Source organism: Nicotiana tabacum, chromosome 21, assembly GCF_000715075.1.
Source record: "Nicotiana tabacum cultivar K326 chromosome 21, ASM71507v2, whole genome shotgun sequence".
In the NCBI taxonomy this organism is placed as follows: domain Eukaryota; kingdom Viridiplantae; phylum Streptophyta; class Magnoliopsida; order Solanales; family Solanaceae; genus Nicotiana; species Nicotiana tabacum.
The window spans coordinates 46,015,007-46,087,095 of NC_134100.1; the positions used below are offsets into that span (position 1 = coordinate 46,015,007).

General features: G+C 39.1%; 1 protein-coding gene and 1 pseudogene across 2 annotated transcripts; both read right to left on the bottom strand.

Moving 5' to 3' along the window:
• Positions 1-29,179: 29,179 nt before the first annotated feature.
• Positions 29,180-41,001, bottom strand: LOC107759467 (DNA (cytosine-5)-methyltransferase 1B-like). 2 transcript variants are annotated; one of them, XM_075241469.1, is made up of 12 exons: positions 40,603-41,001; positions 35,189-36,689; positions 33,515-35,021; positions 33,171-33,335; positions 32,854-33,052; positions 32,660-32,771; positions 32,430-32,577; positions 32,160-32,357; positions 31,790-32,068; positions 31,496-31,657; positions 31,192-31,410; positions 29,180-29,485 (listed from the first exon to the last, which is right to left on the bottom strand). In XM_075241469.1, the coding sequence occupies exons 1-12, from the start codon at positions 40,646-40,648 to the stop codon at positions 29,345-29,347; spliced, it is 4,677 nt and encodes a 1,558-aa protein (XP_075097570.1). In that variant the 5' UTR covers positions 40,649-41,001; the 3' UTR covers positions 29,180-29,344.
• Positions 37,209-37,301, bottom strand: LOC142175606 (U6atac minor spliceosomal RNA; annotated as a pseudogene).
• Positions 41,002-72,089: the final 31,088 nt, after the last annotated feature.

The following is a 72,089-nucleotide window of genomic DNA, read 5'->3' on the forward strand; positions in this document are numbered from 1 at the left end:
ACTGCATATCGGTCGCATAATTGGTGTCCAAAATGACCAAAAAGCTGCTTGAGTCTGCGGTCACTATGCGGTCCACATAACAGTTATGCAGTCGCATAGTCGACCGCATAATTGCTTCCAACTGACCCATTTAACTGCCTCACTCTGCAGCCATTATGCGGTCCGCAGAGTGATTCTGCGGTCGCATAATGGACCGCAGAAATGCACTTTTTCACCAAATATTATCCTTTACTTTCCCATGCATTGTTCAACCCAAAAGATCTACAATCCTCAAACACGTAATCCTAGTCCGGCACCATGAAACATTATTTTCTTTGCAAATTTTACCGGGCTTTACACTTAAGTTCTTCAAATTTTTTTTCCGGGGTGTTACAGACCTGTTCTGCGGTCATATAATGCACCGCAAAATGGTTCTGCGGTCGCATAGTTCACGCAGAACCTCCCTCCAAAAAATCTCAAAGCGGGATATGCGACAAGAGTGCGGCCCGCAAGAGTGTAAAGCACGAAGGGTGATGCCGTGCATAATTTAATTATATTGTGAGAAAGAGTGTAAAGCACGAAGGGTGGTGCCGTGCATAATTTAATTATATTGTGAGGAAGAGTGTAAAGCATGAAGGGTGATGCCGTGCAGTTTTCCTTGCTGTTTTAGTTGCTCAATTCGTTTTAAGGATTTTCTGTTTAATTCTGTCTTTTCATTATTCTCACTCTTTATGTTGTATTCCCCCATTGTATGTTCCCTTCCCATTATTTATGCGGTATTGCTTTATTTACTATTATTGCCACTAGCATGATTATACTGTTCAGGTTATATGTGGGTGTCTTGTCCTAGCCTCGTCACCACTTCGCCGAGGTTAGGCTCGACACTTACTTGTACATGGGGTCGGTCGTACTGATGTTGCACTTTGTACTTTCTATGCAGATTTTGATACCGGCTCAGGTTGATCGAGATTTGCTACTGGTCCGTTGTTCGGAGACTCAAGGTAGATCTGTCGGTGTTCACAGACCTTGAAGTCCTCGTCTATCTTTTATTTCTTACTCTTTTCTTTCATTCAGATAGTTATATTTCTTTCAGACTATTACTTGTCGTAAATTCTAGAATACTCATGAATGGTGGCTCCAAATCCGGGTGGTAGTAGTTAATACAGTTTTATGATATTTCGCACTTATTATATTTCATCTTAGTTAATTATTTTTAATTACTGAATGGAAATAAGGAATTAGTTAATGATTCTCTAACATTGGCTTGCCTAGCAAGTGAAATGTTAGGTGCCATCACGGTCCCGTCGGTGGAAAATCTCGGGTCGTGACACCAGCCTCCCCAACAATTCGGGTTTATGCAATATGCTCCTCAAAGGAAATATGGTTACGACCGAGATTGGGTGGCATTGGAAGTATGGCCTTAGCTTTCTTGAAGTTGTGACAAGGGCCAAAGCTAATTTCTTGAGGTATGTATACCTCATCTCGGCATCAAGGATAAGATTATTCGCTTTACCAAACATATGCGGATCCAATCACGATCTTATATATAAGAAGAACAAAATATCTTTCTTGATCAATCCCTTTGTCCCTCATTCTTCAAGAATGATATAATAGATTGGAGACTGCATACTTTTGTCTTCCCGAACCAGGACTGCACTTATCGCTACTTCTGAGACGGCGAGGTTGAGTACATTAAAGAATCTGTGGCACCTGTCAGACGATCTCGAGATGAACCAGGATAAGGCGGCGATTAGACCCGTCAGTCGCTGGACTTGTTTTTTGGTAGTGAGTGCTCTAATATCCCATCGATGGCCTTAATTTGATCTGGGTTGACCTTGATCCCATGTTGTGATACTAGGAAGCCTAGAAATTTACCTGAGGTCACGCCAAACGCGTATTTCTCGAGGTTTAATTTAATCCCATACCTCCTCAAGATTTTGAACATTTCCTTTAGGTGGTCGATGTGATCCTCTGCCCTCAAGGATTTGAATAACATGTCATCTATGTATACTTTCATGGTTTTTTCGAGCTGGTTTTTGAACATCTTCATGACTAGCCTTTGATAGGTAGCCCCCGCGTTCTTTAACCCGAATAGCATGACCCTATAGCATTATGTTCCCCTGTGAGTGATGAATGTAGTTTTCTCCTAGTCGTCCTCCTCCATTAGTATCTGGTTGTAGCCTGAGTAAGCGTCCAGGAAGCTCAGCAACTTATGTCTTGTTATGGCATCGATAAGCTGATCGATGTGTGGCAATAGGAACGAATCTTTCAGACAGGCATTGTTCAGATCGGTGAAGTCCACACATATTCTCCACTTCCCGTTCTTCTTTTTGACCATTATAACAATCCACATGGGGTACTTCAACTCCCTAATAGAGCCATTGGCCAACAATTTCTCCACTTCCTCGTGGACGGCGTCGTTGATGGCGGGGTTGAACTTTCGTCGAACCTGCCTTACTGGAGGGTAGTAGGGGTCGACATTTAACTTGTGTGTGGCTATCTCTTTGGGGATGCTTGGCATATCTGCATGGCTTAAAGCGAACAAATCTGCGTTAGCTATTAAGAATTGACTAAACTTACCTAGGTCTTCGAGCTTGCAGTCTATGTAGGCTTTTCTGCTGGGTTGCTTGGATCTAGCTGGATGAGATCGAGGTCTTCTATGGTCGATCCTGCAGCTTCAACCATTTCTTGATCCATAATGGTGTCCTTGGCTTCGACCTGTAGGGACCTCGACCCTGCTGATTGCTATGTTTCCTTATATTTTCTTTTTTTTGTTGAGTAGTCGTACTATCCAAGGTGACCCGATATCATTCCCTGGATGTGCATTGTTCGCCTCGTATGCTGAATATTCCCTAGGGAGTTGGGAACTTGATCGCTTGATACAGGCTAGAAGGGATTGCCCTCATAGGATGTATCCATGGTCGACCTATGATGGCGTTGTACGCCATGTCCTAGTCCATGATTTGGAATGTGGTCTCCAGCGTCACCCCGCCAGCGAGGACGGGAAGTGTGATCTCGCCTGAAATCTGTTCAACTGCATTGTTCAAACCGGTTAGTGTGATGCAACGCGACACTATCTTATCCTCGAGTCGCATCTGTGCGAGGACTCGCGGATGGATAATGCACGCCCCGCTCCCATTGTCAACCATAATCCTCCTAGCATCGGTGTCAAGAATGCATAAAGTAATAACAAGTGTATCATTATGAAGGAAGGTCAAATTGTCGGTAATTGACTCATCGAAGATGATACTTTCTTCGAGGCCGTCATATCGTTCGTGGGTGATCGATCTCTTGAGTTTGTGGGTTGTGGTGAACTTGGCTCCATTTATGGAGGTGTCATCACTCCCTCCGATGATCATGTTGATTGTACGAGCGGGAGACGACGGCTTTGGTGAGCTTGGGTGTTCTCGCCCTTTTTCCAAAGTGTTCTTGCCTTTGTCACTGAGCAACCCCCTGAGATGCCCTTGTTGTAGCAGAATCGCCACCTCTAATCTTAGAGGGTGGGAGTCCTCGATCTTGTGTCCTCAGTCCTGTTGGAATTCACAGAAGGCGTCCGGCTTTCTTGTGTTTGGTCGGACCTCGTCCTTAATGGCCACTTCACCTTTGGTCCGAGCTTCTCGAGTGCGTAGACCACCTCTGTAGGTGACACACAAATATTATGAGTAGATAGTAAGGGGATCATACCTCTATCGTTTCTGTGGATGTATTATCTTGTCCTAGAGGGGTCGTCTTTGGTATGGCATGAGGGCCTGCTTCCTCCCTGTATGGTTCTTCCACAAATCTGTCGGCGTCTTGTTTTGGTAACAATTTGGGGGCACCTGTTATCTTGTCTACCCGTTCTTAATGATCCTTCATTTGCTCTTTGAGTGTCATGTTCTCGTTCTCCATTTCTTCCATTCTCTTCGGCGAGGATGTTATCACCTGCACTATCAGCAATTGTATGGATATTACCTGAAGTAGGAGAGTTTGCTTGGTCGTCCCGCCTATTCTTATGTTGGGCTGCAGGGATCCTTGGGGTTTTCGCGGTCGTACACGGAGCCTGCTTGCTCATCACACTGACCGAAGTGTCAGTTAGCCAAGACTTTTGGAGTTTTTTCGTAGCGAGTGGTGCTCCTTCTTCCGCGGACGTGGAAGCCTCTTTTCCGTTTGGTTTGGTCGTGCTACAGAAGGGTATCGACGACTTCCCTAATCTGGGAGATGTCGTGGGGGTTACTTCTTCATCTTGAGTTTTGTACCCTTCATCGATGACACTCATTAGGTTGAGTAGGGCGTTGTCCGCTGATCTTGCTCCCTTTCCTTGGTCGATCTTTCCCTGGTTACCTGCCATGGAATCCTTGTGTGCAAAGAGAAAAAGGATAGCTTTCGGTAGATTAGGTTAACAAGTTATGACTGTTGTAGATCTGAATGAAAACTGATGGTTCAACTATAAAGTCTTCACATACGGCTCCAAACTGTATGACCCACAAATTAGATCTAGGTTCTTATACAATTAGATTTATAGAACAATAGGATTAATCATAGCCAATATCAATATTCAATAACAGATCTAGCACGTTTAGGACGAATATTTAATGTTTAGTATTAAATAAGATTATCTCAGAACAATGATGGAGCAATAAAAGCTTATAAACGTAAGAGATAACAATAAATGATAATAAATGGCTTTTAAGTAATAAATGAGATAAAGTTGACCAGACAAGGATGAGATCTTCAAGTATGCTTTCTGACAATGATGGATGGTGATAAGCTGTTGAATATTCTGATCCTTCTTGGATCGGGAGAGAAGAGTAAAAGAAAAGAAGAGTAAAGTTAGGCTTTGTTTATATTCAATAAAGTGAGAATCTTGCACAGAGAATATTGATGATATTCTTTATAAAAAGCCTGATCCCCTTTTTTGAACTACATCTCTTCCTGTTTATAAGGGTACATAGGCCACAAAACCCTAGATAGTACAACAAAAAGGAATATCCACTAAAATATTCTCTAAGAAATCTAAATCCTAAAGCTAGTCATCACTTCGTACTGAGGGCGAATGCTTGTCCTCATCCTCGTCTTCTGTTAAACTATCTCGACCTTGACAATAATTTATCTTCCCCACTTGACCTCAACCTTTCGGGGTCAGATTGACACGTCACAGTCTTCTAAGTCTTTATCGCCGTTGACCGGGTCAAACACATGAAATGAACTTTTTTGCCCATACAGAAATAAACCTTCATTTAAGGTTCGTTTATTCTTTCGATTATTCTTCAAAATAATGAATTCTCTTTATCTGCTAAGTTTGTTTTTAATGTTATTGTTTGTAGTTGTTATAATATATTCTATGCTTTAGTTATTGTTGTTTAGTTTATAATCGGATGCCATTTACGTACTCATATCAATATAATAAAATTTAGCATAGTAATTCAAAGCCCTACACTTATGTTGCTTAGTTTACAATCGGATGCCATTTACGCACTCTGAACAATATAATAAAATTTATTACATTGATTAAGAACCATAAATTTCTGGATAGGATGAAAATTTTGAGGGAAAAAAATGATTTTGATACATGCTTTCTTAGTTCTACTGTTTCGTGTGAATCTAGTACATCTTTCTTTTGTTTCAATTTTTGTCTATTTGAGAACCTAATAATAGTTTGTACTGGTGTTGTTGACCAAAGCAAAAAAATGAGAGCTCCTGGTTTTCAAGGTCTTAAGTAAAGGACGTCTATATAATGATTATTTAATTAGTAATTAAGGTACAAATAATTCATGATGTAGAAATTTAAAGGTAACAACTTCGTATAACTGTCGACGTCCGCGTACGCTAGCCTTGAAACAACGGTTTTCAAAAACTAAGAGAAAACATTCTATATAACCTTTGCCAAGGCTGGCTAATTAAGCTGAAATTTCATTCTATGATTGGTGTTACTTTCTATATAACCTTTGCCATGGATTCTTAGACGTTTTGAATAACTATGATTTGGATATGCATCTTTCCTTTATTACAGGTGAATTTTGTGCATACTCACATGTGCATTTAAAAATATTTCACAGTATAATAAGGTAGCATAACAGTCACTAGAGAGAACCTTTCTTTTATTTGCAAAAGGCAAATCCTTAAATTGTTCAGGCAACTTATTTTTAGAAGAAGGTTATGTGGTGTTTGCACATTGTCATCTTTTATATGCATATCCTAGATGGGATATGCATGTCAATCTAATTATATTATAAGAACTATTGAATGAGTTTTCATTCACATTCTCACTTTTTCATTCAATGACTAGTCTTTTATCAAGTATAAACAATACTGGAAACTGAAATAGCTAGAAACTAGATTCACTCCTTTTCTTTTTTCTGAATGATTAGGATGTGAAACCGTGTACTACATGACTTGAACTACGCGTACAATACACATGCCAAGAAACTGGTTTTTAGAAAACGGTTAAAGAATTGTAATCCTACTTTTAAATTTGGGGACCCAGATGAATCAATAATGATCGTGGCTAGCATAGTTAGAACTTTTTCGAAGGCTGCCCTGAGACAGTGGTTTAAAACTAGTCTCCTACAGTCACCACAAAGCATTGTATTGTGATGATTTTCAAGCAAACATCTATTTTCGCATTTACAATTTTAGAAGGAAAACAAAAGGTGAGATGCAGTTTTTTAATTCAGTTCTATATAGAAAAAGAAACACATTAAATTGAATAAAGAAATATACTAATCACATTATATAAGATATTCTTCGTTTAAAAAAAAGATTTCTTCGGATTAAATAAAGATATATTCTAATTACATTAAAATATAATAGGTCAAGCTAGTGCAACTTGTTTCGCTGTTCAAACTCCACCACGTTTACTCAATCTTTTAATTAATTTTAGGGCAAAAAGGCTATGAAGGAGCCGTCACTTAGCTCCACTTTTTTAGCTTATTAAATCTAGCTTACACTTTGTGACGACCGAGAGGTTGCTTTAAGAACTAGCCTTTATTTCCGTATTTCGAGGCCTCTATTAGTTCCATTTGATGTTTCTTGATTTGCATGTGCAGTCCGAGTCTTTTTCCGAAAAGTTTTTACGTTAATATTTGAAGAAAATATGATTTTTGACTTTAAAAAATAACTTGAGTTGACTACGATCAATATTTTGTGTAAACGACCCCGGACCGGTATTTTGACGATCCTACTGGGTCCGTATCATAATTTTGGACTTGGGAGTATGCCCGAAATTGAATTTGGAAGTCCCTAAGTTGATTTGTCTTGTTTTGCCGAAAGCTAGTAATTTGAAGGTTTGAAAATTTTTTAGGTTTGACCGTAGGTTGACTTATTGGTTAACGAGTTCAAATTTTAGTTCTGGAACTTGATATAGGTCCGTTTTGCTATTTAAAACTTGTTTGAAAATTTTGGTGCAAATCGGAGTTGGTTTGAAGGATTCGGACGCTTGGTTCTGATTTTAGAAGTTCTTGAGTTTTTTTTGAAATTTCATGCATTTTGATATCCGATTTGTGGTTTTAGGTGTTATTTTGGTATTTTGATCGTACAAGCGAGTTTGTATGATATTATTATACTTATGTGCATGTTTGATTTGGAGCCCGAGGGGCTCGGGTGAGTTTTGGATAGGCTACGGACCATTTCGGACTTAAGAAGTTGTTGGTTTCGGTTGTTTCTAATGTATGGTGTTTTGTGTTTTGCGATCGCGAAGCAACTCTCGCGATCGCAAAGGGGAAATCGGGGTTGGGCGGATTTGTTCTTCGCGAATGCGGGGACTAGATCGCGAATGCGAAGTAGTGGGGGGCTTACCCTTCGCGAATGTGAAGAGTTCATGGGATCTAGGGAAGGTCGGATTGTTACTCATCGCGAACGCGAAGGTCAGGGGGGTTAAGCCTTCGCAAACGTGGAGAGTTCATCGCGAACGCATAGGCCATTTGGGCCGTTGCTCTTCGCGAATGCGAAGGGCACGTGACGCCCAAATATTAAAACATTTCAAAGACCGGATTTGAACTATTTCTCACCATTTTCAAGTTTGAGCTCGGCCTAGAGGCGATTTTGAAGAGATTTTTCATCCCAACTTCATTGGTTAGTAAATTCTAGCTTGTTTTATTACTTTTCCATAAACACCCATTGATTTTAACCTTTAATCTTGGATTTTTCATCGTAGAAATTAGGGATTTATCTAAAAATTGAGAATTTTGTGAAATTGAGATTTAGACCTCGAATCGAGGTCGGATTTTGAAATAAAACATACAACCGGGATCCGGGGTGAATAGATAATTGAGTTTTGGTCCGAATCTCGGTTTTGACCAAGCGGCCTCGGGGTTGACTTTTGTTGACCTTCTTCCAAAATCATTAACGATTGAATCTTTTCACTCGTGGGTAGTTTCTAAAGCCTATTTTGAATTATTTGAACTATATTTGGCTAAATTTGATTGGTTTGGAGGCTAATTCTAAAGGAAAAGCCGCGGTTGAGCATTGATTTGATTGCGGAGTGAGGTAAGTGTCGTGATTAACCTTGACTTGAGAGATTAGGACTTGTTGGTCTATTTTCTATGTGATTTATGTGTGAGGACGGCGTATATGTGAGGTGACGAGTATATATACGATGTCATTGGTTTAAAGCATGCGGGTGAAAATTATTTCTTTGTTCCAAATGTTTTCATTGACTATGTTTTTCATGCTTAGATTAGATTATTACTTCTTTAATTATCCGCCTCGTATTTATTATTTATTTTAAAGATGTTGGGAATTTTGAAAGTTGAGTTTGTTATCATGGCACTATAATTGAAGTGAAATTGCTTTCGCCTTGCATTGTTAACTCGGATTTGTATTGTTGCGTGAGGAAGAGTGAAAAGCACGAAAGTGAAGTAAATCATGGTGAACCAATCGTGGTAAGACACGTGTCATGAGCATTAAATGCATGTGACGTATGTCGCATCGGTTCTGAAAAAGGCATTATGATACTCGAGAAATGGTGGCAAAGAATTCCTGTCATAAATACTTACCACTTCCCGAATATTCAGTTGAGAATATTCAGAAAGTGGGAGGGACTATCTGTATTGGTGAAAAAAAGGCATGACACGTGGACTATCATCAATATGACAAGGCATGACATGTGGACCATCAACAAGGTGACAGGTGGCATTTCCAATTAGATGAGTTAAAGAATTCAAGAAGGCACGGGAGAAACACCCTCGGGATTTCTCTGGGAAAGGAACTGGCTCTAACAGATGGAAAAGAAGAAATATGAGTGGAATGGATAAAGACCATTAAAGAGGGAAGATGCACGAATCTGTTATAAATAAGGAAGGAAAATCGACATTAATCATGGTTATGGGAAATCTTCAGTCATAAATGCTTTCGTTACAATTATGTATGGTAACGGGTAATCAAGGCAACTAATGCCATTAACAAGCCCGAATTAAGTAAGAAAACCGTTATAATTGTGCACTCCTATATAAGGGCCTAGTCCTCATTTGTAATGGTATCCGATTATTATTGAAATATATGCAATTATTCTTTACTTTATTCATAAGGTTCTAACCGCAATTCTGGGAGTGATTACCAATCTACTTCGATTTTTCTTTCATTGTCAATTATTTCAATTGTTTGTCTTATTCTTTAAATTATTGAGAAAGTGAAGTAAATTTTGGTTATCAGTAACTCGATTTCTTCTTGATATTGACTTTGACCGAGAAAACTATTTTTGGGTTAAACAATTATCGTACCTTATTTGCATATATTACCATTTATTGAGAGGATTATGAGGATTAAAGCATGAAGGGTGATGCGGTGCATTTGATTGCTTATCATCATTTATCATATCATGTGAGTTTGAGAGTAAAAGCATGAAGGATAATGCCGTGCCATTTCATTTATGATATTATATGGTGAGGACGAGAGTAAAAGCACGAAGGGTGATGCCATGCCATTGTTGATTTCATTGCTTTACTTGGTTTCCAGTTGATGATTTAATTGGTTTGATTATTATTATTTATCAGAGGAAGATTATTTGATGGTTTTGTACTTGCTATACGTATTGTACTCCCCATTTTTTACATACCTCCTCCAAATTAATATTTAAATTGTCCTATGAGTTATTCTATTGCATTTCGTATATATATCTGTACAGGATTTGACGTAGGTGTCTTGTCATAGCCTCGTCGCTACCTCGTCGGGGTTAGGCTCGACACTTACAGAGTACATTGGGTCGGTTGTACTCATGCTATACTTTTGCACTTCTTGTGCAGATACTGGTGTTGATCCCCGCAGCGTCTAGAGGTGTTCTGCTCGGCTTCAGCTGTATCGGAGATTTGAGGTATAGATGCACGGTGTCCCTAGCCCTGAAGTCCCCTTCTTTATCTATTATATTGTTTATCTAGTTTCAAATAGTTGTACTTTGCTTCAGACCATATATGTAGTATTCTAGTTGCTCATGTACTTGTGACTCCGAATTTCTGGGAGTAGCTAGCATTGCGTTATTTCCATTAACACTATGTTAAATTTTGAGTTTATTTATCGTCAAAAATTATTACTTTGTGTAAATTGTTAAAAACTGGTTAATTAATTTAATAACGTCGGCTTGCCTAGCAAGTAGATGTTAGGCGCTATCATGGCCCTAAGGCTGGGAATTTCGAGTCGCAACTAGTTGGTATCAGAGCACTAGGTTGCTTAGGTCTCACGGGTCATGAGCAAGCTTAGTAAAGTCTGGAGGGTCAGCACGGAGACGTCTGTACTTATCTTCTAGAGGCTATAAAGCTTTAGAAAAATTTCACTTCTTTCTTTATCTATCGTGCGATTTTATTTTATCACTGAAGTTTGAATCATTCCATTCTTATTCTCTCGCAGATGGTGAGGACACGCATAACATCCACGGCGGGTAAGGAGATAGAGCCACAGGTTGATGCCACTACCAGGGGTAGATGTAGGGGCCGAGGTCGAGCTAGAGGTATAGGAAGAGGCAGAGCTCAACCTAGAGCACGTGTAGCAGCACCTATTCTGAAACCTCATATCGAGCAGGAAGAAGAGGTTCCTGTTCAGGTCGTGCCAGTTGAACTAGCTCAGGTCCCGGAGGGGTTTATTGCTACCCCCATATTTCAGGAGGCTCTAGTCCGCTTGGTGGTCCTTATTACGAGCATGGCCCAGACCGGTGCATTTTCGGTGGCACCAGCCGTCTCTCAGGCTGGGGGAGGAGCACAGACTCCCGCTACACACACAACAGAGCAGATGGCTCATGGATATTAGACTCCGACAGTTCCACAAGTTGGAGTGGCCCAGCATATCGTTGCTACACAGACCGGGGAGAGGCCTGTGACGTCTTCTGAGGGATTGATGAGATTGTACAAGTCCACTAAGTTATTTCCTATTTGCTTTGGTGGCACACCTTCTGAGGACCCACATAATTTCATTGATCGTTTCCACGAGGTGTTGCGCAACATGTGCATTGTAGAGTCCAATGGAGTCAACTTTGTAGTATTTTAGATGACCGGTTCTGCCAAGAGGTAGTGGCATGATTATGTGCAGGGCAAACCAACTGGTTCACCACCATTCAGTTGGGATCAATTTTTGCAGCTATTTTTGGAGAAGTTCACTCCATTTACTTTGAGAGAGGAGTACTGCGTGCAGTTTGAGCGCCTTCAGCAAGGTAGCATGATTGTTACCCAGTATGAGACCAGATTTGTTGATTTAGCTCGCCATGTAGTTATCTTGCTTCCTACTGAGAGGGAGAGAGTGAGGAGATTCATTGATAGACTTACTTTTGGTATCAGACTGCAGATGGCCAAGGAGACTGGGGATGATATTTCTTTCCAGCGGGCCGTAGAGATTGCTAGACGGATCGAGATGATTTGTGGTTAAGGTAGGTAGGCGGTATCTGAGAAGAGGCCTCGTCATTCTGATGGTTTCAATGGTGCCTCGACTGGAGGCACGGGTTCATTTGGTAAGGGCTATCCTCCCAGGATGATTCAGTCAGTGCTTCAGGCATCCCACGGTGCTTCGGGTAGTCGTGGTTCTTATAGGTCTTATCCTGATAGCGAGCCTACAGCGCACCTTCAGCTCCTATTAGTGCACCTCCGATCTAGAGTTATCAGGGTGGTTGTTCAGGTCGACAGGGTCAGTTCCAGGGTCAGCAGTCACAGCAGCCGAGAACTTGTTATACTTGTGGAGATCCGAGGCACGTCACAAAATTTTTGCCCTAGGTCACAGGGCGGCATGCCACAGTAGGGTTCTCGTGCCATGGTTCCGGCACCGGTTGCTCCACCGCCCGCTCCGCCAGCTAGAGGCAGGGTTCAGGTTGCTAGAGGTGGAGGTCAAGCCATTAGAGGTGGAGGTCAGGCCATTAGAGGTGGAGGCCAGCCAGCTAGAGGTCGTCCGAGAGGCGAAGGTCAGAGTGGTGTGGCCCAGCCCCGTTTTTATGCATTTCTAGCTAGACCTAAGGCAGAGTCATATGAAGATGTCATCACAGGTATTGTTTCGATTTGCCATAAAGATGCCTCAGTTTTATTTGATTCGGGCTCTACTTATTCATACGTGTCATCCTATTTTGCTTCATATCTGATTATGCCTCGTGATTCTTTGAGTGATCCTGTCTATGTATTCACACCTATGGGAGATTCTATTGTTGTAGATCATGTTTATCGCTCGTGTGTGGTTTCTATCGGGAGCTTTGGGACTAGGGTAGACCTTCTACTTCTTGATATGGTGGACTTTGATTTTATCTTGGGTATGGATTAGATGTCACCTTATCATGCTATTTTGGACAGTCACACCAAGACGGTGACCTTAGCCATGCCAGGGTTGCCTCGATTAGAGTGGAGAAGGACTCCTGGCCATTCTACTAGCAGGGTTATTTCTTATGTGAAGGCTCGGCATATGGTCGAGAAGGGATGTCTAGCATATTTGGCCTATATCTGTGATCCTAGTGCGGAGGTTCCTTCCATGGGTTCAGTACCAGTTGTGCGCGCGTTTCCAGAGGTGTTTCTTGTAGATTTTTCGGGGATGCCACCCGATAAAGATATCGACTTCTGTATTTACTTGGCTCCGGGCACTCACCCCATTTCTATTGTTACACCCCATATATTCGTACATGGAAGTACGCCATAAGTAAGTTGATATAAGCTCGAAAATGAGATGTTACATCCCGCATTTTTGTATGTTAAAGTTTCGTCGTAAGTTAATCGACGTAAGCTGGGGAATGAGATTGTTTCGAGATTATAAGTATTACGCTATTTCAAACAAGTGATAAATAAATTCATAAAGGTAAGAGGGTGAGAGAATCGAAGGAAATGAATTTCGTCAAAGTTTAACATTTTGGGATAAAATACAGTCCGAGCTAAAATATCCGGTATTTATGGACTAGTGACATACAAGGTACTATATGGCTATGATAGTAAGGTTTATAAAGTATATTAAAAGTGAGTAGTATTTTATGTAATTTGAGATAATTCTTAATTATGTAGGTAATTGATTAATTATTGTACTAGTGGGGGAATTAGTGAATTAATTAAGAAAAAGGGGTGGATAATTGGATAAGTAAGGGGGATTCACGTGACAGCACCCCTTAAATCATATGTATGACTCTTTAAGTCATTACATTAGGTGGCAACCTAACTTATCAATTTCAAGACACCTAAATTCTAGGATCTTAAATAAAAAGCAATATTTTTCATTCTCAAACACACATCAGACGTGAGGTTTGGAGATTAGCAAAGTGACTTTGTTACAAATTGTTACCAATTTCGTGAAAATTCCTACAAAACATTAGCAACGTGATTTTGATTCTTCAACCAATTCCTACACCAAATAATTCCAACGAGAATTATTAGCACATTAGCAACGTGAGATTTTGCGATTCTAAGGGAGTACAGTGCAACCTTTTCCAGGAATATCATACAGATTTTTCCCTACTCCAGGTATGTTAAGTCTATTCCTTCTTTCTTTTGGCATGATCTATACGACACAAACGAAACGAGCAAATGCACAATTTTCATAAATGACTCTATTCATAGAAATACTAGAGATGTCTATATTCTTGATTCCCCATGGGAATTATTATTATATCTTTTGTTCATGGGTCTTAGAAAAATACGTATTTGATAAAATTTATCCGAAAGGCATATTGATTTTTATGGTATTCCGAGAAAATCTTATTAACATATTTCTTATACATTTCATGCATTTATACATGTACGACCCATGACCAGATGGCGTTATATACATATATATATGTATATTATATTAAAATGGGATATGTGAAAAAGGTTCCAGCGTTATATACGCACCACCACCTGATCAGCTTGGTATACGTTGATAATTTTGCCCACAATGGCCGATATAATATGATGGGATGTCCTCAGAGGCCTGATGATGTTATGAAATATGTACCTATGCACGACATGACATTCATACGCATATGCATGACACTATGAGTATTTCATGATTTACAGAGTTATCCAGACTTACAGGTTGAGTCATTTACTCTATATTTCTTCCAGGTCTGTTATGTACTTATTTATGTGCCTTACATACTCGGTACATTATTCGTACTGACGTTCTTTTTGCCTGGGGATGCTACATTTCATGCCCGCAGGTCCCGATAGATAGATCGAGAATCCTCCAAGTAGGCTATCAGCTCAACGGAAGGTGTTGGTGCGCTCTATTTGATCCGGAGTTGCTCATGTAGTCGGTATGATTAGGACATATACTAATTACTATGGCGGGGCCCTGTCCCGACCTTTATAACATTTAGGTACTCTTAAAGGCTTGTAGACATATGTCGTGTACGTGAAAGATTGTACGGCCTTGTCGGCCTATGTTTTGAGTTTATAAATGATCACGTTGCCCCTATTAGACCTGTATGTCACGTGTATATGATGATGTAATAAGAAAGATATGTTACCTTGGTACTCGGTTGAGTAAGGTACCGGGTGTCCGTCGTGGCCCATCGGTTTGGGTCGTGACATCTATTCCACCATACTGTATGGCCCCAGCTAAGTTGAAGGATCTGAAGGAGAAGTTGCAAGATTTGCTTGATAAGGGATTCATTAGACCTAGTGTCTCGCCCTGGGGTGCACCAGTGTTGTTCGTGAAGAAGAAGGATGGTTCGATGAGGATGTGTATAGATTATTGGTAGTTGAACAAGGCCACTATCAAGAACAAGTATCCATTGCCGATGATTGATGACTTATTTGATCAGCTTCGGGGTACCAAAGTGTTTTTGAAGATTGATTTGAGATCTTGCTACCATCAGTTGAAGATTAGGGCATCACATTTCCCTAAGATAGCTTTTCGAACTCGGTATGGTCACTATGAGTTATTAGTGATGTCATTCAGCTTGACAAATGCCCCAGCAGTATTTATGGATTTGATAAACTGGGTATTCAAGCCCTATTTGGATTCTTTTGTGATCGTCTTCCTTGATGATATATTGGTCTACTCCCGCAGTCGAGAGAAGCATGAGCAGCATCTTTAGGTTGTACTTCAGACCTTGAGGACTAGTTAGTTATATGCCAAGTTTTCAAAGTGTGAGTTTTGGTTGGATTCGATTGCCTTTTTTGGGCATGTTGTATCTTCCGAGGGCAATAAAGGGGATCCTAAGAAGATTGAGGTAGTTCAGAATTAGCCTGGACCTACTTCAGCTACAGAGATTCGGAGCTTCTTGAGTTTGGCGGGTTATTATCGTCAATTCGTGGAGGGGTTTTCATCTATCTTAGCCCTATTGACCAAGTTGACCAAGAAGAGTGCTCTTTTTAGATGGTCTGATGAGTGTGAGTTGAGCTTTCAGAAGCTCATGACTGCTTTTACCACAGCTCCAATTCTAGTTTTGCCGTCAGCATCGGGTTCATATGCAGTTTATTATGATGCTTCGTGGATTAGCATCGGATGTGTCTTGATGCAGGAGGGTAGGGTGATTGTTTATGCTTCACGTCAGCTGAATCCCCATAAGAAGAACTACCTTATTCATGACTTAGAGTTGGCAACCAATGTGCACGCATTGAAGATTTGGAGGCATTATCTCTACGACTTGTCGTGTGAGGTATTCACAGATCATCGGAGTCTATAGCACTTGTTTAAGCAAAAGGATCTAAACTTCAGGTAGCGGAGGTGGTTAGAGCTGTTAAAAGACTATGATATCACCATTTTGTACCATCCCGGGAAGGCAAATGTGGTGGCTGATGCCTTGAGCAGAAAGGCTGAGAGTATGGGTAGCCTTGCATATATTCTAGTTGGTGAGAGACCTTTAGCATTGGATGTTCAAGCTTTGGCCAATCAGCTCATGAGGTTAAATGTTTCGGAGCCTAGCCGGGTTCTTGCTTGCATGGTTTCTCGGTCTTCTTTGTATGAGTGCATCAAAGAGACATAGAGCATCAGTATGACGACCCCCATTTGCTTGTCCCTAAGGACACGGTGTAGCGCGGTGATGCCAAGGAGGTTTCTATTGGAGATGATGGGGTGTTGCGGATGCAGGGTCGAATTTGTGTGCCCAATATGGATGGGTTGTGTGGGTTGATTCTTGAGGAGGCCCACAGTTCGCGGTATTCCATTCATCCGGGTGCCGCCAAGATATATCAGGATATGAGGCAACATTATTGGTGGAGAAGAATGAAGAAAGATATAGTAGAGTATGTGGCTCGGTGTTTGAACTGTCAGTAGGTGAAGTACAGGCACCATAGGCCGGTGCGGTTTGCTTCAGAGACTTGAGATTCCCAAGTGGAAGTGGGAGCGTATTACCATGAATTTCGTTGTTGGGCTCCCACGGACTTTGAAGAAATTCGACGTAGTGTGGGTTATTGTTGATAGACTGACTAAGTCTGCACATTTCATGTAGGTTGTGACTACCTATTCTTCAGAGCAGTTGGCTCAGATCTATATTAGGGAGATTGTTCGTCTTCACGGCGTGCCGGTGTCTATTATCTCCGATCAAGGCACACAGTTTACATCGCATTTTTGGAGAGCTGTGCAGCGTGAGTTAGGTACGCGGGTTGAGTTGAGTACAGCATTTCTCCCCCATACTGACGGGCATTCCGAGCGCACCATTCAGATCTTGGAGGACATGCTATGCGCCTGTGTTATAGATTTTGGGGGTTCATGGGATCAGTATTACTGCTTGTGGAGTTTGCCTACAACAACAGCTACCAATCGAGTATTCAAATGACTCCTTATGAGGCCTTATATGGGAGGCGGTGTCGTTCTCCAGTTGGTTGGTTTGAGCCGGGAGAGGCTAGGTTGTCGGGCACTGATTTGGTTCGTGATGCCTTGGAGAAAGTCAAGTTGATTCAGGATAGACTTCGTGAAGCACAGTCTAGACAGAAGAGTTATGCTGATCGGAAGGTTCGTGATGTTGCATATATGGTAGGTGAGAAAGTGTTGCTCAGAACTTCGCCCATGAAGGGTGTGATGAGGTTCGAGAAGAAGGGCAAGTTGAGCCCTCAATACATCGGCCCCTTTGAGGTGCTTGAGAGAGTTGGGGAGGTGGCTTACAGACTTGCATTTCCACCTAGACTATCGAGTGTTCATCCAGTATTTCATGTTTCTATGCTTCGTAATTATTATGGTGATCCATCACTTGTTTTGGACTTTAGCACGGTTCAGCTTGATGAGAATTTAGCTTATGGGGAGGAGTTGGCGGCTATTCTAGCCCGACAGGTTCGAAACTTGATATCTAGGAGTTTTCCTCTGTGAAAGTACAATGGAGAGGTTAGCTGATCGAGGCAGCTACATGGGAGTCCGAGTCCGATATGCGGAGTAGATACCCACACCTTTTCACCAGTCCAGATATTTTTTTATGTCCGTTCGAGGACGAACGTTTCTTTTAAAGGTAGAGAATGTGACGATCTGATAGGTCGTTTTGATAACTAGCCTTTATTTCCATGTTCCGAAACCTCTATTAGCTCCATTTGATATTTCTTGATTTGTGTGCGCGGTCCGAGTTTTTTTCGAAAAGCTTTTACGTAAAAATTTAAAGAAAACATGATTTTTGGCTTTAAAAATAACTTGAGTTGACTACGGTCAACATTTTGTGTAATGACTCCGGATCGGTATTTTGTGTAACAACATCATGATTTTAGACTTGGGCGTATGCCCGGAATTAAATTCGGAAGTCCCTAAGTTGATTTGACTTGTTTTGCCAAAGCTAGTAATTTGAAGGTTTGGAATGTTTTTGGGTTTGACCGTAGGTTGACTTATTGGTTAATGGGTTCAGATTTTGGTTCCAGGAGTTGGTATAGGTCCATTTTTCTATTTGAAACTTATCTGCAAAATTTGGTGCAAATCGGAGTTGGTTTGATAGGATTCGGACGCTTGGTTGTGATTTTAGAAGTTCTTGAGTTTTCTTTGAAATTTCATGCATTTTGACATCCGATTAGTGGTTCTAGGTGTTATTTTGGTATTTTGATCATGCGAGTGAGTTCGTATGATGTTATTACACTTGTATGCATGTTTGGTTTGGAGCTCGAGGGGCTCGGGTGAGTTTTGGATAGGCTACGGACCATTTCGGACTTAAGAAGTTACTGGTTTCAGTTGTTTCCGATGTCTGGTGTTTTGTGCTTCGCGATCGCGAAGGGGAAATTGGGGTTGGGGTGGGTTCTTCGCGAACATGGGGACTGGGTCGCGAACGCGAAGTAGTGGGGGCTTACCCTTCGTGAACGCGGCAGCCCTCTCGCGAACGCGAAGAGTTGTGGAGATTTGGGGAAAGTCGGATTGTTACTCTTCGCGAATGTGAGCCTTGGCTCGTGAACGCAAAGCTTGGGGGGGTTAAGCCTTCGCGAATGCGTCAGGTGCTTCGTGAACGCGAAGAACACCTGACGCTCAGGTATTAAAACATTTCAAAGACGGGATTTGAATCATTTTTCACCATTTTCAAGTTTGAGCTCGGCCTAGAGGCGATTTTGAAGAGATTTTTCATATCAACTCATTGATTAGTAAATTCTAACATGTTTTATTACATTTCCATAAACACCCATTAATTTTAACCTTTAATCTAGGATTTTTCATGGTAGAAATTAGGGATTTAGGTAGAAATTGAGGATTTTGAGAAATTGAGATTAAGACCTCGAATTGAGGTCGGATTTCGAAATAAAATATATAACCGGGCTCGGGGGTGAATGGGCAATTGAATTTTGGTCTGAATCTCGAGTTTAGACCAAGCGGGCCCGGGGTTGACTTTTTTCAAAATCATTAAAGATTGAATCTTTTTCACTTGTGGGTAGTTTGTAAAGACTATTTTGAATTATTTGAACTATATTTGCTTAGATTTGATTGGTTTGGAGGCTAATTCTAAAGGAAAAGCCACGATTGAGCATTGATTTGGTTGCGGAGTGAGGTAAGTATCGTAGTTAACCTTGACTTGTGAGGATTAAGACTTGTTGGTCTATTGTCTATGTGATTTATATGTGAGGACAGTGTATATGTAAGGTGACAAGTATATATACGTTGTCATTGGGTTAAAGCATGCGGGTGAAAATTATTTCTTTGTTCTAAGTTGTTTCATTGAATATGTTTTCCATGTTTAGGTTAGATTATTACTTCTTTAATTATCTGCATCGTATTTATTGTTTATTTTAAAGATGTTGGGAAATTTGAAGGTTGAGTTTGTTATCATGGCACTATAATTGAAGTGAAATTGCTTCCCGACTTGCATTGTTAACTCGGACTTGTATTGTTTCTTGGTGAGGAAGAGTAAAAAGCACGAAGAGTGTTGTCGTGCCTTATTTGCATACATTATTATCTATTGTGAAGATTAAAACACGAAGGGTGATACCGTGCATTTGATTGCTTATCATCATTTATCATCATGTGAGGTTGAGAGTAAAAGCACGAAGGGTGATGCCGTGTCATTTCATTTATGATATTACATGGTGAGGACGAGGGTAAAAGCACGAAGGATGATGTTGTGTCATTGTTGATTTCATTGCTTTACTTGGTTTCCGGTTGATGATTTAATTTGTTTCATTATTATTGTTTATCAAAGGAAGATTATTTGATGGTCTTGTACTTGTCGTACGTATTATACTCCCTTTTTTTACATGCCCCCTCCCAATTAATATTTAAATTGTCCTACGAGTTATTTTACTGCATTCCGAATATATATATATGTACAGAATTTTACATAGGTGTCTTGTCATAGCCTCGTCGGGGTTAGGCTCGAAACTTATGGAGTATATTGGGTCGGTTGTACTCATGCTACACTTCTGCACTTCTTGTGCAGGTACTGGTGTTGATCTCAGATGTATCGGAGACTTGAGGTATAGTTGCACGGCGTCCGCAACCCTGAAGTTCCCTTCTTTATCTATTCTACTGTTTATCTAGTTTCAAACAGTTCTACTTTGATTCAAACCATATATATAGTATTCTAGTTGCTCATGTACTTGGGAATCCGGATATCTGGGAGTAGCTAGCAATGCGTTATTGTCACGCCCCGAGCCTGGGGGCGAGATCGGCACCCGATGCCTCATCTATCCTTGTGTACCAACTTGCGACTTAGGAATTCTGGATATATAATATCATACTTTGGCCAGGGGCCACATTGCAAGACAATTTGCGAAGCAAAATATAAAACTGAATAGAGACTAACGCTGACTAAACGTCTAAAGCTGAGCCGGCAAGGCCGTCATAACTACTATAACTGACAAGCCAACAAAATATACATACAAGGCCTACAAGCCCAACCTACTGCACTAACTGATATGTCTACAAGCCTCTACTGATGGATATACTGTGATCGGAATAAGGCTCCGACCTACTCATAACATATATATATATATATATATATAGATGTACATAAAGCTCTAGACCCGGCAACTCTGAAGGGTATGGAGCTTACCGAACAAGCTGAACTTGGGCAATACCTAATAAGGAGGTCTACCCGTCTGTCTGTCTGAACTTGCACGCATGAAATGCAGTGCCCCCAGAAAAGGGACGTCAGTACAAAATAATGTACCGAGTATGTAAGGTACTATACTGAAAGCTGAAACTGAACTGATAATATAATAACTGAAAACAACTGGAAGTCAATGATAATCTGAAGATATGCTTACCTGCTGATACTGATTCAACTCTCTCAATATAGTAAGTAAAATAAATGTCCGGCCTTATAAGGCTCGATATATATATAATTGTTCTACCGTAGTAGGCTCGCTCATAGGCGCTCGGCCATACTAGACTTTGTATCTCGGCCAACTGGGCTCGCTCATAGGCGCTCGGCCACAGTAGGCTCGGTATATAACTTACCATCTGATCAGAGGTTGCCCAATAGGGGCCTGTCCATCGATTATAGCTCGATGGTAATGAAAATACTGTAATACTGTATATATAGACTCTCTGCTCTCTTGACTGAAAAAAAGAAATGCTCAATTGAATATGAAGTCCCGATAAGGAGAATATTGTAACTTACAAGACTAGGAAAATATACGTAAATTCCGGAATATGAATTTTTCTTTATGCCTCGTTATCAAACTCGTATAATTACGAGATCATGCCAAAATGAAGAAAGGGCTTAGCCTTAACATACCTGAGTCGATTCTCTTAAGAAAGATTACACCGTACTCCCTTAATATTGCAATATCTCACGTTGCTTCGAATTGGTGAATATCTTTCGTTGCTTATGTTGATCAACTTAGATTTGCACTAGTCATCCTTATAATTCATACCCAGGTACGTGACTACTTGAGAATTGAGATATATAAGAGGCCTTTGTAACGTAACAGTAAACATGTAAATTTAGCAAATCATTTCGAGGCTTACTTAAATATTGCTTTTTTTTTTAGATATCAAGATTGTTGAGAATTTCAAATCCCATCCGTTACCTATATCTTCATCCATCTCTTAATGAATTAGAGTCTTATACCTTAGTGGGTGTGGGCTCCACTAAGGTAATGACTAAGCCTTTAAGAATGACACATTATCAAATGATTTGAAGAGTCACTTAGGTTAATTAGGTTGCTGCCACGTTAATTCTTAGTCATTCCCAACGAATTAGCTACCAACATTTTAATTAATTGCTAATCTCCCACTAAAATCAATAATTATCCGATTATCCACATAATTAAGAATTATCTCAAATTACTTAAAATATTGCTCATTTTTAGCATACCTTATACACCTCACTATCATGGCCATGTGGTACCTTGTATGGTACTAGTCCATAAATACCGGGTATTTTAGCTCGAGCCATATTTTATCCCAAAATGTCAAATTTCGATGAAATTTATTTTCTTCGATTTGCTTACCCTCTCACCTTCACCAATTTACTCATCGCTTGTTTGAAATAACATAATACTTATAATCCCAAAATAATCTCATTCTCGAGCTTACGTCGATTAACTTACGACGAAACTTTAACGTATAAAAAAACATGCGAGATGTAACATCTCATTTTCGAGCTTTCATCAATTTATTTATGGCGTACTTCCACATACGAAAATATGGGGTGTAACATCATTCCCCCCTTTGGAACATTCATCCTCGAATGTTGACTGATGCACTTATCATTTTCATGACTTATGCCTTCCGAATACTTTAGTACTCCTCTTGCCATCTAGGCAATTGTTCTGTGAATGAATCCCAAAGGCCAAGGCATTCCCTCCTTTAGGCCTCTTCCTCATGCCACGACTTGTAGTCGTAATCTTTCCAATCTCATAACTGTTGTTACCTTCTATCATGCAGCGTGTATGACTCTAACCTAGTAAGTATGCCTATGCGATCTTCTCTCCTTTTTCCTCCAGCTTTTAGCCAACCTTTAGGCCTCACTTTGTGAACATATACAGAGCTTGATAAGATGTCCCTCTAGGCATCGATAAGTATACTGAAGTTCTTCGCTCGGTACTTTGTCGAACTTACGAATATTGCTTTATCTTATTTCATAAACCCGGTTATCCATTCGTATGACTTTACTGCACCTAGGTAGGTCATACTATTCTATAACTCTTACTTCAATTTATCGTTACTGAGGTCTGCTATCAAACCTCAGGTTACTCTCGTTGCTTATTCTATATGTATAAATCTAAGTCCTTTAATGCTTCCTCATTACTTGTTCATCTTAAGAGTGACGGCCTAATCTCACCTCATACTTTGTGACTTGTGTCCATCCATTGTTGATTCACCTCAATATTGATTTATCATCTGCCATTGCTAACTTGATCTCTTATGTAACACTGCCCCTAGGGCTCACGTCTCATTGGGAACATCTAGAGTAATCAAATTGTTCCACTTAGGGGCGATACTATACTTCCATAACCGTATTTCATAGTATCCCAATGTGATTCACCTTACGTGGGTAATTTAATCTCATACAATTCGTGAAATCCTCTTCAAGTCATTACTCAATCGAAGGCCCAAACGTCATCCTTTATCCATCACAATTACACCCTTATTCTATTACCAGGACAGCATTCCATTTCTTCTAAATTCCATTAGTCTTAGACTCCTTTGAGTTCATTCAGGCTATACTGAGCTTTGTATAACTTAGAGAAACCATCAGTTCTTCTTGTTTTCATGGGCTTAATCCCGAGGACTTATCCATTCTCGTCACCTTCTCACTTGCCTTTTCTTATCCTTACTCCTGTCTTCCTAAAACCTTGTCACTCTACCATACTTTAGCTTGCGACCTATACCTGCTTATACTATTCGCAACCTTCTTTCAACTTGCTTGCACCATAGATTTCCTTATGTTATTATGGAACATCAAGTGAGACATCACACCATCTATAACTCTTCTTCACTCTCTTGGCTAAATCTCTCGGTACTTAGAAACCATAGGCTGGAAGGTACGCCACTGACGCCGCCACTATCATTCCTGGATACTGAATCCCAACACTTCTAACCTTCTATCCGAAGTATAGACTATTCACGATCTTCTACCTTTGAGTATCTCGTACGTTGTTCACATTTACCTTACTTACCTTAAAACTCGCATCGTATCTTCTATCTCTTTCATGACCTCCCTAACACATAGGTATAACTCACGTTCATAACTTGAAGCTATATTATAATACTTGCACCTCTAGTGCTTATACAATCCGGTTGGAGCTTCGTACTGACTTCTTATGAGACTGGTACTTTTCTAACCAGCTTTATCGTAAGACCGTTATAGAATATGGTTGTTGTACTATCTCTCTTGCACCTCTGATATTAAGAGTGATTCTGCAATGTTCTCAATCACGATGTCCATAATTTCCTAGGTCCAATAATCAAACTCCTAATTTACTTGGGTGATGTAATTCTTTAGTTTCCTCTTTAGGCTGATCAACCTTTATGTAGGCTTAAGCTATCTTCCGATCTGCGGCTCATGGTGTTAGTTATTACTTTAGCCCTTCAAGGACGCTATGGAATATCCATGATTCAAGCTTCTAACAATTCGATCCTTTGTCTATGACCTGGGCTCAATTCTTTTATTTAACTTATACCAGAATCTTCTATGGCTATATGATTTTCAACATATATGTTGCATGGATAATACTCCGAACTCTTAAGTGCATTCATAACGTAACCAACTCTGGATCATTAATCGAATAATTCTTTTCGTTCCTTCTCAGCTTTCTTTAAACGTAGGTAATTACTTTTCCTGGTCTTTCTGCCTCCTTGTTGCTCGCATACTTAGCTTATCTTAGTGCCCACGCATATTGGAATTCCATACAACTCATATAATCTTGGTTATCACTTCTGATTTTACTTCCCGTTCATTAGCCACGGTAGGTGCCATTTTCTTATGGAGTGCATACAATGTTGTTGTGAGACTATTGTTATAAGACCATTCCCTCCTTAGGTCACTGAGCTTAGGTTGAAGCCTTCTTCCTTACTTTCTCAGCTAGTCTTTCATTGTAGTATTTAGGGAGGATCCTCTGACTCTTGTAAAGCTGTGAGCTTATTACGGACCTTTTGATGTCCTTCCTTGCCTATAATTATTCGTAGTTACTTATCTCCACGCCCTTGTGCTTGTAGGGTTGCCTCTGAACTAATATTTTGACTGTCTTCCCAGTGGCACTCTCTTTTATTTCCGTAACATTCATACGGTACCGTTAACTACCCTGACTCCTATCTGAATATTTCCCAAGGGTCCTGATGTCATATCTACGAGACTGAATTCTCCATGTTGGGGTTCACTATGTTTATCTTGCATGATTTGCTGATTTGTCTGTAACCTCTTGTCTAGCCATAACTAGGCTCTTCTTGAATCAACTGCTAACTAGTCGTTGGCCCATTCTCATATCAATATTCCGCGTAATCTTTCTTGGGTTATTTCCTTTGTCTTAACTTACCTCTCGCACTGGTTCCTTATTCATCAATAACATCTCGGGCAGGAACCCTCACTTCCTCTCCTTGATGCCGTATTTGCATAATGTTCTGGAATCGTAGCATATCTGTAGGCTTTGAATAAGTGCAATCTCATCCCTTTTTCATTTTATCGCATTCTTCTTTTACCATTCCATAATTACTGTAACCACTTAATTCTGACTTAATGCCACATCACTCCATATTCCCCTCTTTAGAGGAGTACTAATATTTAGCGCTACGACGATCTACTATAGATGTTTTACCTCGTTATCTTTGGAGTCTTCTCACATCATTGATGACCCTTACTCGCTTTGCGGTGATCCTTCTGTACCAAGGATAGCAACTTCCCTTACTCGTGAGGGTGACACTTAGTATAACTGGCACATACAGTCCCTTAAGCTTAACTTTGCTCAAATTGCTTGCTTTAGGAAAACGTCTTCTTGAATGACCTTTCTTTGAATTTCTTATGAATCTTCTTCTGTTATCCATTCTATTATCGCTGGAACGCAATCTAAAATTCTCATGATGCCAATCATTATCAAATTACTCAGTCCCTAATTCATGTTTAGCTTACCTTGTTCACCAGCCCATACTGATTTTTATTACTTTTGGGTCTAACTTTTCCTCCTGACAATCGCGTTGGAGTCACGAACTTATTTTTCGAAATGAGGATACAACCTTATGGCCTATACTCTTTTGTTGTCTCCAGGCCTGGCACCTCTCATCTTTTCCTTCCCTTAATTATAGACTATGTAACACTTAACATTCTCTCTCTACTAGGAACGGGAGCCATACTAAGATAATATTTATCCCTTTCAAGGCTTCCAGTGCCTATCTTTGTAATACTCATATCTAACCGTACTATTTTAGAGTGCACCATCTGGGTGCCTCACAAGGAGATCTATTAGCATATTTGCACTATCCTTCGGAAATGTCAACTAACGCAAATATTCCATCCCCCATTTTGGGTCACTCTAACCCCAGCCAGATCCTGATATCCGCCCTTCTGTTATACTACTTTTGTTAACTTCCATAGGACACAAATGAGATGGGTGTGGTCATTTGTACATACCTCTGCTACCGTTGAAGGTAACTCAAAATGCTTATATCTCCCGTCCTGAATGGTAAATAATGATAGTCTTCATTAACTGGGCGTCTCGTACCCTTCTTCACCTTGCTTCTTTTACTTGTTGAGACTTGTACTATCTTCTGAATCTCTGATTGCCTTTCACCATAGGGGTGGATAGATATCTTTGCCTTAAGACTCCTTATCAAGAGGCTTACACGTCTTAGTACACACATGATCTACTGAAGACCTTACATTTCCTCATCATAAGTATCATGAAAAATCGAGTTCCTCTGACTCAACTCTTCCATATCCGCATTCATTCTCTTACCAACTGGAGGTATCGTCATATTACGGATAAAATAAAAGGTAGGAGTTTGAATTCTTATAAATGAGCTCTACCACACGATCTAGAGTAAGAAGAAAGATTGACAGTCTTAAATGCCCTGCAGCCTCCTACTTATAAGTGCGGTGCACGACACACCCATAAACAAGACTCTACTAGACACGGCTTGTAGACTCCCTATGACAGAACTGCTCTGATACCACTTTTGTCACTCCCCGAGCCTGGGGGCGAGACTGGCACCCGGTGCCTCATCTATCCTTGCGTACCAACTTGCGACTTAGGAATTCTGGATATATAATATCATACTTTGGCCAGGGGCCACATTGCAAGACAATTTGCGAAGCAAAATATAAAACTGAATAGAGACTAACGCTGACTAAATGTCAACATAAAGCTGGGCCGGCAAGGTCGTCATAACTACTATAACTGACAAGCCAACAAAATATACATGCAGGGCCTACAAGCCCAACCTACTGCACTAACTGACAGGATATGTCTACAAGCCTCTACTGATAGATATACTGTGATCGAAACAAGGCTCCGACCTACTCATAACATATATATATATATATATATATATATATATATATATATATATATATATATATATATATATATATAAAGATGTACATAAAGCTCTAGACCCGGCAACTCTGAAGGGTATGGAGCTTACCGAACAAGCTGAACTTGGGCAATACCTAATAAGGAGGTCTACCCGTCTGTCTGTCTGAACTTGCACGCATGAAATGCAGTGCCCCCAGAAAAGGGACGTCAGTACAAAATAATGTACCGAGTATGTAAGGTACTATACTGAAAGCTGAAACTGAACTGATAATATAATAACTGAAAACAACTGGAAGTCAATGATAATCTGAAGATATGCTTACCTGCTGATACTGATTCAACTCTCTCAATATAGTAAGTAAAATAAATGTCCGGCCTTATAAGGCTCGATATATATATAATTGTTCTACCGTAGTAGGCTCGCTCATAGGCGCTCGGCCATACTAGACTTTGTATCTCGGCCAACTGGGCTCGCTCATAGGCGCTCGGCCACAGTAGGCTCGGTATATAACTTACCATCTGATCAGAGGTTGCCCAATAGGGGCCTGTCCATCGATTATAGCTCGATGGTAATGAAAATACTGTAATACTGTATATATAGACTCTCTGCTCTCTTGACTGAAAAAAAGAAATGCTCAATTGAATATGAAGTCCCGATAAGGAGAATATTATAACTTACAAGACTAGGAAAATATACGTAAATTTTCGGAATATGAATTTTTCTTTATGCCTCGTTATCAAACTCGTGTAATTACGAGATCATGCCAAAATGAAGGAAGGGCTTAGCCTTAACATACCTGAGTCGATTCTCTTGAGAAAGATTACACTGTACTCCCTTAATATTGCAAAATCTCACGTTGTTTCGAATTGATGAAGATCTTTCGTTGCTTATGTTGATCAACTTAGATTTGCACTTGTCGTCCTTATAATTCATACCCAGGTACGTGACTACTTGAGAATTGAGATATATAAGAGGCCTTTGTAACGTAACAGTAAACATGTAAATCTAGCAAATCACTTCAAGGCTTACTTAAATAGTGCTTTTTTTTTTTTTAGATATCAAGATTGTTGAGAATTCCAAATCCCATCCGTTACCTATATCTTTATCCATCTCTTAATGAATTGGAGTCTTATACCTTAGTGGGTGCGGGCCCACTAAGGTAATGACTAAGCCTTTAAGAATGACACATTATCAAATGATTTGAAAAGCCACTTAGGTTAATTAGGTTGCTGCCACGTTAATTCTTAGCCATTCCCAACCAATTAGTTACCAACATTTTATCAATTTATTTATGGCGTACTTTCACATACGAAAATATGGGGTGCAACAGTTATTTCCATTAACACTGTGTTAAATTCTGAGTTTAATTATCGTTAAATATCATTACTTTCTGTTAATTATTAAAAATGGTTAATTAATTTAATAAAGTCGGATTGCTTAGCAAGTAGATGTTAGGCACCATCACAGTCTCGAGGTTAGGAATTTCAGGTCATGACACACTTGTATTTATCGAAAAAATATCTTGAAGAGGAATTTTGATTTTTAAGCTCATTCCATATTTTGCGAAATAGTGTCATGTAAGCGAGTTCGTAATGTATACCCTATCCTATTATCTTTTACAATATGCGCCCCAATCTCTTAGCTCCTCGACCATCTAAACACATAATTACATTTTCAAAATACGTTAATTTATTTTTCCTACTTTACCAAATAACTATAAAAATAGATTTTTGTAGTTTTGTAAGAAAATGGAGAGATTGGAATGCATATTGTAAAAAATAATAGAATAGGGTCTATATTACAAAACAATGTATTCTTTAGGGGTGCAAAATGCAACGAACCCCATGTAAGCCTCTAGAGAAAATCAAATTGCACATCAACTAAATGAACAAATGCTCGGCCGATGTGGATTAAGTCCACAGAAAAGTTTGAAATCACCTTGATTAAGTATATGTGTGTGGTGGTTATCACCTGTTTAAAAAAAAAAAAATATGTAAACGCACGAGAGCTTTTATGTAACATTGATTCTGCAATAAGCTATCTTGTACAACAGAAAATTGACATGTGAATCATGCTGTTTGACATTTAAATTTGAAAGCTTAAATTCAGGTGCAGTATGACCACTCATCTCTTGTTCCACAAAATTTACAAACTTCTAAGTGGACCTCTTCTTGCTCTCAACAGCTTCCTTAAGTTTCCTTCCCAATGCATATGCCAAAGGAGGTGGAACAGCATTTCCTATTTGCCTGTGCTTGTGCAAAATGTTACCAGCAAATTGATAGCTATCTGGGAAACCCTGCAATAGATGATAGTATATTATTGTAATAATCCTGTCAAAGGCCTGCATCTTTAGTGAATACAATACAAACTCCACTTTCAGTTGTTTACTCTTTGTTTTTGATAAATGATTACTCTTATTTCCTGATGAAGAAATGATATGCCATCTTAGTTGTTGACCACCTTAAGACAGATAGTGAAAGACATGAACATCTCATTCAGTTGACTTCGCAACATCTTGGCGACAACCATATCACAAACATTGCGCAAAGAGACACCCAGGGGAACAAAATCATGTGGGGGGGGGGGGGGGCACTGTTCTGATTAAGCAAGATATGGCAATTGCAACATAACTGGTTCTGTTCTAGTCATTGAATATCCAAAATATTCATGTGTAAGGAAGCTAGAAGTTCCAGATTATCATGCTTTGAAGAAAAAGCTACACTCAATTTCACCTCAAACTCTTCGGATATTTTAAAATGCTAGCTTTAGTGTACGTGTGTTGCATGTGTGCCTAGTGAATCAATACATTCTAGGCCTTTTGGCTAAGATCAAGTGCCTAGTGAATCAATAAAATATGTGTACAAGAAGAACATATAAATCAAGTTATCAAATGCTAAGTTTTAACATGTCTGCATTAAGTTAATATTTTACAATAAGTAACTTAGAATATAAAAAAGTATAGGGAATTGTCATTTGTTTAAATGAATACCAAAAGAAACAAATATAATCAATGACAATTCAGAATATTTTTGTCTTCTAACATTTCATCCTTATTAAGAATCAAAGGTTAATTAATTTAAGGACTTAATTATTTGTTCATCCTCAACGAAAAGAATGGCTTGGATTTTTTTCACAAATTAGTTAATTGGCAACACACGTACTATGCAATTAAATCATCTTGATTTAATTGTAATGCTTATTATTTGTTCTCAATATTACATTTTTTGTTGATTTAAATTCTTAATATTAGTACACCCCAAATTTGAAATATTTAACTGTAATTATAGTTTTAGACATAATTCTTAATGTGGCCTCAAAATTCAATCATCTTAGTATAGGTGATGCCAATTAATGATGTACAACATAAAACAAAATCACGTTAGAAGAAAATAATTGACTTCGGATAAATAAAAGCATTAAAAATTATGACCCTACTTGTGTAGTAAATCAAATATATAATTGGGTGAAATAAGTGAATATTACAGCTTTACCTTCTTAATATAATATACATGGATAATATTTTTTTTCTTTCATTTACAAAAGAACATTTATGTTACAGAGTTCAAATGGAAAATGATTTATATAAAGTAAAATAATTTGAATGTGTTCCATGCTATTGCTTAATTGTGCTTTGAGGTTATTAAACGTACTACTATTTAATGGGTTTTAGAGTTAAAAGGTGAATTTATATCTTAACGTGTATTTATATAGGAAACAATTGAAAACTCTCTATTTTATTACATATATAGCAACCTTCCCAAATTCCTCTCTAAATATTAGGATTTTTTCTACCTAGTTTAATAAGGAAAATATTTAATAATCAAAACTTTAATTGAATTTAAAGTCATAAATATTAGGAAAATATCTTAAATTATATTTTGTCTAATATAAATCTATTTTTAAAGAATATTTCAGCAAGGGATTTAGTGCTTTTAATATAGATATAGATATAGATAAATAATTGAGTTAATTTTGTAAGATCCAAGGATTTGTAAGACTTACTTGAGAACGCGCACATTCACGAACTGTAACAATCCTGTCTTGGTCGGGATGAAAACACATCCCCACCTTACCCATCGGCTGGGGGTCAGTAAAGGAAGTGGGGAAGTTCCCATCCCAATCCAACCTCCCAAAGAGCCCCTTCCACTGGTTGTGCCTCTTAGCAGTGTTAGGCAGGCACCACGGAATCAAATCAACCAGTTGACCATTACATAGTTTAACCTGCAACCCGAAAAGGCAAATATCTTATAGACCCTCAAATCAAAAAAAGGAGATATTATTTTGTCAAAAGCACTGCACACAACACCTTTTCATCCGGAAGGTCACGCCAGTCGGCTCCTGGCCGCTTAGGAATTCTTTGGCACCTGATTAGGTTAAGCTCGTTCATCTCTTTCGTAATGTGATCGGATAATGTTATTGAGTTGCCCCGAATTTTCCTTTGGAACCAGGATATCGGGTCAACTTGATACTGCATTAACATGAATAGCAAGGTAAGAACAAGGGCCTGACTTGATTGACTTATCCTATCCTATAGAAATAAAAGAAGCATTCCACTCTTTCAAAGGGGAAGGAGTTTCAAAGGAATTCTCAAGTTTAGTACCTCTATACAGGTCTTGGATGCTCCGTTGCCAACAGCAGGAAGATCTCCAATTGTGTCTCTGACAGTAAGCGAACGGAATGGAGCTCCACTAGCAGTACTCCTCACAGCTGCATAGTGACAAGTTTCAGATAATGTGATTTTTAATTCTGGGACACCAAATACATGCATTGGTTCTGGCCACTCTGGAAGAATCTCCTCTGGGGAAGCAGCCCAGATAAATGCTCTCTTCCTAGACTGAGGAACTCCAAACGCTCCAGCTTCAAGGATACCAAACCTCACCTTATCACAAGAAAATTGATTTTCAGTTTTGATAATAAGCAACACACACACACACACACACACACACACACACACATACATACATACATACCTGATAACCCATCTCAAGAAGGGAAGCAACAGTTAAGCGAAATGTTTGTTTTTGGTTGAACGACACAAAATTCCTAACATTCTCCAAGAGAAAGAACTTAGGCCGATAATAATCAGCAAAGGATAAAAATGCCAGAATCATCTCGCACTGAACTTTACTCCAGGTGCTCTGATTAAATCTATTCATTCCAGAAAACCCCTGCAAAAAGAACATGCACCACCATTATAAGATAACAAGGTTTAGTAAACATCAGGATAGATGTGAACAAACCTGACAAGGAGGGCCTCCATTTATGAAGTCCACTTGTCCTGGCAGTGGCAAACTATTCAGTTCGTTCTCATCCATTGCTGCAGCTAATTCAGAAGCCTCTGAGGTTGAGATACAGTCTTCAGCATCTCCACACTTTTGCATGACAGCCCTGAATTGAAACCATTATTTGGTTACTACTGTTATGTATTTAGATTATAATGTTCACAAAGGAAAGAGTAAAGATTATATACCTCAGAATCACATTGCAATTCTGTATGAACACCTTTGCCTCTGGATGATTAAGTTTAAACGCATCTCCAGCAGGCTCTTCATATTCAATTGCCCATTTTGTATCTGAGACACCTGAAAGAACGAAACTTTCAGACCGAAAGTTCGAACTACATCCATTTAAAACTACACATGAGCAGAGAGAGAAGGTAGTTACCCGAACGCTGCAACCCCTCAGACAGGCCACCACAACCAGCAAAGATATCTAGTGTGGCCAAACGATTCTGTTGAGAAGCTACATTTAGTTGCCCAACTCTCAGTTCATCCTCTCCTTCCTTGCCTTTTCCCTTTCTCTTCCTAGATGCAGCATCATCTAGTTTAACTCTTGAGAATCTCAGCTTTACCTGAGCTGGTAACTGCTCAACAGTACACAGATTAGACTTCACAAGAATAGTAGAATCCAAAGCAATAGGATTGATAAAATGAAAGGGAAAGAACTAGACCAATTGCCGCTAGAAATTAAGAAATGGGTACCTGTTTGAGGGATCCATTCAATGGATCATACAAATATTCACAAAAGAAAACATGGTCAAAGGTGGCAGGGACATCTTCAGACGGAATATCATACTTCTTCCTCACTTCACATTTACCTTCAATTGTTTCTACCGGAACTGTATGTATCTCCTCACTATAGTAGATCTAGAAAGCAGCAATCAAAAAATTCAGCAGTGCTAGAAGCTTTATGTAGGAACCTTAAAATACCCTAATAATTACTTAGCAGATTAAACAAACTTCCTAACATGACATAGCAAGAGTGATATATTACAACTCTAACCAGCTATTAGTGGGGGAGATAAGTTATATTAAGTAGCATATACCTCCCGAATATCAGAAGAGTATGCCTTATCTGAAGAAATGTCCTCTGGTCTGAAGAATCTCCTGACTTTGACGTTGGTAGAATCTACTTTAGCTTGTTTAGATCCCTTGGGACCAAAAATCTCTAGTAGTTGACATACTACATAGGCCATCAACCCCACATTTCTCCCAGCTTTGAAAGTTCCACTTCCCCCTCTTTCTACAGCAAAGTGATCAGGGTGTATATAAACAAAGTCATCAATTGAATACTCAGTCCCCAGATATACAAAACTGGAGTTGGACATATCCAACTTAAAAGATTCCTTTTCCTGATCAATTCGCTGCAACTCACAGGAGTAACATAAGCCATTACCAAGACCCATCTTATCAAACGGAAGTCTGAAGAAAGCACCTCTGTCAGGCTGATAAAAGCTTTTGCAATAAAATTCGGATGGCAATCCCTTCCTCTTTCTGTCTTCTGCTTTTGCTCTATCAAGTTTATCAACATAAGCATTCGCTTTTCTATGCTGATGTCCCCATGGCATCATCCTGATACTGACAACTGCACTTTCTTTGATATCTCCTAGTTGCAAATCCATGCATTCATTGATCAAAAATACCTCTCTTTCATTAGCTGCATTTCCAAGTACAGTTTCAGATCCTCGTTGCATCATTCTTCCATGGAGCATTTTGCTACCATCCAATTTTTCAAACATGTATTCGACAAAGTAAATAGAAGGAAGTTCATCTGGTTCATCATGTTCCACCAGAACTGAATCTCCAGCAGCAATCTCATTTCCATGAATTCTAGCCTTTTTAAACAACAGTTCACCAGAAGCTGTTTCACCTATGGATTCCCCATCCCAGTTTATTTCTTTGCTGTCAGAACGTGACTTAATATGCCTTCTTGTAGAGCAAGGTGTATGAGTTTTCTCTGAAACTTCCAAGTTCTCCTCTTGAGCATCATCCTCGTCATTTTCCTCCTGCTCATCTGCTTCTTCATCATCCTTCACCTCACAAGCAACAACCTCCTTTGACGTCTCAGGTGAGTAATTGGAATAGTACTCCCCCCAGATTCTGTTGATTAGCCTTGTTGTAGTAGCCTGCATAGCTTTCCTTTTTACAGATGGCGCCATAGATGCTCTAGGATTTAAGTTCTGTTCATGTCTCTGCACAATCTTCTTCTTCTTAATCAACCATTTTGTATGGTGCCTCTCCTCCATTTTCCTTGAGAGACCAATCACAAATGCACACTTCCTAATGCTTTCATCAGGAAATTCTGAAAACTGCTGCAGAATAATCTGTCCATGTACAACCACATATCTTTCCACCACATCTGTATTAGATGATATATAAGCAGGATGGTTTTTCTTGAACTCTGAAACCCTTTTAATGACATCTCCAAAAGAAAGTCTAGCACAACGACTCTGTTCCTTTAACAAAGTAATAATGCTCACTGCCAGCTTCGCGGTCTTTAGGACTGGTTCATACCAAGGAGCATACTGTTTCGATGGCTTCCCAAGCCTATACCTGAAGAGAAATAGTATGCATGAGTAAAGCATTTACAATAAATCCGCTGAACCAAAATAAAAAGGACAAAAAAACAGCAAAAAATAAAGAAAGCAGTCCCAGCAATTGGCATAACAAAGGGAAGTAGTTGCAAAATAATTCAACCACTAAGAGGATAATCATAATACCAGGCCATATCAGTCCGAATAGATATAAAGATCATCGAGGACCCAAACTCAATCATCCATTCTTTTATTGCACTCAAATAAATTGGCATTCCATCAATCTCAACTGATCCAGAACCACCTGAAGAGGAATTATTAGCATCAGTGTCAACATTGTATCCAGATCCATCGTCAGCAGTCATCACTCCAGACCCAAATATGGTTACATCAATATCAGCACATGGTTTCATAGGCAGGAGCTCTAAAGAAATTAGTCTTGAGTCTGAGTTGTACAATGCCCAATTATGAAGCATACTGCGAGGCAAGTCATCAATATAGTATGTATCAACCCCACTGTCAAAGACGATATACTCATCGGTCTCTTCATTAGGTGTCTTGTAATATGCAGGTAAAGGATAATCACTTGCAATCTCATCCTCATTGATCTTGATGTAAAATTTGCTAGATGTGGAAGTTGTACTACGGCTTTTCTTCTGGTTCAAGGAGCGCCAGTACTCCTGTTCATGTAACAGTTTGGCCAATTTCAGATCTTCCTCTTCTTGTTCTGGACCAGTGATTAAATCAGATTGATCTCTCTTGCCTTCTCCTTTGCCTACTTTTGGACCTATAGTTAGAGTCTTACCAAATGATAAAGGCTCTGGTTGTGAAAGCATTTCCTGCTTGCTACTTTCATCTCTAAGGGAAGCCAGGACAGGTAACTCAACAAAAAGCTGATCAGTCTTCTTTGATGTATCATCCAGACCAATAAGTTGCTTATAGACAAACTCTCCCTGAGAAATGAGAAAGTCCCTGATTGATACACCACCTGAAAAGCATTTTAAACCACTCATTGCTCGGACAACCCCTGCAAGCAACTCATCAAGGCTTAAATCAGGATTTCCTCCAGAAGATTTCGACAGCTTTTTGTAAACCTCAATGCAAGCTGTTGCCTTGGCCAAGAAGTGGTCATAAAACTTCTTATAGCCACCTGAGGGTTTTTTACAATCATAATCAGCTGTCTCTGTTGAGATCCATATGATAGGAGTTCCATCTTCATAGCCAGAGATAGCCCATTCTTCAATACGCCCAAAGCCTTCACATCTAATTCCTTTTGCTTTTTCTTTGTCATTATTGTCCTCAAGTGGTAAAATGAGACCAGTAATAAACAGATCATCAACTTCAGACATTTCAAAAGGTTGTGGTATTCCTTCCAAATTATGAAAGATAAAATCTGTTAGTCTTCTACAGGGTCGCTGAGAATCCTGTAGACCCGCAGTTAACCGAATAGCCAAAACCTCTTCCTCTACGCATTGGTCCTTCTTTGTTTCAATGACTGCAGAATTTTTTGATAAATGAACATTTTTCTCTTTAAAATTTGAACAAGCAGCAGCTCGCTTGGGCCTTTTGCGTGCAGCAGTGGGCTCCTCAATAGCTTCAGAAACAGGCTGTTTCTTTTCCTTCTTGTCAGTTGCAGGTGCCTTCCTTTTTGACACAGAATCTCGTTTGCTTTTCTCCTTTTTGTGTCCTGATTAACCAGCAAAAAAATGGAAAAAAGAATAAGCCATAGAAAGAAGATCAAAAATATTTCTCCTGGATGCTCTCACAACAAAGACAAAGCACTCTTAAGGAAATTTTGTACAGGATAGGACCAGAAGCTACAAAAGAAGCCTTCTGAACTTCACAGTGAGAGGCAGGGAGTCATATTGAAAAGCATGAAGTGAAAATGAACACCAAAAGAAGCAGCAAATTAAAGAAAATGCAGCATCCAGAGTTGGGGCAAGAATGCTCAATATTTGAACTGGACAAGCAGTCAAACAACATCCCGTTCAATAAGTAGTAAGCATACACAAGGCAAAAACACAACGAGCATGTGCATTAGCCAACTCATACAAGGTGCATTAAACATTTGCCATTTCAAGAGTATAGACCCTTTAGGCTAAAGGTCGCTTAGCCAACTCTAAAAGCTGTCAGTAGCACATAAGTCACTGCACCGTGCAAATTTGTTAAGTTTTGAATACCTTCAGCACTAGACTAAGAGGCTAGTACAGAGATATAGTGTCTGGTAACAGGTACAACTCGAAGTGCCTTCCCATCCCTATCGGAGGAGATGCCAACCATCTATCCTTTCTACAAACACGGCGAATAGCAAAGATATAGCACATACAAGCAATAGAGCAAATAATCGTACTTTTAATACAAATTCTTTTTGTGGACATAACAAAAAAGCAATGAGGATATTTACTACAAATCTATAAAGTGCATTCACTAAGAGATTGGGGTTGGGGGTGACTACATATTAGCAATGAGGGTGTGCACAGGGGCGTAGGCAACTTGCTTAAAGCGGTGTCACGTAACACAGCTTCGTCGAATTTTATTCATAACATATATGTATAAATAATAAATAAAATTAAAATATTGGGTATAAATATAAAAAATGTCACCGCTTGCCGTTACAGTAATTTATTCATTTGTTCACTTTTTCAAATATTGACATCGCTTACGAAAATTCATGTGTACGCCACTGGGTGTGCATATTATCGCATAACTGCAACCTAAATTTACTATACTTCTTTCATTTGTATAACTGGACACAAAGTTTAAGATGTTGAACAAATTTATGAATTATACTAGTTGTGGTAGTGGACAAACATTTTAACTTGTGGTTAAAAAGTTGGTTTCATAACAAAACATCACATCAAATGTTCAAAAGTTGAAATGAATTTGAAAACTTGAAAGTTGTGAAACTTACACAGAACAACAGGGTGGTGTCAACGGTTCAAGCATTTTGGTACGCTCTAAAATAGAAAGAATGTCATATAAATTGAAATAGATGGAGTTTTTTTATGAAATGATTTAAAAAATTTATTAGAAACTAGCTCAAAACAGAACCTTTCTTTGAGCTTTAATTCAAATACTCAATCGAGATGAAAGCAACTCCAGTTTTGGTAGTTCTATTAATAAGAACCTGCAATGGCTCAGCAACTAGCAAGTGAAAAGAACATGTTTAAGGCATGATGGTGCCAACATTGCAATTCAGAGATTCTGTACAAACAGTTAAAATATATTCCTAGGATCATAATTAAGTTTACATGTCATTGCACTCCAAAATGCCTCCTCCTTCCTTTGATTTGTCGCAATAATATGACACATTAACACTACTGTCTACCAATTTCAAAATTCAAGATCTTATATAAATTTAATGTTTCATAATATTTGACTTTCATATGATATTCAATTTCATGTTCACATCTTCTGAACATTATTAATACATTTATACCTTCACTAGATTATTTTGAGTTGGGAAGAAGGTTTTTCTTTGAAAGTATTTGGTATAGGTTAAATGACAATAGTTTTTACACAGAAAAATAAGTTAAATTACAATCCACAACTAGGAAACATGAATAATTAGGTGGAAATGGTAGAGGCCAGGGGGCAAGCAGCAAAAGTGGCAGCAGTTTAGCTAATGAATTTCAGTAAATTCAACTATATGTCCTAGGTTAGTTTCTTCGGTCCAAGGGGAATATAAAAATTGAACTGACTAATATTACATCAGCCACCACTTCTAAAACCTCAAATGAAAAAACAAACTTCCATCTATCCAACACTCCTCCAACTTCCATGAACCAAAACTAAGTCATTATCAATTCTCTCCGTGCAGAGGGAACAAATTACAGATTTACTTATCCAACACTAGACAAGACTCGTAGTAAGTCTTCCTACCACCCACCTCCAACTTATTCAACTAAGCAAGCATTCAGAATAAAGTGCATGTTGATGCTCTAATTAGTGAACATTTCCCCACAATGTATTCTCCTGCCTAGGCACAGGTCAGAAAGGCACATCATAAAGTAGAGATAGGAGCCAAAACCTCATCTTTCATCAATGTGTAACAGGGTTTCATTCACCAATATGGTCCCCCAGAAGTAGGACCTGGTTAGCAGCAGATGGTCATTCATTCCACTAAACAGCAATATTTGTTAATTTCAAATTAAGAAACCAATTCCCACGACGTATTTTCCCTTTACGCATGGGTGTTGCAGATTTTGCTATTAAAAAGGGCCTCGCAAAAGTAAAGAGGGGGGGAGCTTATAAACTGTCCAAGGCCCTCGTGTTTGGTCGATGAGGGACAAGGCCCCATACACCAATAATGCTATTACATCACAACTGAGAGTTCCAGCTTCAGTTATCAATAAAGTCAAGTAAACGTCAAAAACTTGACAAATGATCAGAGAAGTATCTTTTTCCAGAGAGGACAAAACTAAACACCATGAACTCTTGGAGATGTGTACTCTAATATCATTCAAAAGTCATAAAGAGCTATTCTGAATTAAATTTCCCCTTAATTTCCAAAAGACATATAACTCATGCAACCATATATGTTTCCAAATAAAATCCCACCATGAGATCACAGCTCATTAAATGCAATTGCACGGGCTCAGAAAAAACAGTAACGAACTTTTGAAATTAAATACTTTGAATGAACACGTGCCTCAAATCTATGTCACCAAAATGAGACACCACAAACACTCAAATTAATTATCATAAAGGGGGATGTTTCATGCACCGGTCTACTCTTTTTTCTACTAGTGAAGAAGCAAACACTAGTAAGATGCATAGTGAATGCACTAGCCTCAGTACAAAATGTGCCAAATCTCAAATCTAAGTTTCCTTTTTTTTTCTTTCGGGGTGGGGTGGGGTTGAGGGAGGGATTAAGCACTTCAAACTGTGAAGAGGCTAACTAACATCCAACTTGACACGCTCTTTTATTTATAGTACTACAAACAGCCTCTCTACCTAACACAAGGTAGTGGTAAGGTATGCATACACGCAACACTTCCTAGACTCTACTTGTGGGATTACACTAGGTAAGTTGTTGTTGTTGTTGTTGTTGTTGTTAAAGTGATCAATTGAGCTTCTTAATTAATCAACTTAAACTCTAAAGATTTTCTTCTCAAGGTTAAGTTGTAAAGAAACTCCTTCCACCAACAAGAAGAAGGAAGCACAGTGACAACCCAACAATAAGCACAAACAAACAAATCTACGTTCTGAAACATTAGCATAATCAGTTCATGCATCCAAAGTACCATGCCTGTAACCAAATCTACTCCTGAATCCAATATTCCATAACTACATAACTGATCTTACCCATGAAAACCACTACATTCACATTTCACAACTCCAAATATGAAATACCCTCTTACAAGCACTACACAACAGCAACTACATATATGGTCAAAATGCAACCAAAAAAAAACACAATTTCTTCAGCTATTAAAACCCCATTTCAGAAAGAACAAAAAAGATAGATAAGCCCACCAATTAAATAAAACAATAAAACATAAGTATCAGTATCAGCAGCATCAGTATCCGTATAAAACAATAAAACAGAAGAAGAAGAAGAAGAAGAAGAAAAAAAAAAAAAAAAAGGGAGAAATTACCAGCAGCAACAGTATCCGGCTTATCCAACCCCGCCAGGGAACCCATTTCTGAGATCTGGAGAAGAATCTTTAGATCAAGACCTTAAACCTATATTAAGAGCAACCCACTTTATCCTTTTTGATAATTTTTCAAAGATTTCTTGTAAACAGTTTATGTGTCTGAAAAATCTCCGTCAAATAGCTCCTCAATGTTTCTTCTCGCTCTTAACTACCCTAACACACTGCGATATAATGTGTAATAATTATTTAAGAAGTCCAAGTGGCTTTTTATTCAATGCATTTGGTGGGGAAAAAAAGGTGAAGAGGCGGGAATGCCTTTTCTTTTTTATTTTTCGAAGAATGAATTGGCGCCACTTCTCCGAAATTTTGTGTGTTGATTTTTCAAGCATTTTGTATTCCAAATCATGTTTTCACAAAATAGGAAAATATCTAAGCTTTTGTAAATAATAATAAGTGTTTTGCCCTTTGCAGAAAATAGAAATAAAATAAATAGCGACAACATTTTTTTTTGTCTTGGAAAGATTTTAAATAGTTTATTTTTTAGTCCTATAATTAAACAATAATTAAAAAAAAAGGGATTTTAAGATTTTTAATGGAAATCTATAAATAGATTATGCATCATTTATGTATATTCAGTCAAGATGATGACAGCCAAATGGGGGCAATTGATGGAATGAAGTAGTAATTGATAAGCAAATAGCAAAATACCATTATTTATACATGCATTAGATTCATAAGAAAAGTGAAATGTGTATCATTCACTTAACCTTTATGGGAATAGTTGTTTGTCATTAGCAGTCGTGAAGGGATATATCTAACAAGTCTATGAGGGAAATAAAGTTAGAACTTTGACATTGTAATTCAACTAAAATTTGTATAATTTTGTAAAATGCCACATAAGAAAATATATCTTTTTGATAAAACTCTAGATTTACAAGCATAAAATTCATTTAAAGAAAGATATTATTTGTAGAGGAATCCAGAAACTTTTGACATTGCAATCTAAGTGAAATTTAGACATTTTGCAAATCCCACACTGACAGATGTTGTATATTCTTGATAAATATTTTAGAGTCACATTCATAAAAATTTATTTCAAGATTGATATTACTAGTAAATATTTACCTTCAAACATAAGCAACAACATTTCTGGACTTTTCAAATTTGTGTTGATAGGTTGCTTTCCTCATATACGGTCGAAACCTATTAGTCAGTCGTACGGACTGGTCGAGATAATAATACTTCGATCAAAGGGTATTTGCGTAATGTCAGGTCGAGGTCTGAAGTAAGGACGTCATGTTTCGAGCTCTAAGACCGATCAATGATCAGCTCGGTATCATTATCGAGCCCATAACCAATTCGAACTACGAGGCGACGCGAAAGTTGTCAAAGATGCATAGACCGACCAACGCCCACCCCGAATATCAAGACTCCGAGTCAGGATCAAGCTCGAGTCAAGGCCGATGGCTTGATCCAATATCGAGTTCGAGTCAATATCGAGCTCACAGACAAGGGTTGTTGCAACCGCACCAAGGGAGAGAATCCTGGCAGGAATTAGGGAAAAGACAATTCATTATGGGTTCTTCACTGTATATTTTTTATTGTATATAAAGTATGATCCCTATACTATAAAGAGGGGATTACTGTAAGCATAAGGACATTCACACATTATAACAAAAGTTTACTTCTCATATTGAAAGATCAACCTCTCGGGCCTGTTTTACTTTATCTCATTCATTCTTCTCGCTCATTATTTTATCTCTCATTCCCATAGTCTAGAATATATGTATTTCTGTTTCTCTGTACGATTTGTATCAAGTTATATCACACATCCTTAGAATTACTTATAAATTTAACTCTATCCGATTTTCCGGGTAAACAATATCAATGTTGCTTTTCCTCACATGCAAAGGAATTAATATGTAAATTTGACATATTTTACCACTAGACCTTACTCATATTTGGATCGATAATCGTGAGTTTAGAAAATCCATTGAAAGAAGAGAGTTGATTCACCTGAGTGTAAAAAGATAAAGATAAAGTGATAGTGAAACTTCTATCTTTCAAACTTAAAATAGTGGTCATTTTATTGTTATGATGCTATGTGTTGAGATACACGCCATTTATATGGATTAATTCTTTGGCGGGATAATTTTTATGTCTTTCAAATGTTGCGCCAAATTATTTACCGAAATTAAATGTAACATATCTAAAGGATCTAAATAATCCCCGCTTTCTTTTCCCAACAAATTAAAAGATACTGATAAATAAATAAAAAATAACATGTATTTTATTTTGACACTTTTTTTCTCCTTCAATTTACAAAATAGTCATAAATGTGATCTAATCTAAATTATTTGTTTTAAAGAATAAATAAAGGGAAATGGAATAGGTGGCATTGGCATCAGACAATAAGTATTTGAGTGAAAACTTATCTCGTCCGATGTTAACACCAAACTATATTAATTAGTTATAATTAACTGAGATGATGAGATAAAAATATACATCAGTCAATCATAATTATGTGAAAGAAGTCTATGTGCAAGTGCAAGCACATATTATACATCTATTGATTTTGTGAATACTGTTTGCGTGAATTAGTTATTACCACACTTAGTGTTTAAATATTAATTGTATTATAGGTATTTACAAATAATTAAGTGACATCTTTGTCGTTTATAGTTGAAAGTCACTATCATAAATAGGATTGTTGGAAATCACTTTTTGAAATAGAAATAGGAAAGTAATTTACTCTTCTTATAAAACTTCTTTGCAGAGCTGTAAAATGGGCCAGTCAGTCCAACCCAGCCGAGACCTTACGGGCCTTTAAATTTGGTGGGCTAGAATAGGCCCCATTTGAATAGATATTAAAATGGCCAACCCAGCCCAGCTCCAAGAAGGCTATGGGCTAGGATGGGTACGCCCTTTATTTTAAAAAAACATATTTTTAAAAAAGTCTTTAAGAATTTCTTCGTGACGTAAATCCCCTAATCATGTGAATAACTTTTGTTTGCATATAGTCATACAAGAATCTTAATATTTGATAAAGAATTTTGTAATTCAAATGCAAATTGTTTATATTTATAGCTTCTTTTTTTTTACGTTAGATGAATATTGTTTAGTATTTTTCTTTTCAACTTCTCAGGTTCAAGTAAATTTATATGATTAGGTCTTTTAATTTGATTTAAGATCATTTGCTGATTTTATCATTATGGTTTATACAAATTTAAAAATTCATGAAATTTATTAGTGCTGTCATTTTTTTCTTGGGTTGATCTTCTCCTATACTGACAAGTAGTTTAATTGTTAATAATAAATTATAGTAATCTAAACTAATCAAGGATAATAATTTCTTTTGAAAAAGAATCATTATGGCCGCTTAAATTTTTTCTAGTTTGTTATTAATTAAGCAAAAGAAAAACTAATCTTGTTATGCTACAAGCATATCAAAAATCTAAATTCTAATATCATCCATTTTGATGAAAAACTATATGTACTAGTGTTCAAATTATTACTTGCTTTATTGTCATAGGTCAACAATAATTTTGCCATGGTCTGACATATGTAGTTAATTAAGTAAAAGAAAAACTAATCTTGTTATGTTATAAGCATATCAAAAATCTAAATTCTAAAATCATCCATTTTGATGAAAAACTATTATGTATTAGTGTTCAAATTATTACTTGCTTCATTGTTATAGGTCAACAATAATTTTGCCTTGGTCTGACATACACGGGCAATCACAATGTTTGGATCTACGCAAGCAGTTAACTTTGAATTTAGGATTGTAAAATGGGGATAACTTAGTTTTTATTTATTCTTACATGTTCATTAAAATATTTAAAAATGAATTTAATTTAATTTTTGGCTCACGGATTGGTCCAGCCCTATCCCAGCCTCGATCAAGGCTTTAGGGTCAACGGGTTAACTTGGGTTGGGCTTATAAGCCTCAGTTTCAAACGGGTTTGAAATTTTTTAATTCAACCCTACCCAAATAACTAGCTAGCCTTATGGACCAAGCCCGTCACAACCCAAAACCTAGGTCGCGATGTCGCCTAACGCCGCCGTTAGGCAAGCCCATACGTAAACCTCCAATTTAATTATTCCTTTTTAACTTTTAAAAATATTTTTTTTAAATACACCGATTAAAAGTAAAATCTTATGGAACCGTACATACTTCTTCCCCAAAAATATCAAGTGTGAATAATATATAAACCACGGTGATAGTAATAATAAGTACAACAGTGCATAAACGCTAAAAATTCCCAAAACTCGGTACCCCAAGTGCATGAGCAAGCTAGAGAGTATACAAAACTACTATAACTAGTGTCTGAAGTAAAATAGACATAAACAGAAATAAGGTGGAGGGAGACTCTAGTGCTGCAGATCGAAGCAGGGTAAGCATCTCACCACTAAGTCTCCGTGGAAGTGCGTCTATATGCCCGTGTGACCACTGGAAGTACATGTCTCAATACATGTACAATCAGTGCAGAAGTGTAGCATGAGTACGTAAAACAACGCGTACCTAGTAAGTATCTAGTCTAATCTCGAAGAAGTACTGACGAGGTGTCGACTTGATACTTACTAGTGGTCAAACAGTAATAAAATACATAAAGTAGATATGGAGGATATACAACAAGTAGCAACGAAACAGATAAAATATTAATAGTAAATTTTCAATATGGATCTATATCAAATCACTAAAATATCATAACCGGCCTCAAAGGCACGAATTCAGCTGTTATCAAAACCAAATCCAAGCTCAAGTATTAAGCACGAGTCTGTCAAGGTGAACGGACCGATCCCATAGGAATAGTGATACTCAGTACTGCTGAGGTGAATGATCCGATCGCATAAGAATAATGATACACGGTACCGCTGAGGCGAACGACTCGATCCCATAAAAATAGTATTACCATACTATCGACCCTATCCCATAAGAGTAAAGAAACTACCTCACTCACGGAAGTACATGCGAGTCGAGAATACACGGATTTATAGTTCATCAAATATTTCACAATTTTCCAAAGTAAGAGGCTCAATCAATATTTTTATGCTAACCTCGATCTCAGTCATAAATTAAGGAAATCAAGTACGAGGGTAAATACAAATAGCACAATTAAGGCATGATGCGAATCTAAGTCTACCCTGACATAACATAAATATAGCTACGTACAGACTATTGTCACCTCGTGCGTACGTAGCTCCCCACAACAAGTAGTACACAACAATTAATACATATAAGGGGATAAATTCCCTCTTACAATGTTAGGCAAGAGATTTACCTCGTTTCCAAGTCCTCTTCCTAGTCCACAAATCACACTAATAGCCTCAAACCGGTGCCGTGCAATCCGAAACTTAAAATGCTAGATGACCAAGAGCTCCAAAATCGGCCAACCCAAAGTGAAAATGAGAGAAAATGAGCCTAAGTCCCGATTTAAATCATGTTTCTGCCAGTGGTCCTTTTTCGCGATCGCGAAGGAAAAAATGCCGAGACTGAGAAAAAAGCCCTTCGTGAACGCGACCGGATCCTCGCGAACATGAAGGCTAGCCCAGGCTTCGCGAGCGCGACCTGCCCTTCGCGAAAGCGAAGGACAACAACCTACCAACCCCAAGCCCTCTTTCCCTTCTATGCAAACATGAACGCACAGTCACGAACGCGAAGGCCACATGTCTTCAACCTTCACGAACGCGTCCAAGTAATCGAGAACGCGAAGAAAAAAATGCCCATCCCCCAATTCCTTCATCACGAACACGACACCACCTCCGCGTTTGCGAAGAAGAAAACCAGAACCAGCATTTCTGTAATTTTTGACTTAGCTCCGAGTGGTCCGAAACACACCCGAGCCATTCGGGACCCCGTCCAAAAGTACCAAAAAGTCCATAAACATAATATGGACCTGCTCGAAGCCTCAAAATACATAAAACAACATCGGAACTAAGAGCCGCACCCTAAAACCAAATTAATCAGCTTATGAACTTCAAACTTCTTCAACTAGCTCCGAACGTGTCGAATCATACTTAGACAACTCGAAATGACGCCAAATTTTGAGTACAAGTCATAAATCACCATATGTACCTATTCCAGACTCGGAATCCCAAACGGAACTCGATAACACCAAAGTCTACTTCAAATCATATTTAAAGAACTTGAAAACCTTCAATGCACCAACTTTCAATATTAAGCACCGAAACGCTCCCGGATCACCCGAAACTCGATCCGAACACACACCCAAGTCAAGAATCATCATACGAACCTATTGGAATCATCAAATCCCGGTTCCGAGATCGTTTACTCAAAATGTTGACTCAAGTCAAACTTGGCCATCTAGGCCACTATTAAGGAACTAAGTATTCTGATTTCAACCTGAACCCTTCCAAAACCAAACCAACTATCGCCGCAAGTCATGAAACAGTAAAAGCACATGCGGGGATTCTTAATTAGGGGAACGAAGATCTAGAAAGTAAAATGACCGATCGGGTCGTTACATTCTCCATCTTTTAAACAAACGTTCGTCCTCGAACGGGTCTAGAATCATACCTAGAGTCCTGAATAAGTATGGATATCTGCTCCACATGTACTCCTCGGTCTACCAAGTCGCGGCCCCTCCACTGAACTTTTACCACAAAAATCCTCTTGTACCTCAACTGGCGAACCTGCCTATCAACAATGGCAACTGGTTCCTCCTCATAACCCAAGCTCTCATCTAGCCGAACCATGATGTAATCTAACACATGCGACATGTCGGCATGGTACTTCTGGAGCATAGACATATGGAACACCGGATGAACTCCCGATAGACTGGGAGGCAAAGCAAGCTCATAAGCAACCTCCCTAACTCGTCGCAACACTTCAAATGGGCTAATAAACCTCGGACTCAGCTTTCCCATCTTTCCGAACATCATGATACCCTTCATCGACAAGACTTTCAAGAGGGCTTTCTCGCCCTTCATAAATAATAAATCACACTTTTTGATCTGCGTAACTCTTCTGTCTGGACTGTGTTGTGCGAAATCGCTTCTGAATCAACTTTACCTTCTCCAAGGCATCCTTCACTAAATTAGTACCATATAACCTAGCCTTGCCGGGCTCAAACCACCCGATGGGGGAACGACATCGCCGACCATATAAAGCCTCAAATGGAGCCATCTCGATGTTGGACTGATAACTGTTGTTATAAGAAAACTCGGCCAAAGGCAATAATCGATCCCATTGCCCTCTGAAGTTAATCACACACGCTCTAAGCATATCCTCCAGAATCTGAATTATCCGCTCCGACTGCCCGTCGGTCTGCGGATGAAAGGTTGTCCTGAGCTCTACTCGGGTACCCAACTAGCTTTGTACTGCTCTCTAGAAATACAAAATGAACCGAGGGCATCTATCTCAAATGATGGAAGTAGGCACACCATGCAACCCGACAATCTCCTAAATATAAATCTAGGTCAACCTCTCTGAAGAGTACGTAGTCACAACCGAAATAAAGTGCGCCGACTTGGTCAGCCTGTCGACAATGACCCAAACGTCATCAAATTTCCTCAACATCTGCGGTAACCCAACTACGAAGTCCATAGTGATGCGCTCCCATTTCCACTCCGGTATAACCATCTGCTGAAGTAGGCCACCTGGCCTCTGGTGCTCATACTTAACCTGCTGGCAATTTAGGCATCTCGCTACATACTCAACTATGTCCTTCTTCATCCGCCGCTAACAATAATACTGCCTCAGGTTGCGATACATCTTCATAACACATGGATGAATAGAGTACCGTGAACTGTGTGCCTTCTATAGAATCCGTCTCCCTCAGGCCATCAACATTAGGAACATAGAAGCGACCCTGGAGTCGTAAAACACCATCATCACTGATACTAACCTCCTTGGCACCACCCTGTAGCACCGTCTCTCTAAGAAGCAACAAATGCGGATCATCATACTGATGAGCCTTGATCTGCTCAAATAGTGAAGACTGAGCCACAACTCATGCAAGAACTCGACTGGGCTCTAAAATATCCAACCTCACAAGTCTGTTAGCTAAGGCCTGAATGTACAAAGCCAATGGCCTCTCCTTTGTTGAAATGAATGCCAAACTACCCATACTCTCAGCTTTTTTTCTCAAGGCATCTGCAACTACATTCGCCTTGCCCGAATAGTAAAGCATAGTAATATCATAATCCTTTAGTAACTCAAGCCACCTACGCTATATCAAATTAAGATCCCTCTACTTAAACAGATGTTGCAAACTGCATGATCGGTGTAAACCTCATAGGACACCCATATTGATAATGCCTCAAGATCTTGAGAGCATGAACTATCGCGACCAACTGTAAATCATGTACGGGGTAATTCTTCTGATGAGGCTTCATCTGACATGAAGCATATACAATAACTCGCCCCATCCTACATCAATACGCAATCCAAGCCAATGCGTGAAGCGTCGCAATACACAGTATACATCCTTGAATCGGATGGCAATACTAACACCGATGTTGTAGCCAATGCGGTCTTGAGCTTCTGAAAGCTCGCCTCTGTCACGAACCAAATTGCAGGGCCACGACGGGCACCTGGTGCCTTACTCAATTGAGTACCAATGTAACATATCTTTCTTATCATACCATCATGGGTATGTGGGCTAGAAGGGCCGTCATGAGATAACTAGAATAAAACATAAGGGAATACTAGACATAGTACGACCTAACATGATATAGAAACTTATACATGTAGCATACTATACGGCTGAAATGATCATTTGTACACTAAAATACCTAGGCCGATAAGGTCATACGATCATACATATACATGATATATGTCTACGAGCCTCTAAAAGTATATAAATTTCATAAAGGCTGGGATAAGGCCTCGTCATACCAATCTATACATGTCCAAAACATACTGACCAAATAGGCAACTCCGGAGCAAGTGGAGTGCACTAACACCTTTCGCTGAGCTGATAGCCTACTCGGAGGACTGTCAACCTGTCTATCGGGACCTACGGGCATGAAACGCAACATCCCCAGGCAAAAGGGACGTCAGTATAAATAAAATACCGAGTATATAAAAGACATGAAAGAAACATGGAGTAAAGAACTCAACCTGTAAGTCTGAATGGCTCTATGAGTCATGAAACATTTATAATGTCATGCATATGCGTATAAATATCATATCATGCATAGGTATATGCGTACATAATGTCATCAAGCCTCTGAGGGCATCCCATCATATCATCTCGGCCTCAGTGGGCAAAATCATCAATGTATACCAGCTGATCAGGTGGTGGTGCGTATATAACACCATAACCTTTCCCCATACCCCATATACATATAATATACGTGTATATAACACTATCTAGTCATGGGTCAATGTACATGTATAAATGAATGCAATTCATAAGAAGTAAGTCAATAAGATCTCTCGAGATGTCATAAGATCAATATGTCTTCGGTTAATATAATGGAATAAACTTTATCAACTTACGTATTTTCTGAGACCCATGAACAAACGATATAATAATAGGACACATGGGGAATCAAGAACATAGGCATCCCTAGTACTTCTAACAATAAAGCCGCTTGTGAACGTTGCATGTTTGCTCGTTTTGTTGTATCGTATGGATCATGCCAAAAGGAAAGAAGGGATAGCCTTAACATACCTTAACTAAGTTGAGTCATTAATACCTTCCAAGAAATTCTTCAAACAACTCAACTCAATCTACCATAGCATAAGGAGATCCAAAATTAGTGCTGAGTAAAGGCTAAGTCAGCAACTTAAACTAATAGCTCGTTTATGTAAATTTGGGCAGCACCTCCCCTGTAACAAGGGCCTCATCCAATACCATATACCAACAACAACAACCAGAGCAATACAATAAGAACAACATCAACAATAGGGTACAAAATATTTCATTAACAAGTCAGCAACATATCACGACGAGCGGCAAGCTCGGATTGAATTCCTTTAGCACCATTCAACCCTATTATCATTAATTATTGAACTTATTAATATATACAGTATAATAACCAATACCTTTTAAAGGATTTCCAACCTTGTACTTAATTTCAAAGTTACCTGAAATAGCCTAACACAAGATAATATCACTATGGACAACTTCCAAGTGCTTTGTAGCCATTTCTTTTCTAGTTACCAATTTCCTCAACAAGATTGACATGTAAACCAACATAATCATACTAAAAATATCATAGCCAACTTATTTTCCATAATTTCCAGCCATATGAAATCATATACACAACTCCAAAATAGTCCAATAAGAGACAACAACTCCTTATACAACTTCAAGTTCTATCTTGTAATTCTTCATCCAAACAACATAACCAACACATAGATAAGCTTAAGACCAAGCAATATGATATTATACATACATTAAATAATCACAACAAACTCAAACCAAAGCTTCCCTTAGTTTACAAGAACCCTTAATGGCATCACAGCACCATAGAGACTCTTTTCTTCACTTAGGCTAATGTTTTAGGTTAGGTCTAGGCAAAACCACCTTGGATTCGACTTGGAACCATGAAGGACTGATAGAGAGGTGTTGAAAGAGTTTGGGAACTATCCTTGGTCTAAAATGACCAAAAATGATCCATACAAACCCTTTAAAATATTCAAGGGTCATCCATCCCCTAAGTGGGTCCCATTGGGAGCTGCTTGCGCGATCTCGCAAAAACGCAAATATCTCTCTACTCTGATGTCATATCGATGAACGGTTTAATGAGTTAGAAACTAAACTCATAGATCTTCAATTTTGTAGGTGGATCACCCCATAATTCAAAGTACATTGGGAGAAAAGCTCATCTACATTTGACCTAATGTTCAGCACATTTATGAATGTAACTTGTGATGACCTTTTCCAACTTTTGTTCCACAACTCACTTGACTTCAAAACGTAACACACGACTATCATATGAATAAAATAAATCATAACATAACATCCTTATCATGTTAAGAACCCTAGTCTCTGTCACACCCCAACCTCGGGGAGCGCGACCGGCGCTCAACCGAGTGAACCCGGTCGAGCAAGCCTTATTAAATCTTTCCTACCCGACTCATTCGTAATCCAAAAAGGGAACGCATCACCATTTGTTAAACATGGGAGAGATCAGTTATATAAATATATAAACGTTGCTAGTTCATTTTTCCTTATATACATTATGCCATAGTTGAGTTTCCAAAATACAACTCGATCCTACGACCACCCCAACATACATACATAACCCATATAAATGTCTACGGAGCCTCTAAGGGTACAAAAGAGCAACATGACAATGCCGGCAACAAGGCCCTGGCTATACCTCAAAATATGAAAACTTATACAAAAGAAGGACTACATGACCCCTGGGAGAAATGGGGCTCACCAAGACTGCTGTGAGGAGAGAAAGAGAGCACCACTATCTGCGATCGGCACTATTTACGATGGAAATACCTACATCCATTCAAAGATGTAGCGCCCCCGGCAAAAAGGGACGTTAGTACTGTCGAATAGTACTAGTATGTAAGGCAAACACCAATCTTAGTAGAATGAACAGTGAAACAAAGAGAATGCAGTCATAATAATCATTATGTACTTCATAGAAATACAAAGAAACACCAAGTAAGGATCACACAGTTTCCAATTCAGTTCTTCCATCTTTTTAGGTTAATAATCTTTAGTGCCAAAGCCACAACTCACAATGCCACAGTGTTTTTACACGGAGTCCGGTCTCGGCCCGACCGGCTAAGCCATCTCAGGTGAGACATATCCATATCCACAATTTAAATCAATAATTCCAACACAAATGCCACCACGTGTATAACATGGCGTCCGATCTCGGCCCAATCGGCTAAACCATCTCCCTTGAGACATAACCTCTTTCAATTGTTCACTCAATTCACATTTCTTTCCCATCTTTCGTTACATGGCACAAACAACCTCATTTATTAAGTAGTTCTTGGCACTTGGGAACATTTTACAATTCAAGTCTTTCCCTTTTTATCCGTTCAAATAACATCATCATTCATGTCGATAAGTATCATCACATAAGGCATTACACATATAAGGGAAGGAACTTGGAAAATCATAATAACGTTCTCAAGTAGCATGATGACATGATAAATATCTAAAACAATTAGGGAACATGAATCTTCCAACCCAACACACTAAGGAAAACAATTCTAGTATGATCAAGTCGGAACTTACATCAATTATTCGGACACCAGGAGTTCGATTCAAGGAAGAACAGAGTTAGCCATACATACCTCAATTGCACTTCTTTAGACTCTACAATTATCCGGAACCCTTAACAACCTCAATCTATTTTAGCAATATACAAATTGAACCCAGAATTAGGAAAACATTCATGGTTCTAGCTTACTTTTTCCCCACACTCTTTATCATACATGCATGCAAGATAAACCACCCTCATACCCATGAAGTATCACACTAGTACCCCATTATAGCTATGTTTGAAATTAAGAGCTGGGGTGATGAAGTCTTACCCTTTTGGATGAAGAATTTGGTGCTCTACTTGAATATTTCCAAAGCTTTAAGTGATGATTAAAGATCAATTTGATGACAACTTAGGCCCTCCCTCTTGAACCCTCTCTCTCTCTCACTCTAGAAATATCAGAAAATGAGCTCAAAATAGACCTAAGGAGTGTTTTAACGGAATGGGGGTCGGGTTTTAAATTAAGAAAAAGGGTGCCCCGACACAGGTCTGCGGTCGCATATGTGACCGCATAATGGTTATGCGGTCCGCAAAGTGATCGCAGAAATGGCCCTCAGGGACCTAAACTTTCGGCCCAGATATGTGACCAGTATGCGATCCGCATACTTGTTCTGCGGTGGCATAATGCACCGCAGAACTCCCTCCGCAAAAACCCAAGAGGGATTATGCGATCGATATGTGGTCCACATAGTGATTATGCGGTCGCATAATTGACCGCAAAGCTGACCTCAAATTGGCCAACTTTCTGCTTCACTCTGCGGCCATTATGCGATCCGCAGAGTGAATATGCGGCCGCATAATGGGCCGCAGAAACACGTTCTTCTGCGAACATTTTTCCTCTCAGTCCGTAGGGTACTGTTCAATCCAAAAAGTCCGAACAATAACGCAAGAATCTAACTTGGTACCATGAAAACCCGAGTTTTTGGTTAATTTTTTATTTTATGGGTCCTTACATCCTCGCCCCAAAGTACGTGTTATAACATTCAAAACTTATCGACCTTCGACGAAACTTATTTTCTTCAATTCGTTTAGCCTCTAGGCCGTCCAACCCTCTTGGTACTTGTTATCCATGATCTTTAATATTTGTTGTCATGCCCCAAAATCGATGAGCGCGACCGGCGCTCAACTGAGTGAACCCGACTGAGCAAGCCTGTTAGATTTCATTCTACCCAAACTCATCCACGAATAGAGATAATACATGTTATCATTAATTAAACGAAAATGTGTTCATGTCTACAATACTAATTCATTTCCAATAGTTTTATCATTTTTCAACTCTCAAATGGACAAGTAATACAACCACAACATAACATAGTTTGTCTTTCCCCAGCACCAATACACAACCCACACTATGTCTACGGAGCCTCTATATATAAAGAAGAGTACAATGATAATACCGGCAACAAGGCCCCGGCTATACCTCAAACCGAATACACAAAGTACAAAAGATACATGACCCCAGAATGAAGTGGGGCTCACCAAGTCAGCTGGGAAGAAGGTGTACTGCTATCATTGATCAATGTCTCCTGCTGTGGAACCACCTGCATCCATTTAAAGATGCAGCGCCCCCGGCAAAAGGGACGTTAGTACCGTCGAATAGTACTAGTATGAAAACTAAACACCAATTTAAGAATTCATAAATACCAGATGAATATGATGGACCAGTGCGGCAATAGTATAATATAGATAACCGTCTCAACCATAGCAAGCTTATTAAAAGCTAGCAACAACTTTTATAGAATTTAAAATGAGATCCTCCATAACCATCTTCACACAAAGCGGCCCCGCCGCCTCACCTTAATGTATGCAGGTGGATGTATAACCACAGTACCAAGAACCTACACACACCCCAATGTATGCGGGTGGTGGTGCCACAACAATACCAAAACTATACACAAAGCGGTCGTACCGCCTCACCCCAATGTAAGCGGGTGGAGGTGCAGTCCCACAATCCATAATTCCTACACAAAGCGGCTATGCCGCCTCACCCCAATTTATATGCGGGTGGAGGTGTGTCACAATCACACTCTCTATACCATAATCCTCACACAAAGCGGTCATGCCACCTCACCCCAATGTATGCGGGTGGAGGTGTATCACAATCACAATCTCTACACAACTTGGCATAATAACTTTCACATAAATCACGACTAGAAATTATAACATGCGGATACATAATCTATAGTTTGGGACACATCCTCAGTTTATAATGCAATATGATAAGAGCATTTGAAATACGAATTGAACATATATCTTCATCACAAAACTTATCGAAATACTCGATTTATAATCAACATCTCGGAACTCACAAGGATAATGAGAATTCCAACTCTTAAAGAAGAGTTTAGCCAACATACCTCACTTGAGCTTTCTTACACTCTAAATGTTTCGAAATTTTTAGCAACTTCAATCTATTTTAGAAATATAACAAATTAAACCAAAATTAGGAAGATGATCATGGTTCTAGCTCATTTGAGCATTTTATCAAACACTAGATGTGCATTAAGGTTTCAAGATCCTTTTATGGAGGATTCCATCATCCCACAACCCAACCTTTACCATTTTTAGCTCAACTATCTTTCTACACCCCTTGATAACACATGCATGTAAAATAACCAACCCTCTTCCCCAGAAATTATCTTTCTTATTATCCATTTCTACATGAAATTCAAAATTGAGGGTTAGGGTGTAGAATCTTACCTCTAGGATGAAGACCTAGTGAGTTTCCCTTCTCAATCTTCCAAAACTTGGGCAAGAATTGAAGAACAATTATTGGAGAACACCTTCTCACTCTAGGGCACCCTCTCTCACTCTAATGTCAGATAATAGCTCAAAAATGACCCAAAGAGTGTATTAAATGAAATAGGGTCGGGTTTTAAAAACTCAAAAAATGAAGCTCCGGAATAGGTTCTGTGGTCGCATATGCGACCGCATAATGGTTATGCGGACCGCATATCGGTCGCATAATTGGTTACAAAATAGCCAAAAGAACTGTCGGTGTATGCGGTCCGCATAACCATTATGCGGTCGCATAATGCACCGCATAACAGTTATGCGGTCGCATAGTCGATCGCATAGCTGCTTCCAGAATAGCCCTCTCCTGCTCACTTCTGCGGCCTTTATGCGGCCCGCGGAGTGATTATGCGGTCGCATAATGGACCGCATAAATGCACTTTTTCGGCAAAAATTTTCCTTTTACTTTCCTGTGCATTGTACAACCCAAAAGGTCCGAGCCGCGCATAAGCATAGTCCGGCACCATTAAACATTATTTTCTTTGCAAATTTTACCAGGCCTTACACTTAAGTACTTTGAAATTTTCTGGGGTGTTACATTTGTAACCTCCAAAGTAACATTATTAACTTACTTTATTTACTTTCAAAGATGATCTCATTTCTGAGCTTACATCATTTGTCTTACGAAGTACTCTTACGTACGAAAACATGGGGTGTAACATCATTCTCCCCTTTGGAACATTCGTCCTCGAATGTTGACTGACGCACTTATCAGTCTCATAACCTATAGCTCTTGAAAATACTTTAATATTGTCCTTTCTATCTAGACAATTATTCTATGAATAAATCCAAAGTCCAGCGCATTCCCCCCTTTAGGCCTCTTTCTCACACCACGACTTGGGATCGAAGTTCTTCCAATCTTGTAACCGTTGCTACCTTCTATCATGTAGCATGTATGACTCTTGCCTTGTATATATGCCTATACGACTCTTCTCTCATTTTTTCTCCAGCTTTTAGCCAATCTATAGGCCTTACTTTGTGAACATATACAGAACTATGACAAGTTGTCCCTTGGGGCATCTATAGGTTTACTAAAGTTCTTCTCTCGGTACTTTGTCGAACTTACGACCATTGCTATATCTTGTTTCATAGCCTCGGTTATCTACGCTTATGGCTTTACTACATCTAGGTAGGTTATATTATACCATAACACTTACTTCGGTTTATTATTACCGAGGTCTGCTACCCAACTCCAGGTTACTCTCTCGCTGCTTATCCTCTATATATAAATCTAAGTCCTTTAGTTCTTCTTCATTACTGTTTATCTTAAGAATGACAGCCTAATCTCATCTCATACTTTGTAACTTTTATCCATCCATTGTTGATTCACCTTAATATTGATCCATAATCTACCACTGATAACTTAAAACCTCTTACGTAATACATTATTACTAGGGCTCACATCGTATTGAGGAACATTTGAAGTGATTTGCCTGATCCACCTAGGGACGATGCTATACTTCAATAACCGTATTTCATAGCATCCCAACGTGATTCATCTTCCCGTCGCAGCCCATCGGTTTGGGTCGTGACACCCTTTCTCGTTAAATCATTACTCAATCAAAGGCCTAAACGTCATCCTCTTATCTATCACAATTACACCCTTATTCTACTACTAGGGCAACATTCCATCTCTTCTAAATGCACCTAGTCTTAGACTCCTCCGAGTTAATTCAAGCTATACTGAGCTTTCTATAACTTACGGAAACCATTAGCTCTCTTATTTTGATGGGCTTAATCCCAAGGCCTTACCTATTCTTGTCACATTCTCACTCATCTTTTCTTATCCTTACTCCTATCTTCCTAAAACCTTGTCGCTCTATGATACTTTAGCTTGCGACCTACACATATCTATTCATACTACTCACAACCTTCCTTTAACTTGCTAGCACCATAGATTTCCTTTAGTGCCTTCTCAGTTGCCTTTAAACATAAGCAATTACTTTTCTTGGCCATTCTGTCACTTGCTGCATGAATGCTTGGCTTATCTTAGTGCCCACGAATACTAGAATTTCCTGTAACTTATATGATCTCAAATATCACTTTTGATTTTTACTTCCCGTTCATTAGCCATGATAGGTGCCATTTTTTTATGGAGTGCATACAATGTTGTAGCGAGACTATTGTTACAAGATCATTTCCTCTTTAGGTCAATATGCTTAGGTTGAAGCCTTCTTTCTTATTTTCTCAGCTAGTTTTTTGTTGTAGTACTTAGGGGAGACCCTTTGACTCTTGTAAAGCTGCGAACTTATTACATCATATACCTAACAGAATTTTTGATGTTCTTGCTCGCCTATAAATATTCCTAGTTACTTACCTCCTCGCCCTTGTGCTCCTAGGGTTGCTTTTGAACTAAAATTTTGACTGTCTCCCTAGTGGCACTCTATTTTATTTACGTAACACTTATACGGTACCTTTAACTACCCCAACTCCTATCTGAATATTTCTCAAGGATTACAATGTCATATCTGTGAGACTGAATTTCCTATGTTGGGGTTCACTATGTTTATCTTGCACGATCTGTAGATTTATCTGTATCCTCTTGTCTAGCCATAACTAGACTCGTCCTGAATCAACAACTAACTACTCATTGGTCCATTCTCATATCTATATTCCGCGTAATCTCTCTTGGGTTATTTCCTTTATCTTAACTTACCTCTCGCACTAGCTCCTTATGTATCAAGTATTCATTCGCACTTATTTATCAATAACATCCTGTACGCGAACCCTTACTGCCTCTCCCCGACATCGTGCTTGCATAATATTCTGGAGTCGTAACATATCCGCATGATCTGAATCAACACAATCTCATTCCTTTTGTCTTTTTACCACATTATTCCTTTACTATTCCATAGTTACCTCTTCATCTTTGGCATTTTTAACATCTTCACGGACTCTTACTCACCTTGCATTAACCCTTTTGTACCAAGGATAACTGAATTTCTTACGCATGAGGGTGACACCTAGTGTAAGTGGCACACTTAGTCCCTTGATCTTAACTCTACTCACAGTGCTTGCTTTAAGGAAGCGTCTTCCGGAATGAACTTTAAAGGTACTACTTTTGTTGTCCATTCTATTATTGCCAGAACGCTATCTCTGAAAGTCTCACGATGCCGACTATTATCAAATCTTCTGATCCCTAATTCATGTTCAGTTTATCTTGTTCACTAGCCCATATTCTATTACTCTGGGGGTCTAACATAGCCATAAATCATGTTGGAGTCACCACTCATTTCTCGAAATAAGGGTATGACTTTATGGCTTATACAATTTTATTGTCTTCAAGGCCTGTCACCTCTTGTCTTTTAGACTCTGTCATTCTGTTATATTTTGATTTACCGTTATCACCCATTTATCACATCTTACTCATAATGCTTCATTTACTCTCTTCTTATTCTCCGGCTATTATTTATGTCTATCACTTTATTCTGAAAACTTCAACAAAACATTCTTTCACTTTTAGCTCCCCTTACTTCATCTCACTAGCTCTTCGGGATGCCTAACATTCTCTCTGTTTTTTTTACTATTGACGAGAGTCGTACTAAGGCAAATATTTATCCCTTCTAGGATTCCACTACCTATCTTCTGAAATTTCTGAATATTCTAGTATTCATATATGATTGTACTATTCTAGAGTTCACCATCTGGGTGTCTCACAAGGAGATCTATTACCACATTTGCACTATATTCGGAAATGTTAGCAAATGATAACAATCCATCTACCATTTTGGGCTACTTTAATCCCAGCAGGATCCTGATATCCCATCCTTCTCTTAAACAATATCTGTTAGCTCCCATAGGGTATAACTAATATGTTAGCTTCCATGGGTGTGGCCAATTGTACATACCTTTATTACTGTTGAAAGTAACTCAGAATGCTTATATTTCTCTGCTTGAATTGTAAATACTGATAATCTTCACTAACTAGTTACCTCGTACCCTTCTTCACCTTACTTCTTTTACTTGTTGAAACTTGTATCTACCTTCTGATTCTCTTATTGCTTTTTAGCATATGGGTGGATAGATATTCATGCCTTAGGGCTCCTTATCAAGGAGCTTACACATCTTAGTACACACATGATCTGCTGAAGATATCACATTTACTCATCATAAGCATGATGCAAAATTGAGTTTCTCTAACTCAACTCTTCCACAACCACATTCAATCTCTTATCAACTGTCTTTGTGGATGTAGGTATCGTTGTATTACGAATAAAGTTGAATTTAGGAGTTTGAATTCTTACAACTGAGCTCTACCACACGATCTAGAGTAAGAAGAAAGAGTGACAGTCCTAAATGCCCTGTAGCCTCCTGCTTATAAGTGTGGTGCATAACATACTCATAAACAAGACTCTACTAGACACGTCTTGTAGACTCCCTAGGACAGAATTGCTATGATACCATTTTTGTCACGACCCAAACCGCAGGGCCGCGACGGGCACCCGGTGCCTTACTCAACCGAGTAGCAATGTAACATATCTTTCTTATCATACCATCATGGGTATGTGGGGCAAAAGGGCCATCATGAGATAATCAGAATAAAATATAAGGGAATACTAGACATAGGACGACCCAACATGATATAGAAACTTATACATGTGACATACGGGCCTATACGACCGAAATGATCATTTGTACACTCAAACACATAGGGCGACAAGGCCATACAATCATCCATATACAAGACATATGTCTACAAGTGTCTAAAAGTATATAAACATCATAAAGGTCGGGACAGGGCCCCACCATACCGATAATCTATACATGTCCAAAGCATACTGACTAAATAGGCAACTCCGGAGCAAATAGAGTACACCAACACCTTCCGCTGAGCTGATAGCCTACTAGGAGGATTGTCAACCTGTCTATCGAGACCTGCGGGTATGAAATGCAATGTCCCCAGGCAAAAGGGATGTCAGTAAAATAAAGTACCGAGTATGTAAGGCATGAAAAGCAGTATATAAAAGACATGAAAGAAACATGGAGTAAGAATTCAACCAGTAATTTTGAATGGCTCTGTGAATCATGAAACATTTAAAATGTCATGTATATGCATATAAATGTCATCTCATGCATAGGTATATGCGTACATAACGTCATCAAGTCTCTGAGGACATCCCATCATATCATCTCGGCCTCTGTCGGCGAAATCATCAACGTATACCAGCTGATTAAGTGGTGGTGCGTATATAATGCCATAACCTTTCCCCATACACCATATACATATAATATACGCGTATATAACGCCATCTGGTCATGGGTCAATGTACATATATAAACTAATGCAATGCATAAGAAGTAAGTCAATAAGATCTCTCGGGATGTCATAAGATCAATATGCCTTAGGTTAATATCATGGAATAAACTTTATCAACTTACATATTTTTTGAGACCCATGAACAAACGATATAATAATAGGACACATGGGGAATCAAGAACATAGGTATCCCTAGTAGTTCTAAGAATAGAGTCACTTGTGAAAGTTGCGTGTTTTCTCGTTTCGTTGTATCGTATGAATCATGTCAAAAGGAAAGAAGGGATAGCCTTAATATACCTTAACTTCGTTAAGTCCTTAATACCTTCCAAGCAATTCTTCAAACAACTCAACTCAATCTACCATAGCATAAGGAGATTCAAAATCAGTGCTAAGTAAAGGCTAAGTCCGTAACTTAAACTAGTAGCTCGTTTATGTAAATTTGGGCAGCATCTCCCCTATAATAAGGGCCTCATCCAATACCATATACCAACAACAACAACCATAGCAATACAATATGAACAACATCAATAATAGAGTAAAAATATTTCATTAACAAGTCATCAACATATCACGACGAGCGGCAAGCTCGGATTGAATCCCTTTAGCACCCTTCAACCCCATTATCATTCATTCTTGAACTTATTAATATATTCAGTATAATAACCAGTACCTTTTAAAGGATTTCCAGCCTTGTACTTAATTTCAAAGTTACCCGAAATAGCCTAACACAAGATAATATCACTATGGACAACTTCCAAGTGCTTTATAGCCATTTCTTTTCTAGTTACCAATTTCCTCAACAAGATTGACATGTAAACCAACATAATTATATAAAAATATCATAGCCAACTTATTTTCCATAATTTCCAGCCATATGAAGTCATATACACAACTCCAAAATAGTCCAATAAGAGACAACTTCTTATACAACTTCAAGATCTATTTTGTAATTCTTCATCCAAATAACATAACCAACACATAGATAAGCTTAAACCCAAGAAATAGGATGTTATATATACCTTAAATAATGAGAACAAACTCAAACCAAAGCTTCCCTTAGCTTACAAGCACCCTTAATGGCATCACAACTCCATAGAGACTATTTTCTTCACTTAGGCTAATTTTTGAGGTTAGGTCTAGGCAAAACCACCTTGGATTCGACTTGGAACCATGGAGGACCGATAGAGAGGTGTTGAGAGAGTTTTGTAACTGTAATTGGTCGAAAATGACCTAAAATGAGCCGTCCAAACCCTTTAAAATGTTCAAGGGTGGTCCACCGCCTAAGTGGGTCTCATTGGGAGCTGCTTGCGCGGTCTCGAGAAAACGTAAATATCTCTCTACTCCGATGTCGTATCATTGAACAGTTTAATGCATTAGAAACTAAGCTCATAGATCTTCAATTTGGTAGGTGTACCACCCCATTATTCATAGTACATTTGGAGAAAAGCTCAGCTACATTTTGACCTAATGTTAAGCACATTTATGAATGTATCTTGTGATGACCTTTGCCAACTTTTGTTCCACAAACCGCTTGACTTCAAAACGTAACACACCACTATCATACAACTAAAATGAACCATAACATAACCTCCTTATCATGTTGAGAACCCTAGTCTCACCCCAAAGTACGTGTTATATGTTACATTTCGCATTTTCGTACGTTAAAGTTTCGTCGTAAGTTAATCGACGTAGGCTCAGGGATGAGATTATTTTTTTTAGGTTATAAGTATTTATGCTATTTATAACAGGTGATAAGTGAGTGCCGTGAAGGTTAGAGGGTAAACACATCAAAGAAAATGAGTTTCATTGAAGGTTGTCAATTTGTGATAAAATACGGTCCAAGCTATAATACCCCGTATTTATGGACAAGTGCCATACAAGGTACCATATGACCATGATAGTAAGGTGTATAAAGTATGTTAAAAGTGATTAGTCTTTTAAGTAAATTAAGATATTACCTAATTATGTTGGTAATGGGTTAATTATTAATTTGAGTGGGAAGTTAACAAATCAATTAGAAATTTGTGGATAAGTTTTTGGTGGAATCATCACCCCAACGTGGCAGCAAGGTGGTTATGTTTGCTAAGACCAAACAATGACTCTTGGGCTTATTTGGCTAGGTGTCATATTTAGGGGATTTTGGCAAAGTAATCCATATCAAGTAGTCCCCACAACCCACTATGATAAGAGACCTCCCTAATTCATTAAAGGGAGATACATATATCTGCAAAGTAACGGATGAAAGCTACAAAGGAATTCATACGAAACTACTTAATGTAATAGCAACGTGACTTGCAATTCTAAGGGAGCACTGTATAACCTTTCTCAATAATATCATATGGATTTTTCCTTACTTCGATCCGCCGTTACGTGTTTTATTACAAAAGACGTAGGTTAGAGGGATTGTTAAGAGAATCGGCTTAGGTATGTTAAGGCTATCTCTTCTTTCCTTTTGGCATGATCCATATGATACAAACGAAACGAGTAAATGCACAACTTTCATAAATGGCTCTATTCATAGAAGTACTAGGAGTGCCTATGTTCTTCATTCCCCATGTGTTCTATTATTATATTATCTGTTCATGGGTCTTAGAAAAATGCGTAAGTTGATAATGTTTATCCTAGAGATCTTATTGACTTACTTCATTGTGCATTGCATTTATTTATACATGTACATTGACCCATGACCAGATGGCGTTATATACGTGTATATTATATATATATGGGATATGGGAAAAGGTTACGGTGTTATATATGCACCACCACCTTATCAGTTGGTATACGTTGATGATTTCGCCCACTGAGGCCGAGATAATATGATGGGATTCCCTCAGAGGCTTGATGACGTTATGTACGCATATACCTATGCATGATATGACATTTATACGCACATGCATGACATTATAAATATTTCAGGATTCACAAAGTTATTTAGGCTTACAAGTGGATCCCTTTATTCCATACGTCTTTTATGTCTTCTAGGTACTGATTTTCATGCCTTACATACTCGGTACATTATTCGTACTGACGCCCCTATTTCCTGGGGCCTGCGTTTCATACCCGCAGGTGCAGGTAGACAGGCTGACGGTCCCCCTTCTTAGGATCCTTGATCAACGAGAGTTGGTGTGCTCCACTTGATCCGGAGCTGTTATTGATTTTGGTATGCTATTTTTGTATGTAGATATGGGTACGACGGGCCCTAGTCCCGTCCTTTATACAGTTGTACACTCAATTAGAGGTCAACAGACAGTCATGTATAGTTGGATAGTATGTGGCCTTGTCGGCTTCTAGTTTTGGATATATAGTTATCTATAGCAGCCTTGTCGGCTCGCCCAACCGTATTCCGCATGTATATGTATATATGTCTTTTGGACATGTTTTCCTCACGTATGTTATTCACGTGATTCAGCAGTTATTGACAGATGTTACTCATGACCTACCCTTACTTCATGTTTATATCTTAGACGCATGCTTAGGGGTGTTTGACAGGTAGGACTCAGACACTCATCATGGCCTATCGGCTTGGGTCATGACATTATAACATTCCAAACTTATCGACTTTCGACAAAACTTATTTTCTTCAATTCGTTTAGCCTCTAAGCCTTCCAACCCTCTTGATACTTGTTATCCATGAGCTTTAATATTTGTAACCTCCAAAGTAACATTATTAACTTACTTTATGTACTTTCAAAGATGATCTCATTTCTGAGCTTACATCAATTGTCTTACAACGTACTCTTACGTACGAAAACATGGGGTGTAACAACCTCGCAATCATCGGACCATCTGAACGGAGCACCCTTCTGGGTCAATCTAGTCAAAGGTGCTGCAATAGAGGAGAAGCCCTCCACAAGCCGACGATAATAACCTGCTAACCCCAAGAAACTCCTGATCTCGATCGCTGTGGTAGGACGAGGCCAATTCTGAGCTGCCTCGATCTTCCTGGGATCCACCTTAATACCCTCACCTGATACAACATGTCCCAAGAACGCCAAAAAATCTAACATGAACTCGCACTAGGAAAACTTAGCATATAGCTTCTGTTCCCGCAAGGTTTAAAAACATAACTCTCAAATGCTGCTCGTGCTCCTCCATACTACGCGAGTAGATCAATATGTCATTAACGAAGACAATGACAAATGAGTCAAGATATGTCCTGAACACCCATTTTATCAAATCCATAAATGCCATCGGGGCATTGGTCAAGCCGAAGGATATCACTAGAAACTCATAGGGCCCCATACCTAGTCCGGAAAGCCGTCTTCGGAACATCCGAAGCACAAATCTTCAGCTGATGATACCCAAACTTCAAGTCGATCTTAGAGAACACCCTGACACCTTGTAACTGGTCAAACAAATCATCAATACGCGGCAACGAGTACTTATTATTAATGGTAACTTTGTTCAACTAGCGGTAATCAATGCACATATGCCTACTCCCATCCTTCTTCTTCACGAACAATACCGGTGCACCCCAAGGCGACATGCTCAGCTTGATGAACCCCTTCATGAGCAACTCCATAAGTTGTTACTTCAACTCCTTCAACTCCTTCGTAGCCATGCGGTATGGTGGAATAGAGATAGGCTGGGTCCCTGGCGCCAAATCAATACTGAAATCGATATCACGATCTGGATACTTAGTAGATCAGTAGGAAATACATCAAAAAACTCTCATACCACCCACACTGAATCTATTGCGAGAGTATCTACAGTGGTATCCCGAACGAAGGCCAAATAGCCCAAACAACCCTTCTCGACCATATGTCGAGCTTTCAAGAAAGAAATAACCTGACTAGAAGTACCAACAGATGAACCCCTCCACTCTAATCTGGGCAACTCAGGCATCGACAAAGTAACAATATTGGCATGATAATCAAGAATGGTATGGCATGGAGACAACTAGTCCATGCCCAGGATAACCTCAAAATCAACCATATCGAGCAACAAAAGGTCTGCTCTGGTCTTATAACCGCAGAAAGTCACTAGACAGGACCGCTAGACCTGATCCATAACATCACAATCACCCACTAGCATGGACATAAATAAGGAGAAAATAGAGAAGAGACATAGGAATAAGTAGACCCTGGATCAAATAACACCGAAGAATCGAAGGCGACTGCCTCTGGCCTGGCTAGGCAAGCATAGAATCTAGCCGGAGCTCCACCTGACTGGCCTCCAAGTCTAGGGCGACCCCTACCCACCTGCCCTCCGGCTCTGGCCATGCGGGCGGACGATGTGGTAGCCAGTGTAGTAATCATGGGCCGATGATCCTGCTGTACTACCTTGCCCCAAAGTGTGCGAAAAAACCTCTTCACGTGGCCTAACTCCCCACACTCAAAATACCCCCTCGGAGTAGTGAACTGCTGATCCGATGTATGACCCTGATGGACTGAATACCCACTGGAGGAACCCTGAATAACTGGCGGACAGTAAGTACTCTTTGGAATAGCACTGAGGTATTGTCGTGATGGAGCACTCCGAGCAAGCGATGGTGCTGAATGCATGGGCCTGCTAGACTGCCCCTCATGAACCGACCTTTTCCCCAGGTGGGGTGCCATTGAATCCACCAAACTGCCAGGGCCGCTTATCCCTTGGCGTAAAATCTCCACTGCGGTTGCGGATACGCTCGATCCTCCGAGCTATATCCACAACCTGATGAAAAGAAGTCTCCATCTCTTCCTCACTGGCCATAGAAACCTGAATCTTTGGGTGCAGACATGCAATAAACCTTCGCACCCTCTCTGTATCTGTGGGGAGTATAATAGATGCACAGCGAGACAAGTCAGTGAATCTGGCCTTTCTGAAGGTGGTATGTACTTCTCCAAGAACAAATACGTAAACTGATCCCAAGTCAAGAGAGGTGAACCTACTGGATTGCTATGGAGGTAAGCCTACCACCATCTGTGGGCCTTGCCCTCAAACTTAATTGTGGTGAAGTCCACCCCATTGGACTCCAATATTCCCATGTTACGTAGCCTTTCCTTGTACCGATCAATGAAATCCTATGGGTCCTTTGACCGCTCACCCCAAAGGCAGGAGGACGTAGCCTAGTCCATATGTCCAACTACTTCAGCTACTCAACGGCCATGGCTGGTCTGGGCTCTAGCATAATTGCTGTAACTAGCTGGACCCTGCCCGTAGGTAGTACACCTAGGGTCTGATAAATAGCAGTAGCATGCCCTAGAGCTTGAGCGGTAGGGGTCTGTGCTCCCCCTACCGCCTGATATATGGCGGGGGTCTGTAAGAAATAAACCAGCATGCATCATAGAATCTATGAACCGCAGCATACGGTCCATGACCTCCTGGAAGCCCGGTGCGGTCATAAAATCTGCTGGGGCTGGCTCAGCAGCAGGTACCTCATCCTGCTCCTTGATAACAGGATCCTCAACTGGATCCACTGGTCGTACTACTGGGGCAACTCTAGGATGTCCTCGTCCTCTAACAGGGGTTGAAGCCTTCCCCTGGTCTCTGCCTGGGCCTTTAGCAACAGGGGGAGCAGCTCCTCTACCGCCGGGTACATCTGCTGCGTGCGTTCTCACCATATATAAGAGAGTAATAGAAAGATACTTAGCACAACATCAACTGCACAATAGGAGATGAAGAAAGAGAAGTTTCCTAACACCCCATAGCCTCTCAAAGATAAGTACGGACGTCTCCGCACCGATCTGCAAGACTCTACTAGGCCTGCACATGACTCGTGAGATCTATGTGAACCTAAAGCTCTGATACTAGGCTATCACGGCCCAAAACCTATTATAGGTCATGATGGAGCCTAACGCCGCCGTTAAGCAAGCCCATACGTAAACCTCCAACTTAATTATTCCTTTTTAACTTTTAAAAATAGAAGTTTCCTTAAATTCACCGATTAAAAGTAAAATCTCATGGAACCGTACATACTTCTTTCCCAAAATATCAAGTGTGAATAATACATAAACCACAGTGATAGTAATAATAAGTACAATATGTCACGCCCCAAACTTGGGGAGCGCGACCGGCGCTCAACCGAGTGAACCCGACCGAGCAAGCCTGCTAGATACTTTCTACCCCAAACTCACTCATGGAAAAAGAGGTGACATATATTCATTAATTAGACAATAGGGAGATCATGAATACAATACCAAAACCTTTCTATTAGTTTCTTCATCTTTAAATCTCAAAGCGCACACCTTTTTATAGGCTAAAGTGGAACAAGTGATTCATTCAAATATAAACACGAATTGCTTGACTTTCCCCAACACCGACGTACAACCCACACAATGTCTACTGAGCCTCTAAAAGATACAAAGGAGTACAATGATAGTGCCGGCAACAAGGTTCCGGCTATACCTCCAAAGATGATAACAAAATATACATGACCCCGGAATGAGGTGGGGCTCACCAAGTCTGCTAGGAGGAAGGTGTATTGCTATTGCTGGTCAATGTTACCTTCTGTGGAACCACCTGCATCCATTAAAGATGCAGCACCCCCGGCAAAAGGGACGTTAGTACTATCGAATAGTATTAGTATGTATAACCAAACACCATTTCAATAGAATGAACAATAATACATGGAAGAAAATCATGATATCAATAAAATTCTCAAACAATACAAAAACATCAAGTTAAGAACCACATAAGTTTTCAACTCACTTTCCATGTTTTTATGTGGGGAGCTCTTTAATTCCAGTATACCATTATTCACAATACCACCATACTTTTACACGGAGTCCGATCACGGCCCGATCGGCCAGGCCGCCTCATTTGAGACATTAACCACAATCACAATTTCCAATACAATCACTACCATGAGTACGACATGGCGTCCGATCACGGCCCGATCGGCTAGGCCGTCTCACCCGAGACATTACCTTTTCTATCAATCATCTCACATCATACTTTCTTCACATTTATTCAATTCATCAGCACTTATGGCCACAATTATAATATCGTTCATGGCATTTGGCCGAATTTCATGTTTCATGCTCCCCTTTCATTTTAACACGCCATTACCATTATCGACAACAAGACTCTTCAATTCAAGGCTTTTAGTTACACATGAGAGCAATTAAGAGTCTTAGACATATAGATATCTTGTTCACATAATTTGGAATGATAACCTTTAATCAAGCATAACTTGAAATCATAATAATAATAACACATACAACCACACTTTGAATATATACTCAAAAGATAACATAGCACGAATAAATGCATTTGAACCACATATTGAACATGTATCTCTCAACACAAGATTACTCGGGATAACTGATTTCATAATGATCAACTAGGGTCTTACATAACTTACATGAACACCGTGGAATTCGATTCTAAGAGAGGGGTTTAGCCAACATACCTCAATTGAGCTTCCTTAAACTTTAAAACATTCCGAAATTCTTAGCAACTTCAATCTATTTTAGAAATATAACAAGTTGAATCAAAAGTAGGAAGATGATCATGATTCTAGCTCATTTGAGCATATTATCAAGCACTAGGTGTGCATTAAGGTTTTTAAGGCCCTTTTACGAAAAATTCCATCATCCCTCAACCCATTCTCTACCATTTTTAGCTCACAACCTTCCTACATTATTTGATAACACATGCATGCAAGATAACAACTCCCACACCCAAATATTGTCTTGCTAATTACTCCCTTTTTAGTAGATTTTCGAAATTAAGAGCTAGGGCATAGACTCTTACCTTTAGGATGAAGACTTTCCTTCTTAATCTTCAATGATTGAGCAAGAATTGATGGATAATAGGTTGAAGGTTACTCCCCCACTTGAATCACTCTTTCTCACTCTAAAAGTATCAGAAACTTTGCTCAAAATGGACTATGACATATGTTTTAACGAAGTAGGGTCGGGTTATAAAAACCCAAAAATAAAGCCCCGGGACAGGATCCACGGTCGCATAATGCACCGCAGAACCTCCCTCCGCAAAATTCCAAGGCTGATTATGCAATCAAAGTGCGGCCCGTGAAATGGTTGTGCGGTCGCATAACTGGTTGCGAAATTGACATAAAAAATAGCCCAAATAGCAGCTTCACTCTGTGGCCATTCTGTGTCCTGCAGAGTGATTACGCGGCCGCATAATGGGCCGCAGAAATGCCCAACCCTGCAAAATATTTTCCTTCAACTCCCCAGCATCACAGAACCCCAGTTTTTAGGAAAACTTTCACTGGGCCTTACACAATAGTGATACACGGTACTGCCGAGACAAACGACCTGGTCCCATAAGAATAGTGATACATGGTACCACTGAGGCGAATGACCCGATCCTATAAGAATAGTGTTACCATACTGCTGAGGCGAACGACTCGATCCCATAAGAGTAAAGAAACTACCTCGCTCGCAGAAGTACATACGAGTTGGGAAGACACGGATCTATAGTTCATAGAATATTTCACATTTTCCAAAGTAAGAGGTTCAATCAATTTTTTTATTCAAACCTCGATCTTGATGAGCACAAAACACACACTTAAATATGCTCGCTAGTCGAATATAGTATAATATAATATCGTATCCACGAGGATTGGATTTAAATACTGTTTTCATAGTTTCTAGTTTAATTGCTATCCAAGATGATCAACAGTTGAGATTTATGTGATTAAATCTACAATTAACTAAGAATCTAGAGCTATTGACTAATGACAATCGAAGTATGGAATAAGCAAAGAAAGATATCAATGGGAGAAAATAGGGTTTTGATAGGATAGGTGCAAGATAATTGTTGGGGATTTAACTGTAGTTAATTCTGAGTCTATCGAATTCACTTGATTATTAGTTCAATTGTTTAGTAGAAACTCCTCTCTCGATTAAGTCTCAACCTCACGAGATGAACCAATTTGAGCTCTGTGAAGATATGCAAGAATGCGAAGTGGATTGGTCTTTAGGAAAACCTCTCTCGATTATCCTCCTAACTAGGTTTAATCAAAGATTCAACTAGCTTCTTTCGATTACTAAGAAGAATTAATGAATTCAACCAACACTATAATGTAAAGATATCATAAGTTATGCCTCTCTCGATTACATGAACAAGTGAATGTAAATGCAGCGATTAAATCATCCAAAATGATTCAATACATAAAACTAGAGTTATAATCCACAAAAAAATATCCATACACCAAATCCATCAAACCCTAAATAGAACTACTCCATGGACACAAATTCATCACAATTATGATCAAAGTATAGGAAAACATAAATTCAATCCAAACTCGGGTCTTGAGTGAGGAAGGAATGATGAAATCCTTGTGCTTGTATTCTTCTAACTCCTCCTTAGCCTCCTTAGGTCGAATATGTGTCAAAAGTCCCAAAAATAATATTTTTCCATGTATTTATACTAAGTAGGGTCGGGCCTAGGCGAAACCACCTTCTCCTAGCCGAAATAGGATTTTCACTATGTAAAAATTGCATAGGCGCGCCGCATGGGGCGACGCGCCATGCGGGGCATTAGTGGGGAAATCCAGAGAGTTGATTTCAGACATACATCAGGAAAATGGGTAGCCGCACTGCCCCACATGCCGTGACAGTGGACTTTTCTCAGAGTACGGAATTTTTCTTGCTTTTTGATATCTAGATGTGGTTCTCGACCCTCGAACACGATCCCGGCTTAATTCCTTGGGCTTTTACTCAGACTTCAAAGCTCCAAATAGCTCAAATAAGCTCCATAACATCTAAATCACTCGGAATCACTCCTATAAGGCATAAAACACATAATAAGTACAAACCACTAGCGATTAAAGCTCAAACATAATAAAAGTGCAGTAAATTAGAGTGCAATAAGCGACTAAAACACGAGATTATAGCCTACCATCAACACCCCACACTTAAACTATTGCTCGTCCTCGAGCAATCAAACTACACTTCATATAAACGTGACTTTATTTTAAATAACTCTCATAACTCATCATACCAAGAATATTTAAAATATATTAAGTACAATCATGTAGCATCTTAGCCTCAAGATTTGACTCAAAAGCACCACGCCTTATTTATAACCCGCTCACTTACTCTAACATAGAGGTCAATGACATTACCTTTCCTTCATGAATCAAGTTCCCTCACATAACACTAGAGAGTAGTTCCACACACAATAAAAGTTAAGAACAATTAGGAACTCAAGATAGAAAGAATTCACTCACTCTCAGAAACAACATTCATATGTCACAAAAGATGCACCATAGGCTTGCCATAGTGTACTACTCTACTAATTGAGCTCATTCAGTCAAGGATCAAGTAGGACT

Excerpts from the sequence above, each read along its gene's own strand:
- LOC107759467 (XM_075241469.1), bottom strand. The coding sequence starts at position 40,648 with ATGGGTTCCCTGGCGGGGTTGGATAAGCCGGATACTGTTGCTGCTG. Across the intron at positions 35,022-35,188 it reads ATTCGGACTGATATGGCCTG|GTATAGGCTTGGGAAGCCAT; the intron begins GTATTATGATTA and ends ATTTCTCTTCAG. Across the intron at positions 32,069-32,159 it reads TTCTTGAGATGGGTTATCAG|GTGAGGTTTGGTATCCTTGA; the intron begins GTATGTATGTAT and ends TCTTGTGATAAG.